This window comes from Acinonyx jubatus, chromosome B2, assembly GCF_027475565.1.
Source record: "Acinonyx jubatus isolate Ajub_Pintada_27869175 chromosome B2, VMU_Ajub_asm_v1.0, whole genome shotgun sequence".
Classification (NCBI taxonomy): domain Eukaryota; kingdom Metazoa; phylum Chordata; class Mammalia; order Carnivora; family Felidae; genus Acinonyx; species Acinonyx jubatus.
In genome coordinates, this window is record NC_069385.1 from 40,991,913 (window position 1) to 41,055,501 (window position 63,589).

Below are 63,589 nucleotides of genomic sequence, written 5' to 3' on the forward strand. Positions count from 1 at the left end.
GGGATTGGATTTAACCTCCACCAGCAGCAGCCCAACATAATACAACTAGCAAATCAGACATAATATATGACACAGAGTTTTTAGACATTGGGCAACAGGGAGTGTGGACAGTGGTTCCCCAAGAAAAGGTCAACGAACAAGGTGAGCCCCACGCTTGCCCCTATTAACTGCCTGAAGAGAGTTTCCAGGCTGTAGAACAATGAGAAGGAACCTAGACAGAGCCCAATAGAGATGAAAAGACAAGAGATTTGAGTTCAGAGAGTCTAAGGCAGCTAAAATTTGTGAAACAGATCCCAGAGAAGAGGGAGCTACATGGAGAGAATTTAAGTCTTATTGGAGCACTGATGTGAGCATGGATGAAAGGAAACTAAAACTGGAGAAGGAATCTCCCGAAAGCAATAGGCAGAACAGTTCTAATAGAAAAGGACACACTGAGTTCAGAACAATTAATACTTCTACCAGCCAAAGGAGAAAGATCTTGTAATATATGGAGCTTTGGGTAATATCCTCAGAAGAGTATCACCTTAATGTTGGGGACAAATTAGACCTGGACTAAAGGGTGCTCTGGACTCATCCTAACAAAGCTTAAAGCAGACCTCAAAACATATCCTAAGTAACCTAACTGCATGCCAAAACAATGCCCAACACTATTTATGAGTTACAAAAAAATCTAGCACCCCACAACATAAAATTCAAAATGTTTGCCTTCAATTTTTTTTAAATAAGCATCAAAGAAGCAGGATATATGATCTATCACCAGAAGGAAAGTCCATCAGTAGCAACAGATCCAGAATTTACAGAGATGGTGAAATTAGCAAACAATAAATTCCAAACACTGTTACACTTCATATACTTCTAGAAGGTGGAAGAAAACATGAATATTATAAGGGAAGAATCAAATGTAATTTGTAGAGCTAGAAGTGTACGTCAGAAATGAAAAATGTGGAAGAAATTAACCACAGGTTATACCTTACAAAAGAAAAGATCAGTCAACTTAAAGGTGTTGAAGTGAACTTAAGGCAATAGGAAATACCCACAATGAAGCACAGAGATAAAGTCTTCAAAAAAAAAAAAAAAAAAACAGAAAGAACAATGCATCAATGACCTGTGAGGCAATATAAAACAATCTAACACAGTTTAATTGGAGACCCTGAAAGGAGAAGTGATGGAAAAAGTACTTGAAGAAATTATAACCAAAAATGTTCTAAATTTGATGACAAATATAGCTCCAAGAAGCTCAAAGAACTCCAAAGAAAAAGAAACATAAAGGAAACCACACATCAAAACAACACAAACTGCACATCAAAAACAAATTGCTGCAAACTGGCAATAAAGAAGATTTAAAAGAAGGTGGGCAAAAAAAAAGTATAATAAATTCAGAGGACAAAGACCAGGATGACAACAGAATTGTCAGAAACTGTGAAACCCAGGGGACAATGGAGTGACTGAATATATTGGAAGGAAAGGTGAGGACTGTCAACCTAGAATTCTATATCCAGTGAAAATAACTTTCAAAAATGGAAGTGAAATAAAGATTGTTTCAGACCAAAAGAAAAAAGTTAGGGCATTAATCACCAACAGGAGTGCACTAAAAGAAATATTAAAGGAAGTTTTTCTGATAGAAGGAAAAGTATACCAGAAAGATGCTAACTTGGCTCTATATAAGGGAATGAAGACCATAAGTGGTAGAAATGTAGATAAATATAAAAGTTAAAATATCCCAAAGTGAGCTCCTGAATTGTTCCTCAAAATCTGCTTCTTGCTCAGCCTTTCCTTACCACATTTTAATGGCAACTCCATCCTTCCAACCTCAGGTCAAAAATTTTATAATCAACATCTACTTGTCTTTTTTTGTATTCATGACTTGTATCAAATCATGGCTCTAACTTCAGAACATGTCCAGAATCTTCCCTCCGTAGCTATCTCCTTGGTGCTCACCTCCATCATTTTGCCTCAGCCTTCTAATTGGTTCCTCTACTTAGAGCACTACAGTGCATTCACAACTCAGAGGTCACAGGAATCCTGTAAAAACATAAGACACTTCATGTCACACAAAGCTCAAGTGGTTTCCCATCTCACCCAGAGACAAGCCAAACTCTTGCTACAGTCTACAAGCCCCATCGGGCCTTCCCTTCTCTATCTTTGCATGGCTCTGTCCTGTTCCCTATGCCCTCCCTGTCACTCAGCTCAGGGTGCACTGGCCTTCTCAGACCCAGGAAGTACTCTTTCCTCTTGACATTTTTGCATTTCCTCTTCCTAGGTCATTTTTCCCTAGACGCTGTCATGGTTTATTCCCTCGTTTCCTTCAAATCTTTTCTCAGATGTCATATTCACTGAGGCCTTCCCTGAATATCTATTTAAAGTTGCAACTTTCTGCCCACACACTCCTACCTGCTTCCCTGATTTATTGATCTTCACAGTCCTTATGTTTTATATATTGTGTCTACTGTCTTTCTCTCCACACTAGGACATAAGTTCCATGAGGGAAGGAATATTGTATTTTATTTTTACTTCTGAAACTCCAGTGCAATGGCAGGCAGTTAGTAGTAGCCCTCAATACATGTTTGTTGAATGAAAGAATAGAGAAATGTGCTTGGCCTGTCCTGCAGCTGTAGTACATGCTGTTTGTCAGCAGAGGGCAGCACAAGAGCATTAAGGTTTTAATGACTGAAGCCGGAGGAAACCAAAACCCAGCTCCATACACAGGAGATGAGGAGAGGTTTTACCAAATCTTTTACCAAAGAGTAATCAGGGGAGTTGAATCCACTTCTGTTTTTCGGTGTGTGACTTGAAGCTTCACTTCACTTTCTGGGCCTCAGTTTCCTCATATTTTAATTCAAGACCTACACTGGATTTAACTCTGTTTTGCTTTTGGCCCTAATATACTAAGATTCTAAATTAAACTGGACCCCTGCTCAACCAATCTACCATTTTAAATTCATATGCAGGTTAGAAAATAGAGCAATGCATTTCTCATAAAGTTGTATTCAAGCTACTGGGATTTCATTAACTATCCACAAGTTCTATAGAAAGACCCTTTTGTATGAAGACTGTATGAAGGAGTGAGCTTGACTCAATTTGTTTATTCCCACCTCTATTCTTTTAATGAGACAGAGCAATACTTCTGGAAAGGGAAGAAAGTTTGTGCCAATCTGGAGATCCCAGAGCTGTGAAATAGTGTTAATTAAATGCTGTCATTTCTTTCCTTGTTATTAATTTTGGGAAGAAGTTAATATGTACAGCTTCCCAGAAAAAGAGGCCTCCCAGAAAAGAGGCCATTTAAATTTATCCATCAGAGGAAATGACTAAATTATTTTCCTCATGATGGAAGAGTTTGATTTGCTCTGAAAGAAGCAACATTTCTAAAATTGATCAGGGGAGGGCAGTAAAGAGTTACATACAGTTACTAGTTAATAAAGTATCCATACAAGAGAGAATTCTATTTTAAGCTAATTCATTATTGTATGTTTCCCTGCCCCCTAATAAAATTCACTCACCATTTTGTTGGTTTGAAGAAATTAAAGTGTCATCAAAGGGCTTGTAGGTATTAGTTCAGTCATTGAGTTAGCATAGCACTTCAGAATAAAAACTCCTGAATTTCATGTTACCATTGAAAACTGAAGCCTACTACCATAAGCAAGAGAAATCGTTTTTTCATGATCAGATATTTAAGTGACTTTAATAAAATCCCCTTTACGGAACTAAATGCATTAATTTCTATTTTACAGTAATTTTTCCTTAGTCCTGGCATTTGACTTATTTCAGAATGTCTAACTCACATTCATATCTCAGAATTTTATTTTCTCATTGGAAAAGGGGGACATGAACAGACACACAGGTTGGCTTCTTAGTCCTGGCTATTATCTTAAAACAAAATCAACCTAGAGGCTGAGGGTTTTTGCCTACCTCCATTGATGTATGTGGGTGTCTTTGGTTGAAAATATATGGGGCTGCTTACGAAACAAGGAAGAAAAAAGTGTTGATGCCATTTATCCAAAGAGCACTAAATACACACATCTGATTTTGAGTATCAGGTAAGGGTACCTGGAATGAATCAAATCATCCAAGCTCAATCCTGCTATGTTCTCATAATACCTGATTGTTTCCTTTGTACCACTTACCAAGCTGTAGTTATCTAATGACTTATGTTTTTTATTCTCTATCTTCATCACCTAGAACTGTACTACCTACTACCCTTGCCAAATCTCTCCTCATTCAGGGTTGTATCCCCAGCAATGTGCACAATGCCTGTTCATCTATCAGGGGCTCAACAAATATTTGTGATGGGATAAATAAATTCTTCTCATTTATCAGCCCCAAGGATAAGAATGGTCTCACAGTCATCTTCAAATTCCTAGTATTTAGCACATAACATGGTAGAGCATGCAAATCCAATAAATGTTACTCAGATAAAGCATTGTCTAACTTATCTATTCTCTCTACTGGATCCCACAGTGAACAAAACGAGTTTCAGGTTCTCATAAAAACATTCTAGTAAAAGCTGGAAGAACAGAGGTAACAGACACATATGTGTGAATAATTAAATAAAATACCCAACAGTGATAAATGTACGTAAGCTCATATAGCATATCAAGAAAGCCTGCTTTGGGTAACTGGCAATCAAGCTCACAGCTGACAGCACCATCCTCTCAGGAGCACAGAAGGGTCTCCCAGGCAAAGGAATAGTTTGTGCAAAGGCCCTGTGCAGAAGTTTGGCAGATTTGCAAAATCAGTGAGGCCAGAAGGATTTGCTGAATCAAGGCCTGGCCATCCATCCATACTATTCTTGGCAATGGAGACCAGAGAAAAGCATTTCAAAAGGAATGACACAAGGAATGCGGTAACAGGACAATCATCTAATAACAAAGACAAAGGAATCCTGTACTAAGCACTCCAAATCATAATGTTCAATACCCTTAGCATTGGATTTCACAGCATTATATAAAGAATACCCCATAAAACCTTAGGGAAATACTATGTTTATAATGCTGTTTTAAACACCAGGATGCAAAGTTGCCTAGACAGGTAAATTCAACGAGGCAAAGACTATTCAAAGAAATAAAACAATATTCATACTCATTTATTAAAGTATTACTCGACTTATTGAGTGCCTTCTAATATCAGACATCATTCTTGGTTCTAGGAATACAACAATGAGCAAAACAGAAAAAGCACCTATCCTCATGGAGCTTATACATATTAGTGAGGGAGAGATAGTCCCTCCCCTCAAAAATTACGCAAAAGAATGAAATTATTTCATCTGTGACAAGCGCTACAAAGGAAAATTGCCAGGATCAACTTGGAAGGTTGGATGCCTTCCCAGGTCTGCTTCACAAATAATCTATCAACCAACCAGTAAGGCAATCAGTAAGAGAGGTTTCCTTTAAGTAGTGGAATGATGGGATAGTTTTCTCCTTTACGTTTTCTGCATTTTCTGAAGTTTTTGCAATGAGAATGTTATTTGACTTATGTGATCAAATTAACAGAATGTATTCAATAATACATAGCAATATTCTCATTAACATTTCAGATGTTAACCATAAAGTTAGGAGTCTCCCCTGCCCAGGGAGAGGAGACACACATAAAGGAATATTATAAATGAGCTGTATTAAAAGTGACAAAAAGATTTGAGCTCCGTGATTTGGTGCCTCTGCTTTATAACTGTAACAGGTGTTCTCTGAAAGAGTAATCTCTCTCCTCAGAAGTATAAGAAAGCATACTTTATTATTTTTAACACAGATGCTTTCTTCTTTAATTTATGAAGAGCATTATCAGCAGGGACACCATGGTTAGCCTCATGTGATCGAAAAGAGATTTCTGCAATTCTGTCTTAGTTAAGCAGTAAGAAGTACTTTCAGGAGATTGGTCTACAGGTTATGGAGATGTCAGTGGACCTCGGCAGAACGAAACTCCTTATTTTAAAAACCTTCTTAATCAAGTGTTCAAACCCAGAGTCAAAATACTGTTGATTGCCACAAAACCAACTGTGGAAATGGGTCATCAGTATCGACTATAATTGTTTCAGTAGGACATGGGGCATATTATTGTTCCATGTATCTGGGAAAGAACTTCAGTGTGATAGTCCTCAAGGGGCAGCATCGGGAAAACCAGTGTGTCACATACAGCACACCTCATTGCACCAGTTTGTGCTATTGATGAGGAATGACACGGGTGCGGGAACAGGACCAGCTCACCTTTTACTTAAATCAGGCAATCTACTGTAAGCAATGTAATTTGAGATCTGAAGAGAGATTATACAGAACGTTAAGTAAAGAGGAAGAAACATTCTACTTCATTTGATCAAAACCAAAGCAAACAGAAGTATTATTTTCTTTGTCTCTGCCCTGCTAATGCACAAACACATTTCTAGATAAAAGTTAATATAACCACCAGAAAAATGGGGAGGGAGTCATATGGGGGAGGGGTCAATAAAGTACCAAATCAGACAAAGCTGATATAATGGACCCATATTTCACTAGACCGTAAATTGTATTTTTTCTTAATCTTCTGTCTCCCTTTACTTCCCCCTCCCATTTTAGAACCTCTATGAAAACTATGCATCTATATTGTCACTGTTATAGCGACTAGTATTCAGTGATTCTCAAGGAAAGGCAGGCAAGTCTTGCTCTTTTTCCCAGGCTTTCTTGTCTTTCCTTAAAAGACAAAAAAAAAAAAGAAGAAGAAAGAAAGAAAGAAAGAAAGAAAGAAAGAAAGAAAGAAAGAAAGCAAAGCAACAAGGAGAGACTGTTTGGTGCTGCCCAGTTCCCCATCATGCGATGCTGATGTAACGGGCTGGGGGCGCACTGACTGGCTGCCTGCGAACTGGTCATGCTCTTTTCACACATGGGGAGCAGCAATCAGCTTACAACTAAATCGCATCTGAGCACAAGCTGTCTCCACAAAGGCAACCAAAAAGGCAGCATTCAAAACCTGACAAAGCATCTCAAAAGCAGGAAAGAAAAGGAGACCCTAAAGCTACTGAAGGGAAAGGCTTCCAACACTAATACCCACTCGGTTTGGGCATTGTGCAGACTACAGAGAGGGAATGACGGATGGAATACCATCTGAAGTTCACACATGGAAAACCCTGCGTGTTTAACACCAGGAGTTAGAGGAAAGTGCCAAGATACAGAAGAAACAAATAAATAAGAAGAGGAAAAAGAATAAGAAGGGAAATGCAATGTTGCGTGGTGACACGGGGACTGATGGTGTTTGTTGTATCTTGGGCTCCCAGTGAACTCAGTTCATTATTCACAAGCAGGAATTTTGTAAATTGCATATACTTTGCATGTCATTTATTTTCTAATGTAAGCATTAGGAAGAGAGTCTTTTCCTGAAAGTTCAAATGCTTTTTGTTGGAAACACTTTAAGAAATTATACACTGACCAAAGATAATCAAATGATATCTAAAATATCATATCTGCTCTTCCTGGGCAGGGATTGTTAGTCCATGCCCTATAAATTATTTACAGTCAGATCATTAGCCATCTCAGAAATGGGTTATACCAGAAGAAACGTACCAGCTCTGACTTAATCTGGCCCTGAGATCGGAACCAATTCTCCTCACAGGATAGTGCAGGATATCTTACAAGATATCTATCTGCCTTTGTTATCTGCACACTTGTCTGCCTATTCCTACCTATGCATCCTTCTATGCGTCCAACACTCACCAAATGGCTCACATATTGCTTGGCTCTTTGTCACCACCTTCCTCTTTTGAAAGTCTTCAGCATTACAAAGTTACATGCTTTTATCATAGACTCTATTTCTTTTTTTTCCTTTTATTTTATTTATTTATTTATTTATTTATTTGAGAGTGAGAGAGAGAGAGAGCAAGAGCATGCACCCACAGTAATTAGAGGAGGGGTAGAGGAAGAGGGAGAGAGAAAGAGAATCCCAGGCAGGCTCCACACTGTCAGTGCAGATATCAATGCAGGGCTGGAACTCTCCAACCTCAAGATCATGACCTAAACCAAAGTGGGACACTTAACCAACTGAGCTACCCAGGTACCCCCAATCAGAGTCTTTCAAAGAGACATTTGGTAAGATCCATATACAGAAACTTGCTTAATTCCAGGTTGATAACATGCAAATGTCAATTTCTTTCTAATTGAGCTAAACAGAATAATCAAGACAAAACACTGAGCCTACTAAAAGAATATGAAAAAAATTGGATGTGTGATATATAAAGTTTTGGAATTAGATGTGGAGCAAAAGAGGAAACTAAGAGATTAGTTTATATGTATGCATAAATTACCTCATATATTTAATAATACTAACTTATAAAAAATAATGACACTAACTTATAGTTATGTAGTGCTTACCTTTTGTTAAGTGTTTTTCCAAACACTCAATAAATATTATTCCTTTGATACATACAGAAATTTTGTGATGTAAATTCTATTGCTAATCATATTTTATTATTAGCTAGCATGAAAAACCAAAGCTCAGAAATTTACTAAGGTCATAACAGCTAATAAGTAGCAGAGATGAGATTGGAACCCCAGCCGTTCAGATCTAGAAGCTGAACTCTTAAATTCTCTGCCACGCATCCTTTGTGTTAAAGAATGTATAAGATTTTTTTAATCAGCCCTTTCAAGGAACTTTGACACCTATTTTTTTTAATTAAAAGTAAATGTAATTTGATTAACTTGCAAAAATAAACGTGGGCATTAAGCAGATCAAACTAGTTATCTGCTTAGCCAGCATGAATTCCAGCTACCTGGGAAGTCAAACCATAAGAAGCATACTGGATAAGAAAGGATTAGAACAAGAGGAATTTGCTATGTGTCTTAGTTCAGACTGCCATACAACAAAAAACATAGACTGTGTGGTTTAAACAACAATTCATTTCCCATAGTTCTGGAGGCTAAGAACTCCAAGATCAAAGTGCCAGCAGATCCAGGGTGAGGGGAAATCTCTCTTCTTGGTTTGCAGATGGCAATCTTCTCATTGTATCCTCACATAGGGAATGAGAGAGAAAACTCTCCTGTCTCTTCCTATAAAGGCACTAATCCCATTCGAGAGGGCTCTACCCTCATGACCTAATTATCTCCCACAGTACCTACCTCCTAATACCATCACGTGGGGAGTTAGGATTCCAACATAAGAATTTTGAGGAGACACAAACATTCAATCCATAATGCTAGTGATTTAAATTTAGAACGGTATCAGATCCTATCAGATCTCCACCAAACATGGGATCAAGCCTTGTATTGAACTGATTTCAGAGCCTTTCTAAAAGTTGGCCATGAAGAGTCAAAATTATCCTTTGGTTTGGGATTGGGATATTTCACATACCACCCTTTTTGAAAAGATGCACACATCTTCACATGTGCCACATTGTCAGTTGGAGGCCATGATACAACCAAGAAGGCAGGATACACATTTAGGTCTGAGCATGTCAAAAATGAAGATTTTGAGGGGAAAAAAATTAAGAACATACCAGAGTACAGTTTCAAGCAATATGGACTAGAATTTTAAATGTTGTGAAAGTGTAAAAGTAATTTCAGAATTGATTCTGTATTAATTGAGACTAGGTTAGGTTATTTTAAAAGACTGTGGTTTTTATTGAAACACCAAGAAAAGTAACAATAGTCAAAATAATGTTACTCCTGATACATAGAAGCTGAAGTTACATGGTGATCAACCCTGTGGCAGAGAGTGCCTACAGTTCTGCATTTGGACTGAGTGTGTAACCATGAGGACTGCATTTGAGGAAGTGGGGGTGGAGGAAGAGGGTGGCTCAGGATTTAGAATCTACAATCCTTTTATCCATAATCATCAGGTGTGGCCAGTTTTTTTAGGTTGTGTATGTAACTGAGATTGAGAGACACTTTGAAAAACATATTCTAGTTCAATCCAGACGAATCCTGCTTAATTTTTTTCAGAAGTTACTACTCAATACCAAAAGTGATTCATTCAAAGAAATGCATAATAAAATAACTCTGTCGGGGCGCCTGGGTGGCTTGGTAGGTTAAGCGTCCGACTCTTGATTTCAGCTCAGGTCATGACCTCACAATCATGAGATGAAGCCCCGTGGGGCTCTGCACTATGAGTGCTTGGGATTCTCTCTCTCCCTCTCTCTCTCTGCCCCTCCTCAGCTCATGGGCATATGCTCTTTCTCCCTCCCTGTCTCTCTCTCTTTCTCAAAATAAATGAACATTAAAAAAATAATAATAATAACAGTGTCATCACATAGTTGAAAGTCTTTTGAAATTATAATAATCATTCTTTCATAAAGTGTACACTCTGCTTTACTAGTGAGGGTATAAATTAGAATATAAAATCTTATATGGAGATAAATTGATATCAACAAAATTTTTCATATCATTTGATCCAGTAATTTCATTTCTAGAAACTGATGCTAGGAAAATAATAAAAAATCTACTTGAAGATTGATGTAGAAGAATATCCCTTATAGCATTATTTGTTATGACAAAACATTGGAAACAAGCTAGATCTCTAATATTAAGTAAATGGTTATATTATTGGTTGTGTTATTTGTTTTAACTGCTGTGTCAACAATTACCCATGTTTTAAAGAGCATTAACTATTCTTAAAAACTGAGAACAAACTGAGGGTTGATGGGGGGTGGGAGGGAGGGGAGGGAGGGTGATGCGTATTGAGGAGGGCACCTGTTGGGATGAGCACTGGGTGTTGTATGGAAACCAGTTTGACAATAAATTTCATATATTGAAAAATAAATAAATAAAATAAAGAGCATTAACTACCAAACTCCCTCAAGAGACTGTGGCAACAGGTTATGTCCCCCGGTTCCATGATAAGTGGGCTGCTCTTAGCTTTGTGATCTGGCTTCATACCCTGGTGTGCTGTCTCAGGCTGCTGCCTATTATCCCCCTTTCCAATTTTCCACAGTCACTCAGCTTTCATCTGTCTCCTCAAAATGTCATGCTATAAAGTCTAGTTCCAATCCCTAAACTCTCAGCTGCTTTCCCCTCCTCCAAACACCTCAAGAGAAAGCAAGGAAGCAAATTTCTCAGTCCTGAATCAGAAAGTTATTGCTACCTGGGAACCCAATTAAGGAGGAAGGCCACGCCATTAGGAATCTATGCTGTATTTGCCTACCCAGAGTCAGACACACCACAGCGGCTGACTTTCTGGGAAATCTCTTTGCTTGGGGCAGAACCCACACTAAGGAACTGAGGAGAAAGGCTGGTTCCAGAGGGATTCAAAGCAGCTGCTTAGAGCTCTGTTTATTTTAGTAATCTATCTGTGTTATTTTTAATAATCTATCAGTATATAGAAAGCAACCACCTGACTTACAAAAGGATTTTTTATCCAGTTGTTAAAGGTATTCACTTTTTAAACATTGTAATATTTCTAAGTGATCTTTTATTTTGGATCTGGAAATTTTTGACACAGTGGTGTCATGAACCATAGAAAGATCCTGGATAGATGAGAACAATACCTTTCTTTGTAAAATGGGAGGAAAGAGGTTCTGAACAAGGCAATGGAAAAGTGCTGGCTTGCTGCTATCATCATAGGTGCTTCCTTAAGTAGATACATTTTAGAAAGAGTGACCCTGGAAAATGATTGTCAGCATTATCTGGTATTAACTGTACTCTCTTCAAGCTCTAATGTTGCTATGATCACATAATTCTAGACATAGAATAGGTACTGGGAATTTCAAGTCCTTCCATCTATATTCAGACAAACAAAAGGTAATGCTAAACATACAAAAAAAAAAAAAGGTAGAACCATTGCTTGGGCTTTTGGGCAAAGCCCCAACTTCTTATTAGAAATTACAAAGAGATCTGTTCATAATTAGCCCCATAGCTAAAGCTTCTTCATTTGCAACAAAAGCCAGATTTTCAAACCTTTCCTCCTACAAATATAATAGTGTGAACCACTATTTAAGTATAAATTCAAGATGCTTCAAAGAGAAATATAATGAAGGGAAACATATTTGCAGCTACTTTGATAGTAAAAAATACACAGTAAGGCTGATTAAATCTGTCTTAAAACTCTGCACTGGAAAACAGGTACAACAAAAATCCCCTGTTGCTAAATCACTGTTGTTCTGTCAGTGATAATGACTTAATAGCAGCAGGAAGTATCAAGAAATAAGGAAGATCCCAGGTCACCAATATTATGAAAATACTCTTTACCATAGGGCTGGATAAGTTCTTTCACTATAACCTGCCAGTTTTTATCACTAAAAACTTATAGGTTTGAAAATATAAATTAGTGTATTTGATTGATTTTGCATAAGACATTAGGTAATCACAGCCCCATACACAGAAGAAAGTCTTATATTTTCCTTCTCTAAGCTTCAAAGGAAAGCATGAGAGAAGCAGTCCCTTTCCCCAGGAAACTGTAGCTCAAGGGTTTATAGCTTCTGGCTACTCATTGCTGAATTAATATATGAGAGACAGAATAATTTTTTCAGGATCATTTTTTAAAAATTTTTTTTAATGTTTATTTTATATTTGAGAGAAAGAGAGAGCACAAGCGGAGGAGGGGCAGAGAGCAAGGGAGAGACAGAATCTGAAGCAGCTCCAGGCTCCGAGCTGTCAGCACAGAGCCCAACAGGGGCCTGGAACTCATGAACCTCAAGATCAGGACCTGAGCCAAGGTCAGACACTTAACCCTTAACTGACTGAGCCACCCAGGCACCCCTCAGGATCATTTAAATAGGGGGATGAAAATGCCTTAAAGAGATGTTAAAAATGGAAAGAAGACACACCAGGAAGGTTATCCATTTTAAAGGCTCAGAAAGAAGCTAAAAATGGCTGTGGGAAAGTAAGAAGCGTGGTTTCTACAGATCTTGATCTTGGCCTTTTGGGAAAACAGATTCCACCCTGTGCTTACAGCATCTAATCCCTATCACCTCCCAGAGAAGAAAGCCTATAATGAAAGCCGATTACCTCACAACATGCCCCTGGAAAGAATGATCCATCTACTTTCTATCGCTTACTGAGTTACAGGGGTTACCATGGTTCAGGCAGCCTCATAACAAGCAATGCTAAACATGCAGTGTGAATGGAGATGACATAAAGGCACTGGGAATGCTGCTGTGTGAAATCCAATGGTTCCTTGTTTTGTATCAACAAAGCCATGGGCCTGAATGGTGAGTATAGCAAGAGAGAAAGAAGTTCAAAACAACACAATTAGGTTGCATTCTATGCAAAATTTCATAAGCTACCTAAAGCTAAATAGTTTATGACAGTGAAAAAAAATGAACATTTTAGAGAGTAAGAAGAAATGTAAGTAAAACAAACCTCACAATTTTGTCCCTAATCTTTATCACCTGGTTAAAGCATTCTATAATTTCAGTAAGTTTCACTTTTGTTTTGCTTTGGTTTTCAGCTTGGAAGTCTTTCTTGGATTAACATTTTCATATTTTATTTTACTTTTTAACATTTTATTCTATGCATAAATACTTTAGTGTGTGCTAGTATTTTTTTCCCTGACTTATTTGACATTTAGTGCAAACATCATGCCCTTTGAAATACTTCAGTGTGCATTCCAAGAACAAGGACATTTTCTTACATAACTACACATAAATTATCATATTCTGCAGGCTTTACATTAATGCAATATTATACAAAATGCATCTTATTTTCAGTATTCACCAATGATCCCAATAATATTCTTTTTGGAATTTTTGGTCCCAATCCAAGACTTTACATTGCATTTACTTATCAGATCTCTTTAGTCTCTTTTCATCTAAAATAATTCCTTAGTCTTTTGTTTTCTTTCATGTTTTTTGAAAACTACAGACCAGCTGTTTCATAGAATGTCTGTCAGTGTGGATTCATCTGATGTTTCCTTGTGTGTACATTCGTCTCTGTGTCTCAGTTGGGAGTATTGTGTCATTAGCGCATCGCAACAGGAGACTCAGCTGTTTATTCGTGACTTTAGCTATGAAGACTTAGTTAAGGTGACATCTGCCAGGTTTCTATACTAGAATGTTACTTTTTTAATTTTTATAATTAACCTGTAATCTGTCAGGAGACACTTTGGGATAATGTGATATACATTCAAACTTTCACCTGATAGTTTTAGCATTTTAGCATCCATCAATGATGTTTGTTGGAAATAATTATGTGATGGCTAAAAAACAATTTAATCACCTTTTGAAAAAAACTGTATTAGTAGAAACTAAAAAAAAAAGAGATTTGGATTTTGTCATATCTTTACGTCTTTAGATGTACAAAGAGATGCCTGTGCAATTTAATCAAACATGCAACTCAACCGACTTCCTAAAACAAATAGAAATATTTCTTTCCTGCTCACATTATCTTTGAGTGGAAAGCCTTTTCTCTCATGAAGGTACCTTAATGTGTGTGTAAGTGCATGTGTGTGTGGCAGTTATATTATTTATTGCTTCCTAAGAAAGTCCTGTGGCATAATATATATTGATCTATAGCTATATCTATAGACATATATGTTTTCCAATACAATTTCTATTTTTTTCATGTAGTTGTAGGACTTTCCCCCTATGAACAAAGGTATTGGTGGATGGATGTCCAAATGATGAATCTTTTTTTAATACCAGATGCTCTGGGGGCCCAGAAGCAGGGCAGAAACTTGAAAATCATTCCATAAACTGGAATAATCAGGTATATAGAAACCAATTTTTTAGCTTGCATAAAATGGATGCTCAATAGACTATGTTAAATGGGTAATTGACTGAGCCCCATTAAATATATAATGAGTTATTAAAAAAAGATAAAAGAAAGTTTTCTAGCAATGTATTAAAAGTAACGATGCATTTAATATGTAAAAACCAAGATTGAAAAAAATCTCATATTTGAAAGGTTACATTTTACCTACTCTGAAGCAATAGAAAAAGGGTAAACTCTTGCACGATTTCTAAATTATGTTTCAGTCAGGAGAAAAAGGAAGCCAAGATATAAAATAGAGGGTTTAATTTAATAGAAATAGGTCAAGACTATATCATGCAGTGTTCGTGTTGGTTGTGTTTTCAACTCATCAATAAGCATCGAGTGTTTCTTTATAGAGAGTCATATAGCATCTGAACAGTCAGTGCTGATTCTGAGTTCCCAGAACAGGCAGAATCTAACATTACAGAGGCAAGAGGCTTACTGAATAAACACATTTTGAAATACCGATGGGCAATTTTGGGAAAAAAAATCCACTGTCTGACTCAGTTGTGAAACATATAACTAAAATTATTTTAGTAGAAGAGTTTGTTTTCTGTTGTCCTGTGAACTTGATGAATCATGCATCCATGTGGAAAGTCCTGGAAACTACAAACTTGACTAACATAAAGGAAATAGTACTTAACTTGGAAGTCAGAAGGCTTGGGTTTGAGTTTCAGTTTCTTTACTTAATTAGGTATATCCCTTGGGTAGGTTATTCAATCTTTCTGAGTCAACTCTGCCTATAAATAATGTAGAAATGCTTTTGAAATATTAAAGTACTAAGTGAATCATTATTTTGAAGGTCCAGGGAGGAAATATGTGCAAATGCCATACAGTTTTATTTAAAATTTTTAATTTCATTAATGGGTAATTTATGGATATTAAACTAGAGGAAATTATTCTATATATGACCCTAAAATTTAAGCTCACTAGATATGCCTGAAGTATGTTAGGTTGGACTTCTGTGGGAAATGACATCTGTCTAGCAGTTTATCATACTGCTGCTCCATAAATTCTTATCCAAAATAAAATCAAAAGGCACAACAATAATTTAAGCTCCATAACGGTAGGGATATTTTCTCCTATATCCCTAGTGCCTAAAACCACACCTGGCATGAAGGAGGGATTCCATACATATTTGATGAAAGAATAAATTAATTAAGCAGAACTAGGAGTCATCCTATTGCTACAATCTGGAAAACATTTGCATTGATAACTACGTGGGAAGAACAGTTACTGATCTCTGTACAATATACCATTAAGCAATGCAAATCTACTGGCTTGAGAGAAGAAAAGAAACTTTTGTCCTTACTCCATTGTCTGCCACTGAATCAGAAGCACAGGTATTAACCAACCAGAAATCAAAGTATATACCTCTCTCTAGCCAGAGTGCAGAAACCTGCATATTGGTTTCCCTCATCCTCAATCAAACTATCTTTTTCTATGAAAAATTAGCCTAAGACCTTCAGAAAATAAGTAGGCAAGAAATAGGGCAGAGAAATATTGTAGAACCCTGGGAGTTGTAGTCCTCATAAAAAAATTATACATACGTGTATGGAAGTAGGATGACCAACATTACTGAAAAATTACTAGTCGTCCCATAATAATGTGCTTTAGCATCTCAGACAGCTAAATAATAGACAAAAAATAAGATATCAGTTTAAGTGAAACAGAACTCTATTCTCTATATGCCTGGCATATATTTTTTTTAAATTTTTTTTTCAACGTTTATTTATTTTTGGGACAGAGAGAGACAGAGCATGAACGGGGGAGGGGCAGAGAGAGAGGGAGACACAGAATCGGAAACAGGCTCCAGTCTCTGAGCCATCAGCCCAGAGCCTGACGCAGGGCTCGAACCCACGGACTGCGAGATCGTGACCTGGCTGAAGTCCGACGCTTAACCGACTGCGCTACCCAGGCGCCCCATGCCTGGCATATATTTAAATTAACTTAGGAGGTAAGCAGTAATATGCTATCCAACTTCAGATTAAATAATATATTGACTAAAACTCAATGTTGCCCTGTGACTCCTGTTAAATACCCCATCAGACATACTGTGTATATATGTGTAGCTTAGCTTAAACTTAGGCTCCAGGGGCAGTCCATTGCTGTAATTGAAAAGTTCATGTGCTTAAGTGACCAACTTTCCATCAAGAATACAAGGCCTGGAAGTGGTGTGAGTCTTAATCAGGAAGCTGTTACTCTGCTAATTTTCATACAATTGCAGAACTGGGTTTTTATTGGTGGAAACAATGGCCTGTAAACTGGCATGATGAATGTTGGAAATGAACTTTCAAAGGTTAAATTAAAGATACTCAAAGTATGTCAATTAGCTAATATGGCATGGCTAGATGGATGGATAGAGAGATGATGATGATGATGATGATAGATAGGTAGATAATAGATAGATAAGATAGATAGGCATAGACATAGACATATATGCATGTAGTTTTTAAAAAGACACCCATTCTTTGTAACATGCATAAGCAAGGTAGAAGAGCCCAGAAAAGCAGGCCTTACCTTTAGGGATGATGCTTTAGACTAAAATTCTACCCTCTCTGCCCCCAAGAATGAACTCTTGAGGGCTTTGAATGGTGTCCTGTCCAGCCATATTGGAACCTGAGATCACTGCCATTTTATACACTTACCAAAATGTCCCTCTCATATTTTGAACCAAATGGAAAAAGTTACTAGAATCTTTATAATCAAAAACATGACCATATATAAAATCTTGCATTGGCCTAATGGGATTGGATGCCATTGTTAGCCTTCATAAATTGTTATGGAAGGTCCTTGGAAATGACTTGCTTTGTTCCAGAGTAATGCAGACACATAAAAAAAACAAACAACAGTCTGTATTTTAAATTTTGACATTTTCTTCATAATGAATTATTTCGCATTCATTTTTACCTTTTAAAATATTGACTTAAAATATTATTTCTCTGATTACTAAGTTTTTTGGCACCTCCTCAAATTTTGCAGCAGATGCTAGTGCCTCACAGCCCTGATTCTGAGTGTCTGAGGATGTCACAAGACTGAAATGTTTTGTGTATAGAATTTTGGCACTTGGCTCCAACACCTCAAAGAACCTCAATGAAGAGTGAACTATATTTTCTAGAGATTATAAAAAGAGTAGTGTAAAATATTTGTTTTGCCTTATTTTTATTATTTATATGTTATCTTACTAATAAATACTTAGTTTATAAGTATCTCTCTGTGTGGTATAATTTAGCTCAAACTTGCTTTCATTTTTAACCTGACACCCAACAATTTCAGGATGGTAGCCATTATCTGCCAAAAAGAAGCCAAGAGTAATTGACTTAGGTTAGTTCATAACACTCAAGGGTACAATGAATGAAATCAGGGGTAACGTATATTCAATTTTATCTACATTTTTGTAGCACTTATGTGTCAGACGTTATTTTACATGCTTTACAAAAATTGACTCAAAACAATGTTCTATATGAAGTACTATTAACGTCTCTGTTTTATAGATGAGAAAACTTTCTTCTCTCTCAATAAAATCCAGAACTATGTCCTCTGTGAAAAGTGAAAGTTTGACTTCTTCTTTGCCAATTTTGATGCCTTTTATTTCATATTTTGTTGTCTGACTGCTGATGCTAGGACTTCTAACACTATGTTAAACAACAGCGGTGAGAGTGGACATCCCTGTCGTGTTCCTGATCTCAAGGGGAAAGCTCTCAGTTTTTCCTCATTGAGGATGATATTAGCTGTGGGCTTTTCATATATGGCTTTTATGATGTTCAAGTACGTTCCTTCTATCCCAACTAGAAGACATCCAGATGGCCAACAGACACAAGAAAAGATGCTCAACTTCACTCATCATCAGGGAAATACAAATCAAAGCTGCACTGAGATACTGCCTCACACTGGTCAGAGTGGCTAAAATTAACAACTGAGGCAACAACAGATGTTCGTAAGGATGTGGAGAAATGGGAACCCTCTTGCACTGTTGGTGGGAATGAAAACTGGTGCAGCTGCTCTGGAAAACAGGTGGAGGCTCCTCAAAAAATTAAAAATAGAACTACTCTATGACCCAGCAATAGCACTACTAGGAACTTACCCAAGGGATACAGGAGTGCTGATGCATAGGGACACTTGTACCCCAATGTTTATAGCAGTGCTTTCGATAATAGCCAAATTATGGAAAGAGCCTAAATGTCCATCAACTGATGAATGGATAAAGAAGATGTGGTTTATGTATACAATGCAGTACTACTTGGCAATGAGAAACAATGAAATCATGCCATTTGCAGCAATGTGAATGGAACTGGAAGGTATTATGCTGAGTGAAATAAGTCAATCAGAAAAGGACAGATATCATATGTTTTCACTCATATGTGGATCTTGAGAAACTTAACAGAAGATCATGGGGGAAGGGAAGGGGAAAAAGTAGTTACAAACAGAGAGGGAGGGAGGCAGAGCATGAGACTCTTAAATACAGAGAACAAACTGAGGGTGGATGGAGGGGTGGGGGAGAGGGGAAAATGGGTGATGGGCATTGAGGAGGGCACTTGCTGGGATGAGCACTGGGTGTTGTATGAAAGCCAATTTGACAAATTATTTTAAAAAATTAAAAATAAATCAATGAATAAATAAATAAAATGGTAAAAAAAAAATTTAATAAAAAAAAAATCCAGAACCAGCTTTACCTCACTTGAAACTGAATGGCAGGAAAAGTCCACATGGATATTATATAAAACTAACAGAGCAAAACAAAACAAAACAAAACCACAAAACACACTAAATCTTAGGACTCACAGAGGGACTATATTTGTAAAACAGTTCATCAAAAGAACAAAAAAATTTAGAACCCTTGTTAAAATCCTCAGTTGAATGCAAAAATGACAATTCCTAATCATGAAAAATCAGGCAAAATGAAACAGCAATCAATAAGATTTACCTGCTATAACAATTTTTTGGAGCATGGAGAAAGTTGTATTAGGTTGAATGTAAATCTTCTTAAAGCCTTCATTAAAAATGTTTCTGTTACACTCTTGGTTCAAATATACTTAAAACTCAGGGCGCCTGGGTGGCTCAGTCAGTTAAGCATCTGCTAAAGTCATGATCTTAGCCCCACGTCAGGCTCTGTGCTGACATCTCAGAGCCTGGAGCCTGCTTTGGATTCTGTGTCTACCTCTCTGTCTCTGCCCCTCCCCCACTCACCCTCTGTCTCTCTCTCTCTCTCAAAAATAAATAGACATTAAACAATTTTTTTAAATATATGCTTAAAAGTCAATTGTAGTGCTGATAGACACAAAAATATCATGGTTTAGAAACATGTCTCCAAAGATTGGCATTTAATTCCATCCATTCTCAGATTCCATCATATGAATTCTAAAGGTGGATATAATTTCTGGATTTAGATCCTCTTAGCCCAATAGCCTTTTCCCCCCAACTTTATCGAGATGTAATTGACATGCAACATAGTGTAAGTTTAATGTGTACAACATGTTAATTTGATACATTTATATATTCCGATAGGATTACCACCTTAGCGTTAGCTAACACCTCCATCACTTCACATAATAACCATTTCCTTTTTGTGGCGGGTGTGATAATTTTTAATTATTCATTTATGTGTGTGTCTTTGTTTCATGAATCAATTACCTTTTTCACCCCCATACCTAGCATAGGCCCACACAATAGGCATTAAAAAATGTTTGATGAAAATATGTATAGCAAAAATGAACTACTGGGACCTCATCAAAATAAAAAGCTTCTGCACAGAGAAGGAAACAATCAGCAAAACTAAAAGGCAACCGACAGAATGGGAGAAGATATTTGCAAATGACATATCAGATAAAGGGTTAGTATCCAAAATCTATAAAGAACTGATCAAACTCAACACCCAAAAAATAAATAACCCAGTGAAGAAATGGGCAAAAGACATGAATAGACACTTCTCCAAGGAAGACATCCAGATGGCCAACTGACACATGAAAAAATGCTCCACATCACTCATCATCAGGGAAATACAAATCAAAACCACAATGAGATATCACCTCACACCTGTCAGAATGCCTAACATTAACAACTCAGGCAACAACAGATGTTGGCAAGGATACAGAGAAAGAGGATCTCTTTTGCATTGTTGGTGGGAATGCAAGCTGGTGCGACCACTCTGGAAAACAGTATGGAGGTTCCTCAAAAAACTAAAAATAGAACTATCCTACAACCTAGCAATTGCACTACTAGGCATTTATCCATGGGATACAGGTTTGCTGTTTCTAAGGGACACATGCACCCCCATGTTTATAGCAGCACTATCAACAATAGCCCAAGTATGGAAAGAGCCCAAATGTCCATCAATGGATGAGTGGATAAAGAAGATGTGATATATATATATATATATATATATATATATATATATATATATACACACACACACACACACAATGGAGTATTACTCAGCAATCAAAAAGAATGAAATCTTGCCATTTGCAACTACGTGGATGGAACTGGAGGGTATTATGCTAAGTGAAATTAGAGAAAGACAAAAATCATATGACTTCACTCATATGAGGACTTTAAGAGATAAAACAGATGAACATAAGGGAAGGGAAACAAAAATAATATAAAAACAGGGAGGGGGACAAAACAGAAGAGACTCATAAATATGGAGAACAAACTGAGGGTTGCTGGAGGGGGTGTGGGAGGGGGGATGGGCTAAATGGCTAAGGGGCACTAAGGAGTCTACTGAAATCATTGTTGCACTTTATGCTAACTAATTTGGATGTAGATTTTAAAAAATAAAAAATAAAATTAAAAAAAATAAATAAATGTATAAATCCACTCCTCCCTTTTCCATAAAATGTGTTGAACATATGAATACTTAAATAAACACATTACAAATGAGCTCCCAATTTAATATTCTGTGGCCTATCATTCTCAACCGAAGAAAATGAATAGCATCTTTAAAGTACTCTTATTGAAAAGATCCTCTTTTGTTTCTAAAGTATAGATTCCAAATGAAAGACATTGGCTCTCTCTGGTGTAGCAAACATATCCATTAAAATATATCATTTAGTGGATGGTATTTTAAAGTTTTTAAGTGACTTTTTTTTCTCTTCAAAGGATTTTAAGATCCATATATCCTAAAATCAGTGCTACCAATCCTTCCCAAACAAATACAGGATTATAAGAAACCACACATATTGTAGCTAAAGATTCCAGCTTGATTTTAAGGGGAAGATGATTAATGAATGTTCAGTTGGGTAGACACTACCTTGGCTGCTGCGATGGTGTTCTGATACCACCTGGCAGCAATCTGCAAGCTTAACAGGAAAGGACACTGACAAATGCCGGAGAAGAATACTCTGTGTACGTCTTTTCATTGTTCCAAGCATAATTCCATTGCTATCTGAGTGATCTGAGAATAGATGCTTTTCAGACACATACATAAAAAGGGACTGTGTAACTATCTGACAGACACCTCAGTACTGATTGTCAAAATAATAAAATTTACCTGACGGACTAATCAGAAAATTCTGTACTGTGGTAACCATTTCCGTGTTTAGGTAATTACACTGTTTTAGGCAAAGTAATCATTTTGGTAACTTTTCCTTATTCTTCTCAAACATTGAAGACTTCAGCGGACATCTTTGTAGTGTAATTGTCAATATTTGACACTTGCGCTTTGTTACCTGATAGTCACAGCCCCACACTAATTAGTTCTCTGAGAATGAAGTCCATTGTTAAAACTATTTTTGTTAAATCAGTTTTTTAATTTTTTTTACTGTTTAATTTTGAGAGAGACAGAGTGCAAACAGGGGAGGAGCAGAGAAAGGGGGAGACACAGAATCTGAATCAGGCTCTAGGCTCAGAGCTGTCAGCACAAAGCCTGACTTGGGGCTCAAACCTGTGAACCGCGAGATCATGACCTAAGCCAAAGTCAGATGCTTAACCGACTGAGCCACCCAGCCACCCCTAAATCAGTTTTAATTATGCATGATACAGTTCAAAGGTAATCAATGTTCTCAGTAAGTTGTACACACACATATTTCACACTAACGTGCATGCTAGCATAAGCTCCACAAAGGCAGAAATCTTTGTTCTATTCACTGCCATATCTCTAGCACCTACATAGTGCCTAAAACATTAAAGGAAACCCATACATATTTGTGGAGAGAACTGTGCCATGCAAAACACAATGGCCGTGGTTTTATTTGCATATAAACTGAATGTTCCCCATAGCAACTTTGAAAAGTGTGAGGTTCTATTTTCCCTTAACTTCATTCTCCATTCTCTGTATTACTCCTCCGCGTCCCTGTCAAATTCACTGTTTCCTTTGAGCACCTAATAATGTTAAAAATAGTGCTGATATTTATAATTTTTACATAATATAATGCTTCCTATGTCCAGAAACTGAGCTGTGCACTTTACATTTTCATTCAATTCCTACAATAGCTTTACAAACCATGTTATGTTATATAATTCTCCTTTAATAGAGGGATTCAGTCGAGTTACAGAGAGGTTAAGTACTTTGATCACACTTGAAGAGAGGAGGAGCTGGGATCAGATCTCAAATACCTCTAACTAGAAGCCCTAACCTCATCACCTTATCGTAGCACCTCCCCCTGCCCTCCTACTCACTACACCGCCTCAGTACCATAACGTGAGAGGACATGCCATCCTTCTTTCCTTATGTATCAAAATCCTCACCTCTCTTCTCAGTTCCCTTTCCTCAACTTGCCAATGCCAGAAGCCATCCTCTCTGCCTCAAGAAGAATGAGGATGCTCTCGGGTATGTAGGATGACTGACTAATCAACTCATTACCCTTTAGCATAAATAAGTTTTAGTCAATATATTGCCTAAGCCAAACATTTTCATCTTAAACCTTGAATCTCGGCTCCTCAATGGTAAGTTTCATCTCTTCATCGAGGAATTCAAGCACTAGTAAGAAATTGAGAAAAACATCTCCAAAGGTAGATACAATTTCATTTGTTCCACACTCTTTACTAGGAAACTTATTTGCCTATTTGTCAAGTACGGTGTTAGGCAATGGGGACTTAAAGTTGAGTAAAGCAGAGCCCTTATCCTCTCAGAACTAATGGAAGAGAGAAAAGAAAAGAAAGAAAAGAAAAGAAAAGAAAAGAAAAGAAAAGAAAAGAAAAGAAAAGAAAAGAAAAGAAAAGAAAAGAAAAGAAAAGAAAAGGAGGCATGATAATAGTATTGTTTTTAAATAAGGTGCAATGGTTGCCCCAAGGGGGAAAGATTCATTCTACCTGAAGAGGTTAGATATGTTTTGACAACAAAAGCAATTTTTATGTTGGCTCTTTTAGGAAAAAAAAAATATTGGAAAGAGAAACAAATAGAGGGGGGAGTAGACCGGGAAAAGGAACAATGTGAGCAAAGGTGAAGAAAATGGGTAATTGCATTCGTGTTTAGAAACTGATAGTTTACTTTAATTAGAATACGTTCATAGGCATCTTTCTAAATCACCAGTTTGAGGATACAGAATTTTCAAAAAGGAATGTATTATGCATAGTAGAATGCAAAGAGCTGAATTTTTACAACAAAAGAGAAGGAACTTTTATACTGATTTAATTTTTAAAATCAAAGAACAAATAAATATTGTAGAAAGAGATTCATCTTATTAAAAGGTAAGGATGCTGAGTCCTGATAAAATTTAATGAGGATAATTTTGCAGAACAGGAACTTTAGTTATGTCTTGAAAAACTAAAGTTATAAAATAAATATGATCCATATCTTTTCATTATTTCTTTCAATGTTTCATGGAATGATTGTCTACATTATGCATATGCATATAATTGTTCCAAAAAGGGGATTCTGTAGGATGAGGAAATCTATTTTCTAGCAGAAGAATAGATGGCTCATCAATAATTGAATTAATACTATTTTTCCTTTCCATAACTGTCCTCAACATTTGTCTAGAATGGTTTAGGCAATACCACTAGGGAGGCAGACAGATGATACACTTTTATAAGTCAGTCATATTTATTCCTAACTCATTTAAATATTGCAGAAACAATCATACTAGTAGTGTCTAAGTTGGTTTAGCTTCTTTCTTAGGATACTAATTTATTTTTAAAAAGAAACCCTAAAATCCTAAAGAAATGATTGAATAGCAAAATGTCTAATGAATTAAATGAGTTCTTCGGTAGCCTGCATTAGCTGTAACACAATATTCTCAGTCTGTCGTTCTATCCCCCACACTGTCCCGACCAGCCCTCTCATCTCCTAGAAATCCCAGCTCCCTCACGACACCACTAACTACCAGTTTCTTCAGCCAAAAATCTAGGAATCATCCTTTATTCCTCTCTGTACTTCACCTCTTACACCCAAGTCATCAACAAAGGCTGCTGCATCTACTTCTGAAATAGATTACAAAATGGGCTGCTTTTCTCCACAGCCACCACTTCTGCCCACCTTCAGTCCCCCTCTCTAGGAGACTACATCAAACCTTCCCAAAGTCTCCACACTTTCACTATGGATCATTCTCTAAGAAGAGCCAAAATAAATCAGTTTTAAAGGCTAGATTTCTAACCCCCCCTTAGAAAAACTGAGTATACAGCATATAGTATTTAGCATGTTAAAAAAATATAGAGGTATAGAGAAAAAGAGCAAACATCAGGCTAGCCGCTGACTGCATTAAGAGATAAAACTTTACCAGTACATTTAAGTCCTCTTACTTATCTCTCCTAAATCAACTTTTCCATTCACTAACCTCCAACACTCCTGTATTTTGATGTTTATTTTACCAGCGTACCTCTTTTTGGTCTACTGCATATATCTCTAAGCAATACTATTTCTTTACTTTTAAAGTTAGGTATAAATGGTATTATGCTGTATGTATCCTTTGGCAACTTGTTTTTTCACTCATTGTTATGCCTGTGACGTTTATGAATGTTAATTTTCACTTCTGTGTAACATTCTACATTCTGAATAAATAATATTTCATTTATCCATTCTCTTGTTGATATATATGTAAGTGGTTTTCAGGGTTTTTACTGTTACTACAAAAATGCTTCCATAGATATTTTTATACTCTTACTGTATGTTTTTGAGAGTTTATTCTTAGGTATAATCCTATGACTAAATTGCTAAGCAATAGAGAATTTCATTTTCAGCTTTACATTGTAGAACCAACCTGATGTAGTTATTTTCAAAGATTCAGTTATTTTGGAAGATAAAATAGCTCCAATACTAAGAGGAAGGTGAATACTATGTTCACCTGCCAAGAGTCTAGAGTGACGGAATTCTCTCAGGAGTCTGAATGCAAGATCAGATGATGTCCTAGGACTAGGCAATACAGGGAGCTCTGCCGAATCCGTTAAGCAGATTCTTCTACTGCATTCATACAAGATGGGGGATGCTTGTTAAGTTTAGCTAACCCATTCATAATATGTGAGGGTATTACTATTATAAATGGGAAGAATTCGTTCAAATAGGTCTTTCTAGTATTGTATATTTAAGCAGATACATTTTTCCCTTATGTCTCTCTATCCACCTTGGGGTGCCTAAGTGGCTCAGTAAGTTAAGCGGCTGATTCTTGGTTTTGGCTCAGGTGATGATCTCATAGTTTTGTGAGTTAGAGCCCCGCATGGGGCTCTGTGCACTGGGCTCTGCGTTTGCAGTCCAGAGCCTGCTTGGGATTCTTTCTCTCTCCCTCGCTCTCTGCTCCTCCCCCACTTGGGCTGTCTCTGTCTCTCTCAAAATAAATAAACGTAAAAGAAAATCTCTCTACCCACCTAAATCCGTGGTTTTTATTAACCACTCTCAGGGTACCTGGGTGGCTCAGTGGGTCAAGCATCTGACTTCAGCTGAGGTCATGATCTCAAGGTTTGTGAGTTCAAGCCCACGTCAGACTCTGTGTTGACAGCTCAGAGTCTGGAGACTGCTTCGGAATCAGTGACCCCCTCTCTCTCTGCCCCTCCCCCACTCACGCTCTGTCCCTTCTCTCAAAAAATAAATAAATGTTAAAAGTAAATTAAAAAAAAAAACTCTCTGCCATTTTCCTCACTTTCATACTCCTCCTTCCTATCAACAAAACTGGTTTCAACGTAGCAACTTTAAAAATCTAAACAGGATATAGTTTATGAATTTGTCAAAGCACTATCAATAAACAGACAAATCAAGACATTATCATGGGCATTATATATTTATCATATATATTTGCTATTTATTTGAACATGCTCTTGAATCCCAACTTTGGCTACCCATTGCTCTGAATGTCAATACTCAAGAGACAAGTGTTGACTGGAAAGGAATATGAACTTTATTCAAGAGACAGACCACCTAGGGAAAAGACTCTTGTCCAAAAGCCAACCCCCAGGGGGCCAGTCTCCTGAATAAAGCTCATAATCTTTTCCAGTCAACACTCGTCTCTTGAGTATTGACCTTTCGAGGGACAAGTCGCAGAACTATGGATTCAGTAACAAATGTTGGCAAGCCAGCCAGGAACCAGTGCCCCTGTGGTCAGTTCCCCCGGGGAAACCCAAGAAGAAGCAGTAGGCAGTGGCAGTGCACCAGAGCTTCCTCATTCATCTCCAAGGCTAATAATTTGGAGGAGCGCAGGAGGTTAGCAGCTCAGGGCTAGGTAGGCTCAGGGAGGGAACCTGAGAGACCTGTCCCTGCAGATGCCAAGGCTTCTTTTGTTTAGGGGAAATTCTCTGGTGACTCCCAACCAACACTAACTTCCAGTTTTGCTTTTAACTTGAATGGAAAGGAAAAGAACGTATGGAGCAAAGTAAGGAGTTTCTGGACCTGGTAGGTTTGTCAGAAGTGCACACAGACATAGTTTCTTTTTTGTGAAGTGCCAGGTGCCTTTGTTTCTATTGTTTGTGCTCTTCTTTTCTGGCAGAGGCACAACATTTGAGAGAAACTAAGAACTTGACTAGCTTGAATAACAGTTAATTCCTTCAGGATTTGGGGCAGATCTGTCTTTGGTATGTGTGTGTGTGTTTGTGTTTATCATCTTTTGTGAAATGGGAGATTCTATCTCTATCTTGCCAACTATGCTGTTGGGTTGGATATTAATAAATGGAAAGAGGATAGCTAGGAATCCATGACTAAGAAAAAAGATGATTTTCTATAATAATCCTGCCTGGCTGATGTACCATCTAGAATCAGATGAGAGGGTCTCTAAATATTACACCATTTTGCAATTAGAGTTTTTGTCAAAGGGCAGGAAAAAATGATGAGATACCCTATGTTCAGGCCTTCATGTCTTTACATCGTAAAGATGCTGCTCAGGAAAACAGTAACTTATTGGCACAGGGACAAAGAGAGAGACCAACTGTGTGTCTTGATGTAAGTGAAAAACAAAGACAGAATGAAGAATATATGACAAATCTGGCTCTTACTGTGCCCTCAGCCAGAGTTCTTACCTCCACCTTCTCCTCTTCTGTTTAGGGCTTCGATCCCACCTTCCTATAGGATGCGGGCAAGGAAATCCTGGAACAAGATTCTTAACAGATCTTAAAGTCTTTCCTTTTCAGACAGGGCACCCAGTTTGGACAGTGACAATTCCCTTGGGTCCTGGGCAATATCCTTTAAGACAATACTATTAAGGAGCATTAATGTTCAAGGATAGCCTCTCAAGTATTATTGGACATACACTCCTTTTCAAACTTCAGACTTAATGAATTGAAAAAATGCCAATTGCTCTTATAGAGATGACCTTCGAAAGATGGTGGAACTCTTTTTGAGCATTTTTGCAACCCATCAGCTGAGTTGGGCAGATATAAAAGCTATAATGAATATGATGTTAACCACAAGTGAAAGATATCTAGTATTGGCCAAAGCAGATGAGAAAGTCCAGCACGTCTATCATGAGGACCCAGCCCAGGCCCCAGTCCCAAGAACTGCTGTCCCATTGGTTGAGCCCATTTGGGACCCAAATTGAGGAGATTTATCACAACTTGAGCATTATCAGTAGTGCATCTTGGCACATTTAAGTAAAGGGGTTCCCAAGCAGCATAGTTCGAGCAAGATTCATGAAGTGAAAGAAATAACTGAAAATGCAGCAGCCTGTTTAGAAAGAAATTGTCAAGCCTATTGGAAATATACAGGTATCAACCCAGAGGCCCCAGCAAATATCTACATAGTAAACATGACATTTATTGCACAGAGCACCCCTGATATAAAGAGAAAGCTCCAAAAGGAAGAAAGAGCAACAGGAATGAATGAAGAAGCCCTGGAGCTCCCTACCATCCCGTTGATCATTTCCCCACAGGAGCCCCAGGTGCAACTGACAGTGAGAAACCAACTGACGGGCTTTCTAGTAGATACAGGGGATGCGTACAGTATCTTTAAAATTTAATTGACACGGAATGCCCAGAAGACAGTCTCTGTGGTTGGGGTCTCAGGTCAAGCACAGCAAAAAAGGGGCTGTATCTATAGAAAATGGCCTATACAATCACCCAGAGTTGCCCTATATGTGCAAAGAATAATCCAAAACACAAGAGGCACCCACCAAGCCAAGGGATACAATACAAAGGGGAATTTCCTTTTGAGGACTGGCAAATACACTTTACCCAAATGCCTAGGACTACTAGGAATTTTAAACATTTACTAGTGTTTATAGACATCTTTCTGGGATGGGTTGAAGCTTTCCCTCCCCAAACAGAAAAATCTTCCAACATTGTGAGACTCTTGCTAAAGGAAATTGTTCCCAGGTTTGGTTTACCCTACACAATTGAGAATGATAATGGATCTGCCTTTGTATCCAATGTGGTGCAGAAGGTAAGTGCTGCTTTATAGATCATATATGGACATCATATGCTTCATGTAGTGAAAAAGACTATGGCCAAAATCTGTCAAGAAACCAACCTGAGCTAGGATAAGTTTCTACTTTTGCCCTGCTCTGTGGTAGGGGTGCCCCCAGAAACAGGCTAAAATTAAGCCTTTTTGAGATTATATATGGGAGACCCTTTCAGACCTTGGCTCTAGGGACATCACCTTTAGACTAAGAAAATGAAAATGGTAGTAAACAATATGTACAACAATTGAGTCAAATACTGATTGTTTTGCACAGGTTTATCCTCTCTTGTCCTCTTTAGGTCATGAGATGAGCCACTGTAACCTGTCTGGCCTGGGGAAAGAGTACCATTAAAGACCTAGAAAGTTAAGGACCCAATTAGCAGTTGGCTGAGAAATGGGTGAAGCCTTATGAAATCTTATTAACCACTCCTACTTCTCTAAAACTTGCAGGGGTAACACCATGCATGCACCACACCAGAGTGAAGAGGGCCCCACCTACTGACAACAAAGAAGCCACTGAAACCCCCTGCTGAGAAAGCCATCGTATTCAGGATTTAAAATACCCTTTTAGGAAAGGAAATCTATGACAACTATGTCCACTCTGTGATCCATATTGACCATGTCTTCTCTCTCCCTGGATTGGAAAGACTAGTATAGGTAATTCAGACCTTGGTTACAGCTACATGTGCTACTGATTGTTGGATATGTCATCCAAAAGCCCAATCTATGCTGGACCGTAGAGACTCCTTGGTCCATCCCATTCATAACACCTCAGAAATCCCCTAGGCAATTGGCTTCCAATCACTAAGGCCCAAATAAAAATGTATAGGGTTAGGGGATGCTTGGCTAGCTCAGTCAGTGGTGCATGCGACTCTTGACCTCAGTCAGGGTCATGAGTTCAAGCCCCACGTTGGGTGCAGAGCTTACTTAATTTTTCAAAAAGACTCTTTAAAAATGTATAGGATGAAAATAGCTAGATTCCCTCAGAATGATCATGAGGCACCCGCATGTCTCATAAGCCCTGCAATTACTGTACTAAAAGAGGTTATTTTCAAAGGACAGAAAATAAGCATGTATTCCCCCCATTAGACATCACATGAAACCATTTCCCAACAGGGACCAGCTCTCTATGTGTAAACAGCAGTCTTTTTTCCTTCCTGGCTATGGACGACATCCAGAGCCAGGTTCAGGCGAGCCAAGATTGGATGGAATGGGTTGCCCTGTTGGTGAGCTGATTCTCACTAAGACCTGAGGAGGACTCCACTTTTCATCTTAAGTGCTCAGGCTGGGTTTGTCTTTATTTGCAGCTTAGATGGAATCCCCTGGCCCACAGACTGTATTACAAATTCTTCTACCCCTTCTGGCCACCCTAGGGATCCCCTTCTCCCTTGACCCTGCTAATGAAGCTAAACATTAGGTTAGCTCCCTGAAATTATTTACTAGACTGACTCGTGACTTCCCCAGCAATATCCCTGATGGGGATGAATATTTCTTTGTTTATAAGTTGTTGCCATCACGGGGGGCTGCTGCCTATCAACATGTGCTTTACAACTGTCCCAAACTCTAACCATCCTAGTTAATGAAACCACCAAATCTCGGGCTAACTTGGAAAAGTCATTAGATTCCTTTGCTAAAGTTGTCCTGGATAACCATATGGCCCTAGACTATACCCTAGCTGAGCAAAGGGGAATTTCTGTTATTGCTGAGTCGTCTTGCTGCACATGTATCAATACTTCCTCAGAAACCGGTATTGATAAAATCAGACAAGCCACTTGGTTGCAGCAGACCCTAGATTGCCACACACCCCTGTTCCAGAGAGGATGGAATTGGTTCACAAATGTCTTCTCCTGGTTACCGTCAGGACTTAGGTCTGTATTAAAAGCCATCCTAAAATTAGGACTCACATTCATGCTATTAGCACTATGTATAGGAATTAAGCTTATTACAATGTGTGTAACAAAACCATGCAAGCAAGTCACATCAGTTGTGTATAAAGAGATGCTTCAAACCCACATTAACATATTCCATTCCATGGTCCCAACTACGCCCTATATCAGCATGAAGAAGCTACAGATGATGGACCCTGGTCCTTAATCCCATAGATAAGGAATGGTAAAATTGACAGTGGGGTAATCGAGGCCACCTTGATCTTCATAACTAGCATGATGATGTTTAATGGTGTTCTTAAGTTGATATGATTGATTTAATAACCCTCCTTGTGAATCTATAAATCTTACATTCCTTTTTAGAAGGAGAAGAGAAAGCCCACGCCCATCACAGAACAGGAATTAGACCTCTTGCACAACCCTCAGGCAGTGAAAGCTGTAAACAGGCACCATCAAATCTACACAGAATCAGGAAATGTTATATGCCACTGCACCCCTTACTGTTTAACCACCCCTTGCCCTTTTAAAACCCTCTTGGCTAGGGAGAAACCTCAGAGTTGGCTTTTGGATAAGTGTCTGCCTTCTCTCCAGGTGGCCAGCCTTCTGAATAAAGCTCATATTCCTTTCCAATCAACATGTGTCTCTTGAGTATTGACCTTTCAAGCAATGGGCAGCTGAATTTGGGATTCAGTAATAGTAATTGGAAATAACCCACAACAAATAGTGGTAAGATGCTCTGATTTTAGAATGGTAAAATTCATTTAATTACTGATAATATCCCTAAATATTACTTGAAACGTCAGATCATTTATTTCTATTTTAAGGTAAAAGTAACCTGAACACAAAAAAGTATCCTTAAAAAGTGTAGGCTGTAGAATAATGTAGAAAGAGTCCTAATGTTCACTGCCCCAAATCCCAGCAGGTGCATGGAATTTTCTGTCCTGTAATCCTGCAAGTCCAGGCTTGTCCTCTTGCAGAGCTGGGACTCACTGAGTCAGCGCACACCATCTTTGGTTTTCGCCACTTAAAGTTTTTTTTTTTTTTTCTCATATGGCACAAACCTGTTCTCTTAAAACTTCTGTCCATAAGTATATGAATATAAAAATATAGAATGTACCCATTTGACAATACCAAATTAAATATAACTGAGGGGAGGGTGATTTCTAAATAATGTGATTATAAGGGTGCCTGGGTGGCTCAGTCGGTTAAGCGTCCGACTTCGGCTCAGGTCATGATCACGTGGTCCATGAGTTCGAGCCCCCCCTCGGGCTCTGGGCTGATGGCTCAGAGCCTGGAGCCTGTTTCCGATTCTGTGTCTCCCTCCCTCTCTGCCCCTCCCCCGTTCATGCTCTGTCTCTCTCTCTCTCAAAAATAAACAAATGTTTAAAAATAAATAAATAAATAAATAATGTGATTATAACAATGAAGCTTTGCTTTATTTCCACATTCTCACTTCTAAAAAACAAACTAACTTATCTTTTAAATTTTTTTAAATGCTTATTTATTTTTGAGAGAGAGAGAAAGAGAGAGAGAGAGCATGCAAGCAGGGGAGGGGCAGAGAGAGAGGGAGACACAGAATCTGAAGCAGGCCCCAGGCTCTGAGCTGTCAGCACAGAGCCCAATGTGGGGCTCAAACCCATAAACTGCAATATCATGACTTGAGCCAAAGTCAGACACTCAACTGACTGGGCCACCCAGGCACCCTACCAATTTATTTTTTTAACTTAAAAATTAAGGAAATGTTTACCTAATGAATATCGATAGTTTCTTAGATGTTATATTTTTATTTTGTAATGTTTGTGTTCTCAGGCCTTTGAAAATCAGAATAACTTAGTTTCATTATGATGAAATCTTACACGTGTAAGTCAATATTTATTTATTTATTTATTTATTTATTTATTTTGAGAAGGAGAGAGAGTGCACACAAATGGAGGAGGAGCAGAGAGAGAGAGGGAGAGAGAGAGAGAGAGGAGAATCCCAAGTAGGCTCTGCACGTTAGCACAGGCCCAAGGCAGGGCTCGATCTCACCACCGTGAGATCATGACCTGAGCCGAAATCAAGAGTCAGACACTTAACCGAATAAATCACCCAGGCACCCTTCTTTTTCTTTTTTAAGTGAAGTCCAACCAGTCACAGGATAATGAGTTTCACTCTCCTTTTTGATTGACCTAAGGTTGGTGATTGCATATCTTCTTCAGCAAGCCAAAGTATTGAGGTTTCCTAAATCCTAGGCCTCCTCCTCTTCTCTTCTACTTGAATTCTCCCACTTAGCCTGGAAGCAAACAACAGCTTGAGAGAAGCTGTTGAGAGACAGGCAACCATGGGAGAACTCTACACACAATCCCAAAAATAAAAGCTCCTTTTTTATCTTCCCTCAGAATATCGTGGCAAAGAAAATGCCACTGCTGCATCCTAGCGCATTTCTTTGAGAAATATTCATACCTTTCAATTCACTTCAACAATTATTTACTAAGTGCCCATCACCAGGGGAGGATCCAGGCCTTATGCTAGTACTGCAGTTACAATAAGCACAACTTGTGACACTCTGTTCCTTAAAAGTTAGCAGTACTCAAGAGGCCTCTCCTTCACTCATAGAACAAAGACAGATTTGCTCCATTATAGGCAACTCATGTCCTAGGATGTTTCATAAGCCCCAAGTTGGTCTCAACCAGTCCTTGGTGTTTTCCCAACAGTAGATAGTGCACAGAAACAGTGTGGGCCTCAGTTTATACATGAGATTTAAACACTTTCAGCCTCAGTTTACACATGAGTTTTTAACAAAAGTGAATTAAAAGACAGAAAATCATCCTATTAAAAATAATTCATCATGCGTGAGAAGTCATTTGCTTTATTTATATAAATGACAGTTGCAACAAGGGTAAAAATTAGATATAATTCTATAAACTGGAAGACAGGATACTGACATCCAGACATTATTCCTGTAATGGGCAGTTATATATTCAATATAATAAAAATGTAGAATGTTACAAATATCCACATTTGAGGATTATAAAAAAGAAAGCAAAGATAAGAATTCTGCTGGCCCACTCAGTAACCCACAAGATTTATGTAACAGTTCCCACAAACCGATCTCAGAAACAGAACAATGTTACATTTTCTATGAACACAAACAGTTAAGTACTAGGGATAGTGCTTTATATAATATTGTTTGAGGCAATCTTCATAGGAAATATGATCAAGACTCATAATGGCACAAACGTGATAGGACTTACATTCCCCATTGCAAATTGCACTGCTGTCATAACTCACAAAGAAGTAATTGTAGTATTTTATAAACTGCTCACTGTCCAGGACTGCAAATTGCTTAGCTAATGCATACAAACTTTTTGGCTGCAAATCTTCAATGTCATAGGTCTGAGTCAGCATATATTCCAGCTTCCAATCGGATTCTCCCTTTAGATTTGCATCTGTCAGGTTCAAATAATACTGCAACATATCCTACAGCAAAAACAGTCACAAACCCTGGTTCATTCTCTGCCATAGAAAGTACTGCACAGGAAGAAGCGTCCTTATTAGGATTTATGTGACATTCTTAATTTAAAGTTGTAGTCATTTAGAAAAAAGTGAGAACTGTTTTGGTTTGCTTTTTTTTTTTAAGGAATTCCATAGACAAATCTGTATTACTCTTTTTCATTTTAAAAACAATGAAGGAACATATTCTAAACTACACAGAGAGATGTACAAAATACAAAGCTTTGGATTCACACACCTCAGAAGTAACCACTGCTAATAGTTACATATAAATCAGTGGTGTGCTGGAGGTGGCTGGTACCAGCTCACAGAGCCAATTATCAAATTTTTAGGAATCTCGACACTATAATTAAAGTGTTGCTTTTTTTCCCCCCAGTGAACAACTTGTTAAACATTTATCATCACTCCAGTGTATGTCAAGACATAAGTTGTTCTAGACATTATGTACAAAACAAATATAATTATTTAGAATATGTATACCCTATTTACTATCTCTTGGCTTTTTCAAAAAATTAAGCTATACTACGTATGCACTGTTTTGCACTTTTAAAAATAATTAGTGCTATATCAGGGCATCTTTCCATGTCAGTATGTGTATATACATACACACATACATACATATACACATACACACGTATATGTACATGTATACATATATAATATATATATATATGTGTGTGTGTGTGTGTGTGTGTGTGTGTGTGTGTGTATGATGCTCAGATCCAAAAACAGGCAACTAATAGTTGTAAAAAGAATTCAGTCAGTTGTTTTATTTCCTCATTTAATCTAATGTTTACAAATTAAATCTGATTTCCCTTGCCTTATTTTCTTCATAAAAACATGCTCTAAGTGGGGGCGCCTGGGTGGCTCAGTCGGTTAAGCGGCCTACTTCAGCTCAGGTCATGATCTCGTGGTCCATGAGTTCGAGCCCCGCATCGGGCTCTGTGCTGACAGCTCAGAACCTGGAGCCTGTTTCAGATTCTGTGTCTCCCTCTCTCTGACCCTCCCCCGTTCATGCTCTGTCTCTCTCTGTCTCAAAAATAAATAAACGTTAAAAAAAATTAAAAAAAAAACATGCTCTAAGGGACAAGTGAGCTACCTCTTACTAAGTTTATTTAGGAAAAAAAAATGCATTTACATCAATAGAGACTTTAATTGAAAACTCTTTTCAAATGATATTAATTAAAAGGGGCAGTACTCATAAGCAAAAAGCCCAGCCTTTCAATGTTAAATTGGTCTAAAACCTAGTCGTGTACGAGCTCCAGAGAACTTTTGTCTCAAAGATAAATGTCCAACTCATTTTTCTTTACAAAAAAAAAAATGCTGCCAACATGTATTGAGTTCTTACTATAAGCCAAATATTTTTCTAAGTGCTTTACACATATTTGTTCATGTAATCCTCACAGCAATTCTGTGAAGTCAGTAATACTTAGTTTAATCCTCATTTTACAGAGGAATAGACTGGGAATACACAAGGAAATTTGATAAAAGAATGCTTGGGGGAGTATGGTTTCAGAATCTACAGTCACCTTCACAGCTATGTTCTAGAGAAGAGTAATTAATAAATATGGCTTAATGAAAAGTTTCAGTATGTGTACAAGTCCCCAAATCAGGCCCTGCCCAATGTACTGAACAAATGTCAAGTCCTTAGAAGGACAGAAACAACCTCCCAAAGGCTGATCTCATAATGCCCATACTGAGAAAGTGCTGACCAGCCAAATATAAAAAGAAGACAGACATCATGAGATTTCAACATAGAAACAACGTACATAGTTAAGCTGAAAACATTCAACTAAACTATTGAAAACTATAAAGACATGCATAAATGTGGGGGCAATTCCACAATTGTGCCAACTTACCAATAGTTTATAATCATGAGGATCATATTGAAATAGTCTGACGCCAGGATTGTTGGTCAGTTTTTCTGCAACACTCTTCACTGGGGTAACAGCAGGAGCCACAAACAAAGAATTTACTGGTCTTCCTGGACAAAACATATGTACATAAACATATTTTTTAATTGAGTTTATCTTTATTAAAAATATAAACAAATTCGAGATTAAGAGATTAACAGACATAACAGCCAAATGATGTATGATCCTTGATGAATCCTGACTTGAAACAACTATAAAGGGACACTTTTGAGAAAACAGAGGAATTTTTATTATGGATTGGTATTAGATGATACTGAAAAATTACTGTTGCTCTTGTTAGGTAGGTAAGTGAACCGTATTAGTATGTAAATTATATAATTAGCCATGTAGTTAATGACAACTGACCAAATGACAATTAGATTATGTGAATTAGCCATATATTTTAGCAATGTATACAGTAGCATGTAGGCTAAAATGGATCTAATGTTTGAGATTTACTTTCAAATACTTGAGAAAAAGAAAAAAGAATAAAGAAGTGAATAGGTAAAGCAAATGTGGCAAAATCCTGATAGATGTTAAATATAAGTGATGGTATGTGGGTGGGGGGGGCATTGTTTAATTATTCTCTTTTAGGTGTATTTGAAAATTTTCATAATAACAAAATCTAAGTTATCACAGGTATATACACACACATACACACAAATACAAAACTAGTTTGTTCTGTACATCTACCTAAAACAATATGCCAATAATTACATAATAAGAACCTGATTGGGGTCACCATGCTTTTATACATATCTATTACAGGACTGAATTTCTGAGTAAAAAAGCTATCAGATGCTGAAAAATGGTCATTTTTTACCAAGCCTACTTTTTGTAGGTGAAAGAGGTAAAGCATTTTGAAAATTTTCCCCAATTGCTGAAAAAAATACATACTGATTTTTTTTTTTCCTGGCTGACTATTCTAAAATAAGAACCCTTATTTGGTTAACTCCCAGTTTCCTGTCCTCGTGAAGAGGTCATCTTTAAAAATAGGTAATCATTGTTTTGTTTGATGCTGAGATTCTCCTATTCTTATCTTTTAATTCTGAGTAGATGACAATGTTGATTATCCCTTAAAATTAAGTGTTTGATCTATTTTAAACCAGTGGTGAATTCTGCTTTTCTCTTCAAATTCTGAGAAGTAAAACAAGTCATATAAAAAGACACTTGAGTCTAGGAAGTAAATAATGAACAGCGGTATTTCTCTAAACTTGAGAATCTAAAAGAAAAGTTGAGTGAGCTAAGGGTTTCCGAGCCTTTTTTGTTGATAGCTATCAAATGCTGGTGGCCCCATGGAGCAAATAGGGAGACACCCAACTGCAGGCCTAAATAGGAATTCGACACTTGCCTTACAAACACACAAGATATTCAGAAAAATCTGGTGCTGGCAGGTTGATTTAATGAAACTTGTAATTTACTGGTTCAGTAAAAATTACTGGATATTCACTGCTTTGCTCTAGCATCTTGGATTGGGAAAATGCACACAGAACAGCATATTACCTTTTTTATCAGAAAGCACCATAATACTATCTCTGTGAGTGTGTCCATAAAATTGTCCTGCAATGACATTGCTGTATCTTCTAAAAATATCTATCAATTTCTCATTATACAATTCTCTCATTGATGTGATGTTCCTTGAATGGGGCACATATCCTACTGGGATATGTGCTATGATGTACACCTGGAGAAAGAAACATAATGAGGACTAATGAGTATCTTTTTGCACGTGTATCATAACCAAATGACATTTAGATATCCAAGATTAAAAGTACTGTATATTAATTAAAATTTAGAAAGCAAATATACCATCTCTCCTATTACCAAAAAAAAAAAACGATGAAATTATAAAACTATTAGTATCATTCTACTTGCATTTGACTCACTTAAATTACACTGTTGATGATATATAGTAACTGTGATCTTGGTCACAATTTTTTTTTAATCAACAGATGTCAATCAGTCATCAAAGCATTAAAAGCAAAGCAAAATAAAACAAACACAGCAGATTTAATTAAACCGTAAGGTGTTTCATGCGAAAACACCTTCAAATTTTAATATCTTTATTAATAGCTGACCCCACTTGAGTTAATAAATACACAAATTTAGCCCCTGTTTATCCCCAGATGATTTTAGTCTCTGGGATCTACCTTCTCCTTATTTTGCTGAGAGGTGTTCAGTGTCTTTTCTAGCCATTCAAACTGACTTGCTGGGTCAGTCTTATTCAGAGTCATGATATTTGGGCCGTAGTACAAGTTTGTGTTTAGACTGATGATCCTAAGGTTCAGATTAGGTGAAACTTTCTGTGAATAAAAGCCACCTACAAAAACAAATTTAAGACACACTCTAGAAAAACACGTACACAGATTCACAGTGACTATGAAAGCAAACTCTTAATTATGGTTTACAAGCCAGTCAGGGAGGTGATACTTATTTCTCATTATTTAGTTTGTGCATACATAGGTTGTCATTAAATAAGAATCACTTACTGAAAACCTACTGTGTGCCAGATCCAGTGGTGGGACTTCCACATACTGACCTACCAACAGTTGTATCCGATATTCAGATGAAAATGATATTGGCACTAGGTCATGAGGTGTCAAATTTTAGAAAAGAAACATTAATGCATCAACTCCTACTTTTGCCTGTTTGGGGAGTTAAGATGAGAGATATAGTGAAGTACAAAATGCAAAAGTAGGAACACATGTGGACCGTGCCAAAGACTACTATGGGAGAGATGTCAGATAAACCAGACCTGCTACAGTCTTAGTAGGAATGAGACTTAAAGGCAAAATCGCCCTCACACCTGTGAGCCGGTGGTGGTAACACCCAAGGTTCTGCTGCAGTGGTACTTTTGGAGCTAGCACCTGATCTTGGACCTGCTCTCTTTGCCCTGGGCCCACTCACCATCCATGCCTCTCCACAGCTTTCAAACATGACTTACAGCCTCCAAAGAAACGGGCACATCCAGAATGAACACACCCAAGCAAACATTAAAGATCTTAGTCTGAACAACATGAATAACAATAGAGACAAAATAAGGATGAATAAATCTTTCACTTACCTTTCCTTAAAGTATGAATAGCTTCTTCGTCCAACCAGGGCTCCCAGAGATTTGCTACTGCATTGTACACCTTGCTGGTGACTACGGGCAGTTGATCCTGGCCACAAACAATACAATCCACCATTGAAACTTTAAAGATACATAGATTAACTAATTTAAACATTACTTGAGCATTTACTACTATATGAGACATCTGGAGAGGCAAGGATGAGTACTAGATAGGCTTCATCTTCAAGGAATGTATAACTTCGTTAAAGAGACAAAAAAAATATAATCAATCACCTGTCAGACAATGTGCCAGGTGCCATCACAGAGGTTCTAGCAGGGTAGAAGCATGAACAATCGAGTCCGGCCCAGAGAGTCAGGGAGGGAAAGTGAAGAAAGCACATCAACCTGCCCTTGAATAATGATTTCATCATGTTGGCAAGAAAGGGCATCAAAGTAAAGACAATGGTCCAGACACCAACACTCACAGTGCTATACACAGAAAAAAGCACTTGTGCCACGTGGCCAGGATATAGGACGGACATGGGAGTGTGCTCATTAAAGAGAAACAGAGGCAGGTGTGAGCCTGAACACACAGGGCCTGGAACAGCACACTGAGAGAATGGAGAAAATTTCATGATTTTAGAATTAAACAAAGTCTTCTGAAATGTTCACACCAGTATAAAGCTTTTGAACTTTCTGAATGAAGACTGACAACCACATGCTTTTGATTTGGAGAAGTCTCTTTATATGAACATGTTTTGGTTTTTTGTAAGCAATGTATACATAAAACATTTTTATCATCATAAAGTATTTTTATCCTCCTATTTTATCACATTATAATAAAGGATCTTAGCTCTGCGGGGCACCTGGGTGGCTCAGTCGGTTAAACGTCCAACTTCAGCTCAGGTCATGATCTCACGGTTCGTGAGTTCGAACCCGGTGTCCGGCTCTGTGCTGACAGCCGAGAGCCTGAAGCCTGCTTCGCATTCTGTCTCCCTCTCTCTGTGCCCCTCCCCCCGCTCATGCTCACAATCTGTCTCTGTCAAAAATAAATAAACTTAAAAAAATTTTTTTAAGGATCTTTAAGGAAGAAAAAAATACCCCAAACTTTAAGAAAGTATATACTGAGGGACACCTGGGTGTCTCAGTCAGTTGCGTGAACAAGCCCTGACTTTGATTCAGGTCATGATCTCATGGTTGTGAGACTGAGTCCCGTGTCGGGCTCCATGCCCAGCATGGAGCCTGCTTGGGATTTTCTCTCCCTCTCTCTGCCTCTCTCTCTCTTTCTCTCTCTCGATATCTCTAATAATAAAAATAAAATAATAATAATTTTAAATTTAAAATAAATTTAAAAAAAGAAAGTGCATACTGAATAAAAATCCAAAAATCACTTCTGAAATTAAATAATTATTCCTATTTTCTTGTTTTAAAAATTATATTAATAAACAGAAGCCATTTCCTTCACACTCCTCCTTTTCCTCTGTATATTAGTGACATAGATCTATTTCTTAAAGTAATTTTCCCATCAGCACTAGTTAAAATGCTTATTTATTTTCCAAGATGACACCCAAGTCACATTAGTTCCTAATACATATGCCTAATACACGATGAAAACAGAAATACATTCAGGGAAAGTAATAACTAAATGACTTGTTCTAACTAGAACTATTAGTATATTTTTAATTTGTGTTAGATATCAGACTCCTCTGTCTGAAAAGTATACTGAATACTAAAAATTATGACTTATAGGCCAACCCAGATTCTGATTAAAACTTGGTCACATGATCATCATCAAAAATCTGAAAGTGTTAGCCATGTGTATCCCAAGGTATTGGGATAGATGCCAAAATACTGGAATGGTCATATGAAATCTTAAAATTATATAAAATTACTGTAGAGTTTCCTCTCAATTTTAGTTATGAGAAATGTGAGCATCAGAGAAGTTAGATGATTCATCCAGGGACAGCTGGTCAGTTCCAGGGTTGGTCTAAATTCCAGGTCTTTCCAGTGTCACTCCTATGTCCAATTATTAATTGTACCATGCCATCATCTCAATCCTCTTTGGCTGTGACATGCGCAGTGCCAAGAAATGAGGTATAATGGGAAGTGACCCACCCATAAGTTTGGTGGCGCCAGTCTTGCCAGTGTAGGAGTAAATGAGGACCCTGGCCCAGACTGCCTCCTTGGGCGGCAACTGGAAGGAGTCCCTAGGCTGCCCACACTAATATCTACTTCTGATGTAATGGGTGGGGACATGCATCTACATATGCATGTTTAGGTAGCTATGTTTATGTGTATGTTTATGAGATTTTAATGGAGAAATAATACTTATTAAAGTATCTGCTTGATTTGTTACTAACAGTTTTGTTACTAACATTCACCAGAATTCCATCTCGGCTAACAGTCTGTAGGAGAGTTTGTTGTGGGGCTTTCATGTTACATTGACATTCCTGAAACTGGCGTGGAAGGGTGGAAGCAGAATAATAGAAAGAAGATTTTCAGATATAAAGTCACAAGCTAGAAAGACAAAAAAATTAACTCTTTAAGGTATACGGGCTGCCCAATTTACCCAAGCTATACATACGATAGGATATATTTTAGAATTTGTATATTATCTATTATCTGTGAATCACTATAAGATTTGACTTCACAAAGACAGAAATAAAAGTAAAATAAAACAAATCCCCAAAGGAGTTAGGGAAAACGTATCCCACATGTTGCTGCTTACTGCTCCAATAACTACCACTCCACTTATTGAGGGCATAATATGTACCAGGTAGAAAGCTACGCCCTATTCATGTAATATCACTAATTCTCACAGAAACTTCTGAGGGTGGGTGTTATTGCTCCTATTTACAAATGAGTGACTTATGGGTCAAGGACATTAAGCGAATTATCCAAGTTGGCCAAGCTATCAGGAGCAGGGCAGGATGAAGCTTTACATTCTAGTAAATACGACTCTAAACCCCACATGTTCTCCACTATGTCAATCTGTCTGTCACCTAAAGCATATAAAAAACAATGTGGGTAGCTCCTGGTTTCTAGAGATTGTTCATCCCCAAGCATCTTCCCTGTGTGGTCTCACATCTCAATAGTAACAAAGTTGACCACTGGTTTAGAGGATGACTCACAAAGACTAACACATTGTTCATCTCAAGCCCAGAGGCCAGTGCCAAAAAGTTACTTGAAACAAGTTCATCCTAGAGCACAATGTCTCAAAATCCCTGTATTTAGGTGATCAAAATGCTCATTAAGCATTCTTGTGGCCTGAGATGGAAAAGATATTCTAAGCAAGAAGATAAATCTAGACAGAGAGGCATGAAAGTAAATATTGTGTTCAGGAATACTGAGTAAGTTAATCTGGCAAGAACAAGGGATGTATGAAAGAATGTTAGTCTAATTGAACACAAAACATCCAGGATGTGGGCTCTATCACTACGCGATTGTGAGCACTTGAACAAGCAACTTGACATTTTGGAGACTCAGTTTTCTCATCCATAAAATGAAGAGTTGATCTAGACTAAGGGTCACCAAACTTTTCCTATATAGGGCCAAATAATAAATATTTTAAGCTTATGGGCCATATGGTCTCTCTTGCCACAATTCTACTCTGCTGTTCTAGTGCAAAATCAGAAATCAGCCACAGGCAATACAGAAAGAATAGCCATGGCTCTGTTCTAATAAAACTTTATTAACAAAAGCAAGTGGTAGGCCAAATTTGGACCACAGGTCGTAGTGTGTCAAGTCCTGGACTAAAACACTAAAACTCTGAGATATCTTGAATCTGTCCAAATCTAAGATTCTACACCTACTATAACAGGACCCTCCAGCCAGGGCTAGTATCCGACCGTTATGCACAGGCTATTTAACAAACCGCCACACTGATAGGTTAAGGCCTGGGCTTATCGGTCATCATATATTCTAAACACAATCTCGGTCTTGAGTTTTATCTTAATCAGATAAACTGGACCCAAACAGGAACTTCCCTCTTTGGTTCTTATGACAGTTTGCTATGATCAGAGTGTGGAGAGCTTTGTCTGCCTAAGAGAAGTTCTGAAAAATGTAAACATTTGTCAATATCAACCTTCCTTGCCAACCTTTATCATAAAATGTGAATGAACAACACTGTTATTCAAAAGAAAGTAGAAACTGAGGAAGATTATGAGGGAAAACAAGAATCAGTAATCCACAAACTAGGCAATTTGCTTCCAAAACTCACTATGGACATATCTTTTTATGGATTAGGGAGAATCACTTTAAAGTCCCCAAAGCACTTGTCTTACCTTCTTCAGTGGTTATTAACAGTGCACTCTACCTCCATGAGCCCCACTCCCACGTCTTATCATCAGCTAGTTATTGTCAGAATTTTGACAGTACTAATGGGAAAATTCCTTGAAACACTTTTGGAGTTTACATCAAATTTACCTGTGGCCAATAGTCATGATTACCCAGTGCAGGGAAAACCTGGAGATTTGGAAAGACACTCTGGATGGTGGTTGTCATATTAGCAATCACATTTATGACTGAGTCTGTTGAGAGTTCATGCACAGGAACGTGAGGTGGGCTATCTCTGCAAAGGAGACAGAATCATAGCAAAATCAACTTCTATAAAAAGTCACTAGACATGCATGATGCCTGGTTGTATTATCATTGCACACTTCCATGATAAAACAACAGATGATTATTAAAAGAGCTGATAAACTACTCTTCCTTTATCTTTCTCCCACAGAGTATCCCATTTTAAAAACTGTGTAATACAACAGATAAGCAGGAAATCTCAGCCTATGACACTGCTTGACTGAAGATTTGTGAGAGGCAAATAGTTGAGCAATTAAAAGCACAGATTCCAGAGCTAAAATGCCTGGATTCAAATTCCAGCTTTGCCATTTACTAGCTGTGTACACTTGAACAAGTTACTTAGATGCCCAGCCTTCATTTCTTCATCTGTAAAATGGGGATAATAATATCAAATGCAAATGTTAAATGAGGTATAATTTAAACATTAGTTAAATAGCACCGGTCATTACTGCACGCATAGGGAATACAAACCTTATCACTCTGTCATGACAGATAGAATTAATTAATTATGCCACCAGAAGATAATGTTTACAAAATTGCTATTCTCTATCTCTGCCCTTTGCCCACTTGTGCCCTCTCTCTCTCAAAAAAGAAAAAAACAGAAACAAAAACAAAACAAAACCTAATTAATTAATATTCATAGGAATTCAGCATTCTAATGAAGCTTAGGTCACTGTAGATAAATATTGAGCAACTAACAGTATTTATATACTCACTTACCCTGTCCATATCATGAAAGATGCTTCTTGTCCTGAATTTTTAATGAAATCAAATGCTGACAAAATAAGGTAATATGGAGAATCACACAGAACATCTCCAAAAGGACCAGGATTGGAGGCATTTGCGCCTTTAGATGAAGCACACACTTTGGTGTGGTCATCTGTGATGTGGTAAGTAGGGTCTAAGTGTAAATCAGTCACATGCCAAAACTGTCCTGTTGATTAGAAAAGAAATGGTGTTAAATCTACTTCCCTTTAGGTATTCCCATACACATATTTACAGTAAGACTGGAGACAGTTACTCCTCCCTGTGATGGAGTAAAACCCTAGTAATTTAAATGTTCATTTGCCCTGAAAGTAAATACAATACTTTCCTGTCAGTAGATGAGGGTCTCAAAGATAGTGGGAAGAATTTACTAAAATTTACTATTTACATGGGTCAGAACCGATGAGCTCACTGACGGCGTGCCTACATAAAAAAGACTATGTAACAAACGTAAATTGCATAATGAAATACTTCAGATGGGTCAATAATAATATTGTGTATTAATAGTATGTTTTCTTCCTTGCAGAATTTATGGTTTTAGAATTTATTTATGTGCTTCTTGTGGAAAAACTGACATAGAAACATGATGTGGTCTGTTTGGGTTACAGAGTGGATAGATTGCAAAATCAGAAACTAAATCTCACTCCTAAGTTCTTGTAAAACCTGGCCTCTCAACATTAATGGAAAAAGAGTATAAATGTTTAATACTAGCTTTAAACCAAAAGTAGGAATTTCCAGAGGCTCTTAAAAGCTACTAAATATAGGAACATCTTCTAGCATACACTTGTATCAAATGTTAATAATGTTAAGGAAAGCATTTGTTAAAGAGGATGCTTCCATTCGGTTTTCAGTGAGAAACCTGGAACCCATTTGATACCATGGGAAAGATTCTTTAATTGAAGGAAATAGTAGTACTAATATTCAGAGTAGTGTCTCTCTTTATTAAGCATTTGTGCCAGGCATTATAATAAAGAAACTAAATATACTATGCCATTTTATTCTCGAAACCACTCTCTTGAAGTAGGAATCACTGTTCTCATTTTAGAGAGGAGAAATGAAAGCTGGGTCCATTAGGAAATCTGCTCAGGTATACACAGCTAATAAACAGCACAGTCACAATCTGAGCCCCACTTCGAAAGGCCCTCCAGCTTGCGTATACATAAGTTACATATATCTTCTATGATTTTGCTGCCTTCTCATATGCAATTAATAAATTATTTTAGTACTGAGGCTTTTTCACACTTTGAATTTGGAGTTTACTCTGATTATGACTAATTTATATCAGAAATGACATAGCAGCACATACTACACCAGAAACATGGAGCAAACAAGTAGAATGCAAACTTTTATCTATCTATACAAAGATGATAAAAGCTAAGTATGTATATGAGCAAACACCTGAATAGGACCCAAAGCTGGGATAAGAAAGTAAGAAACTGAAAACTGTTAATTTGTTAGGGTGGAAACGTTAAGTTGTATTTGGGTTGTTTTTTCTCCACAACATTATTATGATTTTATAACATATTTAAGTTCACAGCTAAGACATGGTAGACAAAAGATCCAGAAGAAAGTAGACATAAAACAGTCTTTATGATCAATTACTTTGTATCCTATGCCCATTTGAAAATACATGCCAAGAGTAATTTATTTTCTTCTTTAATGCAGAAAATACTCCAGCTTCCATTTCTAGCCCAGACTTACTGTATCCAACACACAAAGTGAGGTTGACAAATAGCTCAGAATCATCCTGGAGGCTGTCCTTCCTTGAGGTATAAATATATAGTGCATCTCAATTTTATTTAAACATGTTTTTAATGATTTGTAGAATATTAAGGTATAATAAGCTATACACAGAACAGTATAGTGTTATGGTTAAGATGGGGAACTCCAGAGTCAGACTACCTGACTTCAAATCCAAGCTCTATTTACTAATCTAGCTGTGTGATCCTGGCTTGTTTTATCTGCAAAATGGGAAGAATATTACTGCCTTCTGTATGAGGGTTAAGTGACTTGGTAGAAGTAAAGCTCTTAGAACATACCTGGCATCTAGTAACCTCAGTGTTAGTTATACTGTTAATATTTTGATGGGGCACCTGGGTGGCTCAGTCAGTTAAGTGTCTGACTTCAGCTCAGGTCATGATCTCATGGTTCGTGAGTTCAAGCCCCACGTTGGGCTCAGAGCCTGAAGGCTGCTTCAGATTCTGTGTCTCCCTCTCTCTCTCTCTCTCTCTCTGTCCCTCCCCTGCTCACGCTCTCTCTCTCACAAAAATAAACATTAAAAAAAAAAAGTTATACTGTTTTTATTTTGTAACCCTAAGCTTGAATTTGAGATGGAACTTCTTCATTTCCAAGTAATACTTAAAATTTATCAGGTACTTACTGTAAGTTTAGTACCTTTTTTATGTTTTACATGTATTAACTCATCATTATTTTCATTTTAAAGATAAGGACACAGAGATTAAGTCCAAGTCACATGTGTCATACACAACAGAGTCAAGATAGAGATTCAGGAAGTCTGATTCCGGATTCCATGCTGTTCTTAACCACTGTATCACTTGCCTCTATGTGTGCTCACATTCAACTGTCCTTCCGTGTCACTCGCCTCACGTAAAATACATAACACCTACATGAGATACTGTGACAATTAAGGGACATGAGATAATAAGTATACTAAAATTTTATAAACCAAAACTGGAAACACATTAAGAATACATCTCCAGTACCTAGATTTGTATGTCCTCAGCATCTAGAACATGACCTATAGTAGGCCCTCAGTAAACATTCCTTAATGAGGCACAGGCAGATTTCAGGATTTCCTCAAGATCACATGGTGACTCATTAATGAGAGCTGAACTAGAACCAGTCCCTCCAGACTCCCAGTCTAGCACCCTTTCCACTACACTGCACCACCAGACAGATAAGTGAGGAGGTAATTATTTAGATGCACTGAAGAAAGTCTTTAAATAGAAGCCAAGAGGAGTTCTGACAGGTTCTTAACCTGGGATTTATGAATAATGAACCTCTGGAGGCCTCACCTTCCACTTCTAATGAAATTATATATAAAGTGCTGTGTGTGTGTGTGTGTGTGTGTGTGTGTGTGTGTCTAAGGCCACAGACCTGGCCTTTGGCCAAGCCCTACTCCACTACAGATTCTTTGATTTGTGGTCCAAAGTTCATTTCACCACACAATGATTTCTTTCTTGTTCTGCAGATAACCTTTAAGAAGATTTCCACAAATGTATGTGTGTATACATGTGTGTGTTGTTAATATACCTAGATAAATGCTCAACATTATATACCAAAAAAACTTATGGTTTAGCTAAAAAAAATTGTAATTTATCCTAAAAAAAACCTAGTAAACAATAATTCAGATGTTTAGACACATCTGAATTGTTTAAAATAGGTATTTTTGGTTTTTTGTTTATAATGTCAGTTCCTACCAAATACCTCAGCAGGCCTTGACCTACTAACTCTAATCAGAGATGTGGACAAACACACCCAGGTGAAGTCTCCTGGGTTGTTGTCCTCTGACCACTGAGACTTGACAGAACAGAAAGTTGAGACTGGGAATTTACACACACACACACACACACACACACACACACACACACACACCAATTAAGCACAGAACAGTCATGGTGAGTGTTATAAAGGAAGCATTTCCGGATGGGGTCAGGTGAAGAGAGAGAGTGTCACATCAAGTAGAAAACATGTAAAATAATATAGCCAATGTGAAACTGCTGAGTCAACACTTCAGCAAGTCTCTGAACCCCATCCCTTCCTCCTCCCTAAGTGACTCAGCCTTCTAGTTTCCATATGAAAACGGGGAGGTGTAAGTGGAGCTGCCCTAGACACCACAAAGTTGTTGCTGAGGACTTAAGCAATCACGTCCTTAAAACCAAACAGTAAATTTGCCAATGGGTATTCCCAATGGGTAGCAACCTGGGACATTTTATTTCAAAATCCTGAACAGTCACCTAACTAAAGAAAAACAACACAAGCTTCAATAAAAGCAGAAACCAACACACATAAGTATTTGGGGATAATTTCTCGTTACGACTGACAGTTAAGAAACCAGATTCACAGTCCTTGCTTTTAACCTGACAGCTGAGTCACAAGAACTTGGCTCTCACGCAAAGAGGAGGTATTTTTTTCAGAGCATTTCCAGAGCCTTGTGAGAAAGCAAGAGCGTCAGAGAACAGCACCAAGCACTGTGCTAAGTTTCAGAGGCAGCTAAGTCCCCAAACACAGAACAGAATTCCACCTATCAAAACTTCCCCCCTCTAAAGAACAGAACAATTCTTTTCAAAGGGTGTCAGGCAGGTGGGGTTACCTTTACCTTTGAAAGGGAAGGCTCAAAAGGCACCCTAAAGTCTAAAATTTGTTTAACAGGTTGTTGGGTCCCAATTCTGAGTTTCATATTCCATAGGTCTGGAGTGGGCTGAAAACCTGCATTTCTAAGAAGTTTGGGTGACGCTGATGCTGCTGGTCCCAGGCGGACCACAAAAGGGATTGCATTAAACTTGTCAAGTATGATTAAAATTGATCCCGCCCACAGAGAGTCCGGTAACATCCAGGTAAAGTGAAATAAAGGCCCCACGAGTTCTAACGTAGACTAAGAGGTGAGTAGCACCGAGACTCTGGCAGGAGGAGTAAGAAGAAAAGGCCAACAAACCCGGCGGGCAGGACAGAAGATACTAGAAGTCCCACTGAAATGTACACCCCTATGGGGAAGAGGAAGCTCCGTACTCCCCGTGCTCTGGGCAGATTAGGGCCCGTGGGAACGAGGGACATCCAACTTCTAGCTTCGGTTCTGCTTGAGACGTGCACATTTCCTTCCTCCCGCCCCCGGAACAAACGCGCAGTGGAACCTAGTCTCCCGCAGCTCCTTGCAGCGCCCCCACTGGCCAAGGGTACTTTCTCCAGCCACCTGGACCTCCCGCTGGTCGCCTGGCGCTCTCCTCCCGCAGTCGCCCTCGCCCTCCCCGCGCCCGGCGCGTCTGGCTCCCCTCCCCTCCACTCCCTGGAGCCTCGGCCGCGGCGCACTGCTGCCCCCACGCACTTTTCCAGACTTCGCGCTGGCGCTTTGGCCCGTTGTTCTCGGGCAGCTCCCGGGAGGGAAGGGGTCGCGGACTCACCCACAGCCGGAGCTGAACTCTCGGGCGCCAGGGGCAGCCCGAACCCGGGACTGCCACGCCAGGCGAGCAACAGGCAGCAGACAAGCGCGCCCAGCAGAGCCATCACGGGTCAAAGCCACGGGCCTGGGAGACGGAGGCTGTCTGGCTTGGGGGTGGAGAGAAGGCAGAAGAAGGGTGAGGGTGTAGACGCCCTGCAGTCACGTGCGAGGGTAGATTCCGCAAAAGGTCAGTTCGTTTGACCTTCAGTGACTGTCTAGCGATGATCTGCCCTCTTATGCCTTCCGTCAATGACTGGCCAGGGAAGGAATGTGCTTGGGCAAACTTCAAGCAGATCATCTTCCCTAAATGCTGCCTGGCCTTAAACAGATGGGGCTCCGCTGCAGAAGACATGCAGAGAACCTTGAAGTATGAGAATTTGGAGGAGGGCAGCAGAAGTTTTGGATAGCACAGCTATCTCAAAGGGCGGTCCCTGGACTAGAAGCATCAGCACTACCTGGGAATTTTAGTAAGAAATGAAAATTTTTAGGTCCTATCCCAGACCAATTATATCAAAAACTCAGGAAGGAGCGTAAAAATGGTCCAGTAATTTGTGTTTTTAATAGCCCTCCAGGTGATGCTAAAGTGATGGTGATGTTTGAGAACCACTGCTCAAAGACACAGGATTTTAGGGGCTTTTGGGTGGCTCAGTCGGTTGAGTGTCTGACTTCCACTCAGGTCATGATCTCAGGGTTGGTGGGTTTCAACTGGCAGAGGGCTCTGTGCTGACAGCTCAGAGCCTGGAGCCTGTTGTGGATTCTGTGGCTCCCTCTCTCTCTGCCCCTCCCCTGCTCACACTCTGCCCCTCTCTCCCTCTCTCTCAAAAATAAAAAAACATTTAAAAAATTTTTTAAAAAAGACACAGGGTCTTAGTTTTTAGTTTGTTTAGGGGGTTTGTTTGTTTGTTTACACCTGAGTTAGAACGTCTCAGAACTGTGATTTGTGCAGTCCAGAGACACATAACAAGCATTAAGTAGAGCCAGTTGCTTTTACTCTCCTAAAGAATTTTTAAAGATACTTAGTCTGACAATGGGGCCTAGATCCCCAAATTGTTTCGGGTTCTGTGTTTCTTCTCTAACTATTTATGAGGGTGCTGGTCTCTTTAAGATAAAGATGTGGAATTCCTTGGGAGAAAAAAATATCCTGCAGGATGACTAACTTCATAAAAGAGGTCATAAAATGTATTTGTTTCCCATCAGAGGAAACCTTATATTGTATCCTGTGTAATTTAATGGGAAAGTGCCACATGAAAGAGGCTTTGAAATAGTAATCAAGGTGCCTCCATTTTGTTTCATGTACTGCCAGAGTGGTTAAGTCCTGCCTCAGTTTTAGGATAATTGAAAAGCCTTTCTAGAACCAAAATGTTTTCCAATGGTGGACAGAATGGTGTTTGGAATTTCTCAGTCCACAACTTCAAAAGTATGGAGGAAAATGGGCAGGGGGAAAAATGACAGATGAGGGAGAATAACTTTAAGGACAACAAAATAACTTGTGTGTTTCTAACCCAAACATTTTGAATACTAGGAAAATGATTTTTTAAAGTGTAAAAATAGCCATTTTAGCTCTTCTCCCCCAATTTCCAATAAGCTTTACTGGAAGTGAATTGATTGTGAAACAGTCCTTCAGTAAGTAAGCATAAACTACCCCCAGCACCTTTTGAAACCTAAAAAATGCTTGAATTCCTTAAAAGACAATGGATAGGAACATCATTCTCCCTTCTACTCCCTCTGCTGTGTTTTCCTTTATACCTCCTTTCTCTAGTGCAAAGCTATAGTGCCTCAACATCTCTGGGTTTTCATCTTAACCTTGGACATGAATTTATAGGTCCTCATGGTCCAGATGGAGGAGTCATTTGTTGTGAGGGTGTGTATCTGGGTGAGAGAACACATATGACAGGATGGAAACTGCTCCTTACTCATCATCAAGGGTGCAAGTGTGGATTTCACAAGACCACTTTTAGTCAAGTTTGCAACTTTAAGACCTTGGGATTTCACAAACATTTCTCCAGGGCCTGTTGGTCAAATTGCCTTTGGGCTTGGGAATTTTCCCTTTTCTATTAACTATGTTAAAAACAAAAACAAAAAGGACTATTGGTTAGTACTATTAGTACTATTGGTAGGTCAGTATATGAGCTAGAATACTGCTCGAAGAAAAATGATTTGCAACTACCTTGTAAAGATTTAGGAAGCAAAAAATATTTGTTAATTATCTTCCCAGAAAAATATATTTGGTACACCACTGCAACCTTTGATCTTTGTGATTGTCATTGTAATTGTAATTGTTTCTCATTTAGGCCACCCAAAACCCTTCCCATTCTTCCCTTGGAGGGCAGTTGTTATGGAAATAAATGCCAGCAGGATGTTATTTGGCCTAATAATAGTCAACTGAAGCTGAATCCCCATCCCTGGCCTTGTATTCTTAAGAGCAGAGAGGCCAGAACCCTTGCTTCTACTGGAGCAGAGGCTGGAATCATCAAGAGAAAGCATTCTTCCAACAGAAGCAAAGATGAAGTCTGCCTGAACAATTGGGAGCAAACACTTTCAGTGTTCTGTTTCATGCTTTTAAAGACAAAGGTAGACTGTCTAGTTTTAGGAATGGTCATCTCAGCCAACCTTATCCCGGCATTCAGTACTAATTGTATTCAAATGTTAAATCCTGTAGCTGCACTGTAGTTTCCTCTACTCTTCATTATAGTAATAAAGTAATCCTAAATCCAATAGTCAGATAATAGTTTCATTATGGTGCATTTTGTAAGTTAAAGTAAGTTCCCTCATGCTTATATCTGTAAGTTAATTGGGCCTTGAATTATAGAAATTAACTGAAATCACCTGGTTGATTAAAAATGAATACTACCGGGGCGCCTGGGCAGCTCAGTGGTTAAGCGTCCGACTTCAGCTCAGATCATGATCTCGCGGTCTGTGGATTCGAGCCCTGTGTCAGGCTCGGTGCTGACAGCTCGGAGCCTGGAGCCTGTTTCGGATTCTGTGTCTCCCTCTCTCTCTGACCCTCCCCGTTCATGCTCTGTCTCTCTCTGTCTCAAAAATAAATAAACGTTTAAAAAATGAATACTACCTATTTTTTCCTGAGAAGATATTTACCCTATTTGCCTCGCAGAGGCTAACAGAGGAACGATTTCCAAAGTAGTGATCAGGGAAACTAAAATCTTGTGCTTTTTTGACAATAAATGAAAGGGAAAATCACAAGGTTTGCAGTTCTCAGTATTATTCACTAATCATGAGACAGGTAAATATTCACTTACATGGACGGGTAAATCTGATATTCAATTTCCTCATCAGTAAAGTAAAAATAACAGTATCTGCCTTCCCTGCTTCACATTGTTGGTTTGGGAAAATGGATAAAATGCATTTAGAAAATGGTGAAATATAAAATAACATTTGTTTGTTTCTACTTACAAAGGCAAGCCCTAGCCAGTTACAAATAGGTATTTACTTTCCCTTGGGTAACTCAGTTTCAACAACTGCAGCACACACACACACACACACACACACACACACACACACCCATAAAAGGGAATTCGGGGGCACCTGGGTGGCTCAGTCAGTTGGGCAGCTGACTTTGGCTCAGGTCATGATCTCACAGCTTGTGAGTTTGAGCCCCACAGGCCCCACATAGGGCTCTGTGCTGATTTAGAGCCTGGATCCTGCTTCGGATTCTGTCTCCCTCTCTCTCTGCCCCTTCCCATTCACACTCTGTCTTTCTCTCTCTCTCTCTCTCTGTCTCAAAAATAAATAAATATTAAAACAAAAATTAGCATCCAGATGGCCAACTGATGATGATAAAATGCTCAACATCACTCATCATCAGGGAAATACAAATCAAAACCACAATGAGATACCACCTTACACCTGTCAGAATGGCTAACAGTAACATCTCAGGCAACAACAGATGTTGGCAAGGATGCAGAGAAAGAGGATCTGTTTTGCATCGTTGGTGGGAATGCAAGCTGGTGCAGCCACTCTGGAAGCAAAGTATGGAGGTTCCTCAAAAAGCTAAAAATGGAACTACCCTACAACCCAGCAATTGCACTACTAGGCATTTATCCAAGGGATACAGGTGTGCTGTTTCGAAGAGATACATGCACACTCATGTTTATAGCAGCACTATCAACAATAGCCAAAGTATGGAAAGAGCCCAAATGTCCACCGACGGATGAATGGACAAAGAAGGTGTGGTATGTATATACAATGGAGTATTACTCGGCAGTCAAAAAGAATGAAATCTTGCCATTTACAACTATGTGGATGGAACTGGAGGGTATTATGCTAAGTGAAATTAGTCAGAGAAAGACAAAAATTATATGACTTCACTCATATGAGGACTTTAAGAGATAAAACAGATGAACATAAGGGAAGGGAAACAAAAATAATATGAAAACAGGGAGAGAGACAAAACAGAAGAGACGCATAAATATAGAGAACAAACTGAGGGTTGCTGGAGGGGTTGTGGGAGGGGGGATGGGCTAAATGGGTAAGGGGCACTAAGGAGTCTACTCCTGAAATCATTGTTGCCCTATATGCTAACTAATTTGGATGTAAATTTAAAAAAGTAAAAAATAAAACAAGTTAGAAAAATAAAGTTAGTTTTCTCTACTAAAAACAAAAAATTTTTTAAAGGGAATTTGGAAGCCTTAATGCACATTCTATGCACTCCATTTTAGCACTTTTGTTGACTTAGTTCAGCTCAAAGTATTTGTCTGGAAACACACCTTTATAATCCAGGGTAAAATTCATTTTATTTTCCTGTTTACTTTTCAATAAGAAACTTGAATATATGACATTTTGATTGTGTGATATTTTGACTATTTTTTAATAAGACATTTTTGTGTATATCATTTTGCTTCATCAGCCTGCCTGTTCCTGATTGCCACAGGTTCTCTATGGAAGTCTCAACCAAAACTGTGGCATTTCCACTTTTCCCCAGGCTTCTGCTGATTTCTTTTTAATTAATATTTTAAACAAAGTTAGCACTTTGTTAGTAATATTTTTAAAAAGTTAGCACTTTTCCAGCTTTATTTTATACAGTAAGAAAGGCTATTTTGTCTAAAACCTCCTGATTAGTGATATTAATCAGATTAATATCTAATATTAAATATTTAATATCTAATATCTAATATTAAAACCACCAGATTAGTGACATTAAAAACAACAACAAAATTTCTCATGGGTATACAATTTTTATTTGAATCTGATTTACTTTTCAATGGAAATTATAAAATGCATTTACTTCTTTATTTTAAAAATGTGACTTAACATCTTAATGTGAATTATAAAGCATGATAAATCTGCAGATCAAAATTGGGCTATTTGCAGTAAAAAGTTTTAAAACAAGTTTTTAAAGCACCATTTTCCACCTCCACAACAAAGATAACCTTTTAATTCGTGATCAGTCCCATAACACTGAGACTTGAGTAAATAGAAAAATTGTAGAGCTTTTCGAACCCCAGATCAGGAACCTTTCTATGCCTTCTCATAGTGGCGAACAGCAACCACATCACCAAAAGTGAGAGTCTGAAAGATGCAAAAAGAATCAAGTCTTTTTATACAAGAATATCAGTAGCTGAACTTTCTAAAGATGATCATATATAATTTACATATTATGCAAACGAATAATGTCATTGACAAACATTAAATGCTGCATAAGCTCTTCCTTTCTTAAAATAAAAAGAAAAGAAACTTTATTTACTGAGTGAATAATAACATGTATATATAGTTTATGTCTCTAAAAGGAAAATGAAGCAAAAAAACTGACATTAACTAAGTAGATTCAGGTCAAAAGAATTCCTTTTCCCTTAAATTATCAGGGTAATCAAATTAGCTGTCTGCTTTGAAAGTGAATGGAATTTATAATAGGTTTTCATCACATAAATTGTGAAGAATTTTTAGAAAATCCAAGTTATTTGGGGAAATGGTATTTGGAATGACTTGTGTCAAAGTCATCAGGAAAAGTAAATGTACAAATGTTCTCATTGCTTTGGATGTCATATTTCAGCTGATGTGAACCTACGTGCCTGGGTGGGTGTAATGTAGAACATGGACTCTTATGTCAAATTGGACTGAAAGAATTTCTATAAAATCTCTTTACAAAATCTAGGAGTTTTTTTAGGGTTTGTTATTTACATGGATTGACATGATTTTCAAGAGCATAGCATGCCCTTGTCATTCATAGCTTTAATCTCCTTTTTTTGAACTCAGTCTTGCCTGATCAGTCAGTTATAAGCGATCCACTTTTCTGTCTTAGGGGTGGGGGGGTGGGAAATGGAGATAAAAGCATAAAGGAGAAGCTCGGACTGAATCTTTTATAAACAAATCCTTTCTTTTGATGATCACTGCAGAAACATGTGGGCAAATATTCATTACCATAAGAGGAACACTGCCCCTCTCTTCCCATCCCATGGAAAGAAGTATGAATAATGTAAGCCCTGTGTCTCAATCTAGAACAGCCCTGATTGCAACAGTTAAAGGGAAGAGAAAAAACAGCAGTCAATTTCCTTAAATCACAAAAACAAAAAGCCCTTTCTTCTATTATCTTAGAAGGAATAGGTAAAGCAATACCCACCCACCCTCAAAAAACCCCAAAATGATATATTGACTATTTCAATGTCATCAAAATACCATTACTCAGTTCACAAAAACGTGTCTAGAATGTTACATTAATGCATAACATTTTCCCCAGTTTATGATGCCACTACATCATTAGAGATTTTTTTTAATTTTATATTTTTATAGTTTTTCCATGACTACTGGTATTGAATGGAAATATTTACAAGGCACGATGCATCAAAAGAAAGACTAGAAGGAAGTAACATCAAAATGGTTCCCTCTAAGGAGGAACTACACTTTTCTGTTATATTCTAAATTATCTGCACTGAGCTTATGGAACCTGCATAAACTAAAATATAAAAAGTGTCAAGATCTCTTATTTATTACAGTAGCTGTAAAGTAATTTTTTGGATATTCAGTCAACTTGATACTCATAGTAATTTATCAGTCTTATTCATATGTTTTCATGAATATTTTTATATTTAGATTTCATTTGAGGTTTAGACATTCACAGTAATACTACACAAATTCTTTCTTTGACCGTTTTAGCTAAATCGATGGAAACTTCTGAAAACCACGCTTGCATAGAATTTTTCTTTTTTTTTCTATAATTAAAGAAGCAGAGCTGATGATACAATTCACCAGGACATTTTTATGTCTTCTGGTTTACACATGATCAAAGAAGCGTGCTGGAGACTTACTGTTATTAAAGAAGGGCGGGAGAGAGAGAAGGGGATGGGAACTAGGAGAGGAGTGAAAAGCAAGAAGAAACAAACGGAGAACTGCCTTTACTTACCATAACCATTTTGCCATCCTTAATTTCTCTTACGAAATTTGTTTCCTTGCCATCCCATTTCTGTACATGAACAAGTTTGTCTCCATCCAGGCTAACAACAGACTGAGACCAACAACAAAATGCAGAACATAGCCAAAGGTACAGATTAAATTTCTGAGATGAAAGTCAAGTGAAGTGGTTTTTGAAGGAATTATAGAATTGCATGAATGGTGATCAACTAATCATCATATTAGTACCATATCCTCTGTGGCTTCTAGAGTCATTATGATAGTAAACTAATAATTCATAATTTCATTGAAGTGTGTACATCTAGATGCAAAAATTTCATATGTTAGAAATAAAAATCCTGAACAAGTACTCTCAGACTAGTCACTCTACTCTTGTAAACAAAGCCTTCAGATGAGGCAAACAGTTTCGTTAATCTGAGGCAATCGGCGACATTAAACAAAATACAATCTTTATTTTTAAATGAACACTCTTACTTTCTGAAATACAAATATGAAAAGAAAAATGTAGAGTAAGAGACAGATAGATTTGAGATTTGAGCTATAGCCAGTACCCACATATGTGCACTAGAATGCAAAATTAATCCTGGTGGTGTCCTCTCTGAACTGAAATACTGAGAACTTTCTCTACTCCCATCATCTAGACACGAGAAACATCAGGGATCTCTTTTTAGTCCCTCCTCCCCATCCCCACCCCAGAGAAGGAGCGGTCCTTACCTTACAGTTTCTGTCATCTGCAGTGGTTTCATCAAACTCTTCTCCCAGATGGAAACTAATCTCTGTGTTTTTGAATGTGCTTTGTGTCCTGATGACCACTTTGTCCCCCTCCTGACTGACGATCACTGTTGGTTTAGTCACATTTCCCACCTGCCTAGTGGCAAAGCCCACACCTAAAAAAGCAATGCAGTTAGCAGCGACTTCCAAAATAACTCACATAGCAGGAATCTGCTTTCCTATCCTGGAATCCAGGCCCTCGAGTGTAAGTTTCATCAGGACACGTTTAGTCCGTTAATTATGCAGTATGACTACTGATGAGCTATAATACGCGGATGCTTAATTGGATGCACAAATGATAAGTGGATGCTGAAAACAAAAAGGCACAGAAGCTTCACATCCTCCCCCAGACTACCAAATGCACTGTTATTTAGCCCTGGGCAAGAAAGCAGGCAAACGCCACATTAAAAATCCCTTCAGTGGGAAATGCATAGCCTAGGATTCAGTTATGACAACATGATCTTTCTTTGTCACTTGGCAATCTAATAGGAGAAAAAAAGGAATTGGCACTACTGAAGCTTCAGGTTAAGAAGAGAACAACACATCTTATTTTTACCTACCTAGCGCCTTCATGTACTCATCAAAGTTCTGGCTGTCCGTCAGCTTCCAGGTAGCACAGAAAGCCTCCACCATCCTTGCCCTTTCCTTTTGCTTTGAAGACAGATAAAAGAGACAGGAGGGAGGATCTCTGGATCTTATTGCCACTGCAATTCTGAAGGCCCCTTTGCACCTCACAGCAGCTCCTGCCTTCTTATTTGGAAAAGATGCAGGCAGAAAGCCAAGGATTTGAATTGCAAACACACCCTTCCACTGTCCCCCTTTACTGGAGGCTGTTGCCAGGGGAAGGGGGTGGGAAGGGGGGCTCAAATGAGGTTCCAATCCGCTTTGTGATTGGCTCAGGCCACTGGGTTAGCGGAGTAGGTCGAGTTCCTCCTTATCCACACTCTGCAGCCCTTCTCCCTGAGAAAGCTGTGCTAGGAGTCAATGGGGCTGGAGGCAGGGAACGGGGAAAATGAGAGAGGGTCTTTCAGGTTCAGCTCGAAAACTTGGCAAAGACAAGTTCAGACTGTGAGGAAAGAAAAAAGATGCACAATAGGACATTCAGATTGATTTCCGTTAATGGCAAAGCTGGTTACAAATGAGGGCCCCCTTTAAAGAAAACCACTGAACTGCCAGACTTTTCAGACAAAGGAGGCTGAATAGTGTCTTTTATTTTCTCTCATATTTACAGGGAGAGCAAAACACAAGCCAGAATGTTCCAAACTAGGAAATGAAGAGGAGGAGGAGGTGTGAATGCCTTCCCTAGATTGTACAACTAGAAGGCTACTCCAACTGAGTATCAATGGGACACTAACTAATTTTGGCCTCTTCCCAGCACAAACTGAGTTAATTTAAAGATCCATTGTCCTTTCTAAGAATCTGAGAACCAGACCGAGATGGAAAAGGGGTCTAAGGCAGAGTATGGTTAGGATTCACTAATGAGGTATAAAAATAAAGAAAAGAATGCTCTTTTCCCCCTTCTTCAACAGATTATAGAATCCATGAGGAAAAACGGAACATAAGGTCATTTAGTAAGATTTGGAATGACCCGCACTGTAGGACCTTTTGATTTCCTGAGGCCACATCCACTATACAATCTGTGTATAAATTGGGGATCAGCAATGGGAGTAGGATAGGAATTGGAGGAACCATAGAAATCAGACGATCTTTAGCTTACTTGTTCCAATTCAGGGTACCCCCCAAATAGCAAAATACCTCAAGAGTTCTGAGTATTTAAAGAAGGTCTCCGAAACTCCCCTTCCTCCAGAAGTTCTTCCTGCTTTCCTTAGTGTAGACCACCTATGACAGTCTCCCTCCCTTTCATGGAGACGGAACAGGGGAATCTGATTTAGCAATCTCTGCTCTTCTCTTTCTCCCTGCATTTAAACCTCAGCCCACTGCCACTGAGCTTCTGCCCACACCAAACACAAGAGACAAGGCTTAGGACACATTTTGCTCCACTGCCAGCTCCCAGAGTCTACTTTGAGGTCTCAGAAATACCTCAAAAGTGCTCATTTAACATATATTTAATCTTTACCCATACCTGGTCTTTCTCCAGTTTTCACCACGTTTGTGAATGGCACCACTGGCCACCCTACTGCACAAGCCAGAAAATCTGGAATCATTTCTAACACTTGATTCTCTAAAATCAAAACCAGTGTCAAGGCCTATCTGTTTTGCTCCCTGAATATTTGTCCAATTGTCATCCACTCCCTGTCTCTACAACTACCATCTTAATTCAAGTAGCTGCTTTTACTAGTCCTATAGCAACAACCTCTTAACTGTTCTTCCTGCCAACCTGATCTCCAGTTCTTTCCCTACTGGAGCCTGAGTGACATTTTAAAATATAAATCTGCATCTTCCTAGTGACAAATGATGTTGAGACCCTTTTCCTGCGCTTCTCTGCTATTTGTATATCTTTTGTGCAGTGACTGTTCAAATCTTTTGTCCCATTTTTTTTCTTAATCATTTTATTATTTTTTTTAATGTAATTTATTTTCAAATCGGCTAACCTATAGTGTGTACAGTGTGCTCTTGGTTTTGGGGGGTCTTTTGTCCCATTTTTAATTGGGTTGTTTGTCTTGTAGTTACTGAATTGTAGAGTCCTATATATTCCAAGTCATTTGTGGGTTTTTTTCATTTTCTTGTTTTTTTTTTAAATTGTGATTTCATTGGCATGTCAAATGGATCAGGTGTATACATTAAATATGTGCAGTTGATTCTATGCTGCTTATAGCACGGTAATGCCATTTAAAAAAAAAAATCTAGGGGCGCCTGGGTGGCGCAGTCGGTTAAGCGTCCGACTTCAGCCAGGTCACGATCTCGCGGTCCGTGAATTCGAGCCCCGCGTCAGGCTCTGGGCTGATGGCTCAGAGCCTGGAGCCTGTTTCCGATTCTGTGTCTCCCTCTCTCTCTGCCCCTCCCCCGTTCATGCTCTGTCTCTCTCCCAAAAATAAATAAACATTGAAAAAAAAATTAAAAAAAAATAAATAAATAAAAAATCTAAATCCTGGGGCGCCTGGGTGGCTCAGTTGGTTAAGAGGCCGACTTCGGCTCAGGTCATGATCTCGCGGTCTGTGAGTTCGAGCCCCGCGTCGGGCTCTGTGCTGACAGCTCAGAGCCTGGAGCCTGTTTCAATTCTGTGTCTCCCTCTCTCTGACCCTCCCCCGTTCATGCTCTGTCTCTCTCTCTGTCAAAAATAAATAAACGTTAAAAAAAAAATTTTTTTTTAAAAAATCTAAATCCTATCTTGTTCCTTTCCTGCCTAAATTCCTTCAAATGACTTCCTCCTGCTCTCAGGTTGAAGAACAAAATGTCCGACATTGCCTATACCTGGCCTGCCCCTAACATTTGAAGGACTCAGAGTAAGAACTCAAAGGGAGGCTGATATGCCATTATGTCTAAACAATAAAAGTTATGGATTTAACAATGCACATAGCCTGACCAGCATCCCAGACAGGACTCAAAGCCTGGCCTTCCCCCCTTTCCCAATAGGTCACTCTGTGGCTTTCTGCAGAGCTGGTGGGGTGGGTGGGCAGGAGCTGGTCTGGAATTCCCTAAATCTGGGATGGAGACTAACTTGGATTTGGTGTTGTGCTGACATGACTAAAGATGCCAGAGACCACCATGAAAAGCCTGAAATGAAACCAACCCAGAGAAAGCAAAGTATACTCAGTTAGACCCTTCTGACATCAATTGAGCCTTTGAACCAAGTCCCTAAACTAGCCCCATCTATGATCTTTTCATAAATTCTCTTTCTTAGACGAATATCATATGACTTCACTCATAGGAGGAATTTAAGATACAAAACAGATGAACATAAGGGAAGGGAAGCAAAAATAATATAAAAACAGAGAGGGGAGCAAAACATAAGAGACTCTTAAATACAGAAAACAAACTGAGGGTTGCTGGAGGGGTGGTGGGTGGGGGATGGGCTAAAAGGGTAAGGGGCATTAGGGAGGACACTCGTTGGGATGAACACTGGGTGTTATACATACAGGATGAAACACTGGAATCAACTCCTAGAATCATTATAGCACTACATGCCAACTAACTTGGATATAAATTAAAAAATAAATAAATAAATAAATAAATAAATAAATAAATAAATAATTTTAAAAAGTAAATAGTAAATAAATAAATAAATAAATAAATCTCCACATGGACCATCCCCTGAGAGCAACAACAACAACAGCAACAACAAAAATTCTGTTTCCTTGCTTAATCTAGATGATTAATTAATCCATCATGGAAAGCATCCTCTATGGTAGAAGTTCTTAAACCAATTTATTTTGCAACATCAAAATATTCTTATGTGTTGCATCTAATAAAACATGTTAAAACTGATAAAATGTTTTTTATTCTAAAATTTAGTAAATTATCTTTTTTTGTAGTCTAAGATTGTAAGATCATTGAAAGCAGGGCCCATGTATTCTTTAGATTCCCTTAGCTCCCTATAGATTATGATGCTGACATTATTTGTCCATTTTTATTAATTTCTTCCACTTTTTACATAAGGATATAAGTTAAAGATCTATAAATTCTAACTTAAAGGATATATTTTGTAATTCTTATGATTTCATCTTATATAAAACATAAAAGCCCAGCAATTTAGAGATCATTTTTTGATTGTATATTAATTTAGTGCTAAGCAGAAGAGAATATTGTTATACACATGTCTATAGCAGAAATTTAAGGAAAAGCCACTCGACAATTTTATAATTCTCTAAACTGACACATGTCACCCTACTATTTTTAATTATTTTTTTTTAAATATTTCTTTCTTTTTTTTAATTTTTTTTAACGTTTTATTTACTTTTGAGACAGAGAGAGACAGAGCATGAATGGGGGAGGGGCAGAGAGAGAGGGAGACACAGAATCAGAGGCAGGCTCCAGGCTCTGAGCCATCAGCCCAGAGCCCGACGTGGGGCTGGACCTCACGGACCGCGAGATGGTGACCTGAGCTGAAGTCAGACGCTTAACCGACTGAGCCACCCAGGCGCCCCTTAATTATTTAAGATATAATAGGTTTATACATAAGAATGTTTGCTTTCAGATAATAGGTTATTTGCTCTTATTTCTGCGGATTTTAATAGAAGAGAAAGTAGAACAGAGAAGAGACTTTGTTGTGATAAGCATAATGCAACTAATAGATATTTTTTCCAATTTTTCT

General features: G+C 38.2%; 2 protein-coding genes across 3 annotated transcripts; both read right to left on the reverse strand.

Annotated features, from left to right (window-relative positions):
• Window positions 1-34,096: 34,096 nt before the first annotated feature.
• On the reverse strand, window positions 34,097-50,458 carry SMPDL3A (sphingomyelin phosphodiesterase acid like 3A). 2 transcript variants are annotated; one of them, XM_015068276.3, is made up of 8 exons: window positions 50,207-50,458; window positions 45,024-45,237; window positions 44,151-44,295; window positions 39,738-39,834; window positions 38,824-38,993; window positions 38,177-38,357; window positions 36,620-36,744; window positions 34,097-34,727 (listed from the first exon to the last, which is right to left on the reverse strand). In XM_015068276.3, exons 1-8 carry the CDS (start codon window positions 50,307-50,309, stop codon window positions 34,410-34,412), a joined length of 1,353 nt encoding a protein of 450 aa, XP_014923762.1. In that variant the 5' UTR covers window positions 50,310-50,458; the 3' UTR covers window positions 34,097-34,409. The 2 variants fall into 2 exon arrangements, with proteins under 2 accessions (XP_014923762.1, XP_026912784.1); XM_027056983.2 differs by lacking the exon at window positions 45,024-45,237 and having other exon boundaries at window positions 50,207-50,355.
• A 5,194-nt stretch (window positions 50,459-55,652) lies between these two features.
• FABP7 (fatty acid binding protein 7) lies at window positions 55,653-59,783 on the reverse strand. Its single transcript, XM_015068261.3, has 4 exons — window positions 58,938-59,783; window positions 58,321-58,493; window positions 57,599-57,700; window positions 55,653-55,770 (listed from the first exon to the last, which is right to left on the reverse strand). Exons 1-4 carry the CDS (start codon window positions 59,008-59,010, stop codon window positions 55,720-55,722), a joined length of 399 nt encoding a protein of 132 aa, XP_014923747.1. The 5' UTR covers window positions 59,011-59,783; the 3' UTR covers window positions 55,653-55,719.
• Between the last annotated feature and the right edge of the window lie 3,806 nt (window positions 59,784-63,589).

Bases quoted from the DNA above. Each gene is read 5' to 3' on its own strand.
- SMPDL3A (XM_015068276.3), bottom strand. From the start codon at position 50,309: ATGGCTCTGCTGGGCGCGCTTGTCTGCTGCCTGTTGCTCGCCTGGCGT. The intron at 39,835-44,150 runs GTAAATTTGATG...GTTTGTGGCCAG, and splicing joins ATCATGACTATTGGCCACAG to GATCAACTGCCCGTAGTCAC. The intron at 36,745-38,176 runs GTAATATGCTGT...TGTTTTGTCCAG, and splicing joins GGTGCTTTCTGATAAAAAAG to GAAGACCAGTAAATTCTTTG.
- FABP7 (XM_015068261.3), bottom strand. From the start codon at position 59,010: ATGGTGGAGGCTTTCTGTGCTACCTGGAAGCTGACGGACAGCCAGAAC. The intron at 58,494-58,937 runs GTAGGTAAAAAT...TTGCTTTTTTAG, and splicing joins TGAGTACATGAAGGCGCTAG to GTGTGGGCTTTGCCACTAGG. The intron at 55,771-57,598 runs GTAAGTAAAGGC...TGCATCTTTCAG, and splicing joins AGGATGGCAAAATGGTTATG to ACTCTCACTTTTGGTGATGT.